Source organism: Dermochelys coriacea, chromosome 1, assembly GCF_009764565.3.
Source record: "Dermochelys coriacea isolate rDerCor1 chromosome 1, rDerCor1.pri.v4, whole genome shotgun sequence".
Taxonomy (NCBI): Eukaryota; Metazoa; Chordata; order Testudines; family Dermochelyidae; genus Dermochelys; species Dermochelys coriacea.
In genome coordinates this window covers 350,635,613-350,698,007 of record NC_050068.2, presented here as the reverse complement: position 1 = coordinate 350,698,007, position 62,395 = coordinate 350,635,613, and the positions used below count along the sequence as shown (strand labels likewise).

Sequence of the window (62,395 nt, the reverse complement as noted above, 5' to 3'; positions counted from 1 at the left end):
ACCTGGGAAAGTTTCTTCCTAATATGGCTAAGTGAAAAATGGCTAAATGAGTTTCTAAAGTTACTGAAAAGATTTCAGTGCCCTAAATCTATTTCCAATTAATAGAAAATATGTTTCCCAATTGCATATGTTGCTCCCAAAATCCCCCAAATCATGAATCCACCAGCTCATGTAACTGAATCACTACACAAGATAATTATGCAAGAAAACCCTGATCCCTAATAAATATCACAGTGAGTCAATGCAAGATTCAATCTTACATTAAAATAGCCCCTACTATTACATCTCTAGAGTTCAGTAGCGACTGAGTGGAATTGGACTTACCCAGTTCACCGAGGAGATGAAGTCCGGAGAAGTGTTTAGAAGAGCCCTGAGTGAGTGCTTTTATACAGTTCCTAGGACTGCCTGAAGGATGTGCGATGCTGTTTGTGGAGGCGGTCCTAGTTAGTTACCAAACTAACTTTATTGCCTTGCAAAATCCTCCTTTGGATGAAGCTGTTTTCCTCAGGGGTTGTGATTATTAGGTTAATCTGAGCCTCAGAGGGTGTGACATGCACGTTGCACTCTTCATCTTTCTTTCATCTTCAAATGGTATGGGCCAAATGCATTCCTCATGCCATTCTGTCAACTTTATTGGTGCTTCAATGAGAATGAATGCTAAGGTGATTCTGAGCAGCATCTAATCTTCAATATTGGAACATCTAATCCCAGTAAAAAGTTACTACTATTATAATAATACACCTCTTTGGCTGTATAAAACTTGATAAGTGTTTGTGAAGTGCTTTGAAATCCTTAGATCAGAGGAAGCTTCAGACAATCCACCCTTTGTGTTACAATTATACCTGTTTGCCATGGGGGGAAACGGAGGCACATTCAGATGAATGTGAGACACGGAGTGATTGGCAGAGTCAGAAACTAACCTCAGTATTTGGAACTGCTCATGCAAAACACTAACCTGTATCTTCTGAACTCCACTGGATACTTACCATTCATGGCCTCCAAATAAATCACTAACCTGAGAGTAACTTTTAGAGAACCTAATACTGGATTTTTGTTTTCTTTTGTTTTGATGGCTTTTGGGGGGAACTTTTGGATGAAACATCTTCTGATCTAAGTGTGAACAATGATCAACCTTTGGGAGTCTTGCCATGCACATTAATTCCCTGTATCTGAAGGTTTAGCCTCAGAGGTAGGTTTTTACACTTTGGCAGACTTACATTGTCTTGTCCCCACTTTTTCCCATTTGAATTCTGTACTGAGATTTTAATTCCTACTCTGCACATGAACAAGCTTGAAATGTCCACACTTGTAATTCCTTTGGACCATTGTTATCTTCATTCATAAAGAAGGCAATGTTGAAGAGATATACCAATCTGTACCTCTTTACACAAACCTGAAGGAATTCATTACCATTGGGTTACTCTGACCCATTGGAGAGATGTGTTTCCGAGAAAGTAATATAGCGCACACAGTGCACCTGGTGACTTCAGCCCAAAGGATGCTATGACTTAAAGGAAGTTTTTGATGCTTGAATTATGTATTGAGATTTCCAGTGTTACCGCACTCATGGAAAAGATTGAAATTGACAGCCTTGTAATTCCTGTGGCAAAGTTTTATCCTCACATATAAGGACAGTGAAAGGGAATCACAACATTAGCCAGCTCTTTATTCTTGATGCTTAGATCCAAGGATGCAAACATTTTGTAACTGGACATGTTCCTAGCCTTGTCTGGTAACACAGTGTAACAGGGAACTTTACAAGTCAGCCTGTGGCCAGAGCTAGAAGTGGGCATTTTAGGACTCTGGCTGAGCAAGCATATCTGTGCCCCTTACCTGTTTTATTTAGGTCATTTGAGTTAGGCTATTGTAGACTGATGGGAATTAAGGTTAAGCTTTGGTCATGGTTAATTTTAGGAAAAGTCAGGGACAGGTCTCGGGCAATGAACAAAGACTCACAGAAACCCGTGAAAAAATGAGGAAGGGGTTTGGGGTGTTACAGCAGCCACTGCCGCTGTGTCTCAGGGGTCCTCCAGGTTCCCACTGTGGCTGGGAGATCCGGGGTACTCCTGACACCCGTGGCAACTTAGAGCGGTGGAGGGCCCCTCCTGCCCTCAGTAGGAGCTCCGGGTCTCACAGCTGGGAGCTGAGAGGTCCCCTTGCTACCAAGGACAGCTGACAGCTCTGGTCCCTGCACCCTTGGGCTGAAAAAGAAAGTGTCACGGAGGTCTCTGGAAGTCATGGATTCCTTAATGATAATGTATTTATTTTTGTGTATTAGTACAGTACATAGAGAATAAAAACTACTGTACAATTCGGTTAGGTGCCACATTACCTTTCACACAATCCTTTAACATCCCTATAGTGTCCTCCTATATAACCTTTAAGTAAATTCATTCATAGGTACTGGACAAAAAGCATGGACTGAATAGAATCATAATCAAAATACCGGGACTGCAACGATTTTATGGCATGAAACATATTCAGAAAGACATAAAATTGCTTTTCTGATTATAAAAAACTAATCGAGGTGATTGGTTTCCCATCGCCCCTCAGTGAGACTCTGGCTAGAATAAACAGCTACCTCTCAAAAATTACACAATGCAGAACAAAAGGGACGCAGAAGTAAGTAAAGAATGAATTTACTGCAGAGGTGGATTATCTAGCAATTAAATTACCTACACACACTTTCTCTGCCCTTTTTATGAGGAGTACAGGCATTTTGCGGGGGTAGGTTGTAAGATTTCTGGGCTTTGTCTTTGGCATTGTGATTTTATGTTTCTAAGAAAAGTATGGATTATTGTTTGCTCCATTGTACAACATTCTGGTTGGCTTCTACCTGATCATTTCCCCTGCTGAATCCTGCCAAGCGGATTGCGATTACGCCCCTTTCAAGCTGAAGGATTTCAGCAGCATGGCGGAAGCTATGTTGTGACAGCTGAGAAGAGGCGTCCTGTATCTTGGCTGGGGGTTAGACTAGGTGAGCCTTGCGGTGCCTTCAAACCCCCTGGGTCGATGACCTTTGACTTCTGGCCAGGTGAAGCCTGTCCCAGCAAAATGTGGAGACAGAAGAAGGTACCTGGATGTGGTGATTGTGAAATGGGATTGTGCTGTGCTTCAGTGTGTGCCAATGCCCTGGTCATGGTGGCGAGATGGACCCAGAGAAGGGTGTGAGGAACAGACTGGCTGGGTCACAGCCCTGAATGCGACAAGCACAGGTCACAGTGGACATGCGTCTTTGCCAGTGGATACCCCGCCAGCCACCCCAATGCAGCTCTGCACCCACTGGTCTCTTCACCTGGACAGTCAATGGCCTGTATTTTTAGCTGACTTGGCACAAGTGAAAATTGTCCTGAGTCCAAAATTAGAGGCCTTTTAAAAGAGAAGCCCTGGTGTTCCCGGCATCGTGGGCTAGGCAGTGCTGCAGGTGTCAGCTCCCTGGCGTGTGAGTTCACCTTGCTGGCCAGGTAATGGAGCGTGGTCCCAGTAAATCGCAGGGAGGCTCCTTATCCTGTTCTCTGTAAGAAGGATCGAATCAGGCTGGGGCAGCAACAAGGAAGGGCAGGTCCCAGTCACAGGGACACACAGCTAAAGGAGGGAGCCTGGCGTGTTGACTAAAACACTCCCTGCTGAGTCCTGACTAAAACACTCCCTGTGCCGGGCTTTGCCCTCGGCCACCCTCTAGCAGCCCTCAGCTCTGAGCTGAATCCTGGCTCCTCCCTCCTCCTCCTTGGCCCCCTTCTGCCCCTGACTCCAGCTCTCTGATCCCCCTGCCCCCATGCAGTCAGTTACTGCCCCCAGCTCAGACCCTGCCCATCCCCCCCAGTTTGCCCCCTTTAACCATTTTAATCACCAGCCAGCGCAGCAGCGTCAGGAGATGTTACTGAGCAATGAGCACGCTCACTAGGATCCCAGCAGCGCTCAGCACCCAGTCTACTGGCTGCCCCATTAGCGTCCTAATGCCGGGAAGCCTGCAATTGCCTGGGGCCCTGGGTATGTGATCCTGTGGGCAGGGGAGGGTCTGAGCCCCCTGGCCTCCGTCTGGATGCTGCTGGCCCAGTCCTGCAGCTGGGAGGTCACTACACTTGACCTGCTTCCTTTTAGTCTCCGCCATGCCCCCCCTTGACCCATGAGCAAACCAGATCTAGGCAGCCCTTTGAGACGGCATTGGTAATCCAAGTGGAGGTCCAATGTTAGGACAAGTATTATTCACCACAGGGTAAGATTCACCCATGGACAGAGGGCCATCACAAAGGCCCATGCTCCACTTAAGACCCTGTTAAGACCAGTTTGAAAGTTTAAAATTGGACTAAAGATGTTCATTGCCATCATACCATCCCCCAGCCAAATTGTGAATTTCAGACTTAAGGTCTTGACAAGAAACACGCTGGAGGCAATGGAATGATTCCCAGTAACTTAAAAGGGAATTGGATCTGGCCCATTGAGAATGTAGAAAAATGGCTCCCTCCTTCCTGGCAGGTTTAGAATGAACTGCCCCATGCCCCTAACCACGACCACGAATTAAAAGGAATGAACTGGATTCCTTTCATGACACCCACTTGTGCTACTGATACTGTTCAGAATCACCTTGACATTCATTGTCATGGAAGCACCAATGAAGTCGATGGAATGACATGAACACATTTGGCCCATACCATTTGAAGATGAAAGAAAGATGAAGAGTGCAACCTGCATGTCACACCCGCTGAGGCTCAGATTAACCTAATAATCACCACCCCTGAGGAAAACAGCTGCATCCAAAGGAGGATTGTGCAAGGCAATCAAATTTTTTTGGTAACTAATTAGGACCGCCTCCACAAAGGGCATTGCAGATCCTCCAGGCAGTCCTAGGAACTGTATAAAAGTGATCACCACTCAGGGCTCTTCTAAACACTTCTCCGGACTTCATCGCCTCGGTGAACTGGGTAAATCCAATTCCACTCAATCGCTTTCGAACTCTTGAGATCTAAGATAGTAGGGGCTATTTTAATATAAGGCTGAATCTTCCATTTACTCACTGTGATATTTATTAGGGATCAGGGTGTTCTTCCATAATGATCTTGTGTAGTGATTCAGTTACAGGAGCTGGTGGATATATGATTTAAAGCTAATAGGTGGATTTGGGGAGCAACATATGCAGTTGGGAAACATATTTTCTATTAATTGGAAATAGATTTAGGGCACTGAAATCTTTTCAGTAACTTTAGAAACTCATTTAGCCATTTTGCACTTAGCCATATTAGGAAGAAACTTTCCCAGGTTAGTCCAGAAAGGACCAATTCAGTGGTCTTTTACTTTCTTCTCAAGCAGCTGTTACTCCTCGCTATTGGAGACAGAAGAATGGATTAAACTGACAAGTGGTTAGATACAGTCTAGCAATTCTTGTATTCTTCTCAGGAGAAATACCCATTGAAGATGCTTCTTCTCAGATGATGTAATTTAGTGTCGCTCCATGAAAGTCAGTGGACTTGAACCCCAGCTGAGAAGCTTGTCCTTAGTGATTTGTTTGGAGAAAAGTAAAGGTTTCTTTGTATTCATCAGCAAGTACTGTTGACTCACAAGCTTTGGAAACTCAAAGTACTACATTGTGATACCAGACTCAACTGGTTTGCATGCAGAGGTTAAATCCTGAAATGAAAGCAAGTGATTACCATGATCCCAGCCATGTTCTCTTTGAGAAATGTCTAAAATGGACACAGAATCCCAGATGTCCAGTGTAGAAATAGTGACACTTATTCCAGTCGGTGTTTTTCATATAAAGCCATTGAGAGGGGTTGAAGGGGGTCGGTTGGTAGGGAAGTTTAGTGTGAGTGGACAAGAGGTGTAGAGAGAGGATATAGGAAGAAATACATGGCCATGAACACAGGGTCTAAGGCCCCCCTTTCTTTCTCTCTTGAGCCACAATGAACTTTGAAGCCTTTCTTCCACCAGCCCTCGTACCTTCTCTTTACTCTAGTTCCTGGTGTGTGTTTCAGGTTTACCTCCTTCCCTGAAAGATGACTTTCTCCAGCCTGTGCTATCCAGAATGTGAGGTGGCTCGACCCAGTCCAGTCACTGGCAGCTGCAACGAGCCGTGCGTTAGGCAGTGCCCTGACTCTGAAGTGCTGATCAGACCCTCACCGGTTGTCGTGACCCTCCCGGGACCAATTCTCAGCAATTTTCCTCAGCACACTGGAGTGGGAGCCATAGGAGCACCTGTGGTCGGACCCGGTTTTGGGGGCTCATTGGGTCATGGGGGATTGTACGGCTATGGAGGCCCTTATGGAGGATTGTATGGTTTAGGGGGATACAGTGGTTACGGTGGCTGTTACGGTTACGGGGATTAGGCGGTTACCTGGGCAGTTATGGTTATGGGGGCTTATGTGGTTCCGGGGTATCTCGCCATAGATACCTCAGTGGAAGCTGTGGGCCATGCTAAAACCAGCAGCAATATTTGTGGAAGAAAGAACAACCAGGAATTGAACAGCAAAATCCAGATTCACCCCGACCTTTCTGGCATGGCTTTCAGAAGTGCTGTGTAAACATGGCTCCTATTGCACTCAGTGGGAGCTGTGTGTGCTCAGCACCTGGGTCTGATAACCATGCTGTATTTCTAATGTTACGCTTCTAATGACTCTTCTGCCAATGCTTTCCCAGCCGTGTGCCGATCCTCTTAGTCACATGTGGACTCATTCTAAATTACACGCAGGCTCTTTACACTAACTCTGCAGTTTAAAGGAAATAGGGACCTTAGACAGGCATCAGTTACATTTATTATCATTTTAAATCCCTTGAGAGTGGGAAAAATAGACCTTGCCGAGAAGGAGAATTAGACCCCGTCTATTCTATCCTTTCCATCAATACGTGTCTTTAGAGTCTCACTTTGACCTAATCTGCACAGATGTTTAATTAACAAGCTGCATAGTCATAGAATCATAGAATCATAGAATATCAGGGTTGGAAGGGACCCCAGAAGGTCATCTAGTCCAACCCCCTGCTCAAAGCAGGACCAAGTCCCAGTTAAATCATCCTAACCAGGGCTTTGTCAAGCCTGACCTTAAAAACCTCCAAGGAAGGAGATTCTATCACCTCCCTAGGCTACGCATTCCAGTGTTTCACCACCCTCTTAGTGAAAAAGTTTTTCCTAATATCCAATCTAAACCTCCCCCATTGCAACTTGAGACCATTACTCCTCGTTCTGTCATCTGCTACCATTGAGAACAGTCTAGAGCCATCCTCTTTGAAACCCCCTTTCAGGTAGTTGAAAGCAGCTATCAAATCCCCCCTCATTCTTCTCTTCTGCAGACTAAACAATCCCAGCTCCCTCAGCCTCTCCTCATAAGTCATGTGCTCTAGACCCCTAATCATTTTTGTTGCCCTTCGCTGTACTCTTTCCAATTTATCCACATCCTTCTTGTAGTGTGGGGCCCAAAACTGGACACAGTACTCCAGATGAGGCCTCACCAGTGTCGAATAGAGGGGAACGATCACGTCCCTCGATCTGCTCGCTATGCCCCTACTTATACATCCCAAAATGCCATTGGCCTTCTTGGCAACAAGGGCACACTGCTGACTCATATCCAGCTTCTCGTCCACTGTCACCCCTAGGTCCTTTTCCGCAGAACTGCTGCCGAGCCATTCGGTCCCTAGTCTGTAGCGGTGCATTGGATTCTTCCATCCTAAGTGCAGGACCCTGCACTTATCCTTATTGAACCTCATTAGATTTCTTTTGGCCCAATCCTCCAATTTGTCTAGGTCCTTCTGTATCCTATCCCTCCCCTCCAGCGTATCTACCACTCCTCCCAGTTTAGTATCATCCGCAAATTTGCTGAGAGTGCAATCCACACCATCCTCCAGATCATTTATGAAGATATTGAACAAAACGGGCCCCAGGACCGACCCCTGGGGCACTCCACTTGACACCGGCTGCCAACTAGACATGGAGCCATTGATCACTACCCGTTGAGCCCGACAATCTAGCCAGCTTTCTACCCACCCTATAGTGCATTCATCCAGCCCATACTTCCTTAACTTGCTGACAAGAATGCTGTGGGAGACCGTGTCAAAAGCTTTGCTAAAGTCAAGAAACAATACATCCACTGCTTTCCCTTCATCCACCGAACCAGTAATCTCATCATAAAAGGCGATTAGATTAGTCAGGCATGACCTTCCCTTGGTGAATCCTCTGCTTCTGTTTTGCTTTGTCTCACGTCCCACTGACTGGAGTAATAAAAGGAACTGAAAATGGTTGCAATGGGGACTTGTTCGTCAAACTCTGCAGTTGCAACAACGACAAAGCAGCTCTTGTGTGAAATACGTCCCAATGAGGTGGGTCATCGATTGAAGCCTTTCTTGAAAAACGAAAATGCATTCTTTCTGCTCTAGTATTTTTCCTGTAGCTGTGTATTGCAAATGTCACTCGCATTAAAAACTCTGATGCATTGTAATATCTGTCTTCTGATTCTCCTTGTTCCTCCCTCCTTCTTTAAACATTGCCCTGGACACAATTCATCCCTGAAGAGCCAGCAGCATCAGGCACTTCTCAAGAGGTGACCTTTTGAAGCCCTGGAATGATAGGAGAATTCAGCCTTTGAAGTAGTTTACAGCATTATGTGGGGCTTTTGTACCGGGGGGGAGCTCCAACTTCCATTACCTGTTTTAAAAAAGGAAAGTTAACTCTACCCCAAACACCTAGAATGGCAGAGCAACTTTCAGAACAGGATGCCTTTCCTTCTACAGCACTTTGAAAGTCTGGCTCTTCACTAGAAAGCTCTTCCCAATGTGCACTCCACAAATCACCCTCCCTGTTCTACGGAGCTTGCTTCCCCAGCCTTTGGGTGTTTCAGCAGGCATTATTCATACAGACAAATGCTGGGAAAACTTTACTAACCTGACCATTTGTTATGGATGCTTTATGTGGAGACCTCAGACCTAATCAAAATTCATTTCCATCACTATTTCTCCTTCAGGTGCAAAGCATGAATGTTTAAACCAATGAGTCTCTGGCATGTCATTTGAGAGCATTTTGAATAATAAACTCTCCAATAGAGACTCTGCTGAAACATCATTATGGAGTCAGCAGCCCTTTTTTAGAATAATTCTCCTTTTTCAGGACATTCTTCTCTTCTCCTCTGATGGGACCTCCAATAACATGTAGCACGTAGCATCTGTCTCAGATGACAACCTAGTGAGAGGTTCAACCAGCTCTGCTCCTTGACACCAACTTTGCACTCACTTTGGAATGCTGAGATGAGTTGACAAGATTAAGGGCAATGGGGCAAATATAGTTCAGCTTCACATTGAAGTTTTGGATTTCATTGCACAACTAAAACTTCCTCTGACTCTTTGTCCGCATGTGTTCATCTACTGGCCAACAGCAAGGTCCACTCCTTGGTGAAATGACATGACCAAAAGTTGAGTTCACAAGGATGTTGCAAACACAACTGACTGCCATAGTTCTGCCTACCTCAGTTCTGCCCTTATAGACAAACTACACTGCACCACAGTCATATGCAGGAGTCATGAAAGACAATGGAGCAAATAATTAATAAATCAATTTGCAGACACCTAGAAGATAATAAGGTCATAAGTAACAGCATGGATACCCTGCGGAGATGAGCTGACAATATTTAGGGCAATGGGGAAAAATAGTTCAGCTTCACACCGAAGTTTCGGATTTCATTGAATAACTAAAACTTCTTCTGACTCTTTGTCCGCATGTGTTCATCTACTGGCCAACAGCAAGGTCCACTTATGTTCTTAAAAAAGGTAAATTTTATTAATAAAAAAAGAAGAAAATACATCGGGGAATTTAGGCTTTTGCTAGATTAAGAAAAACAACAACTACAAGGATTAAGCATCAAGAATAACTTTCTTAAGGTCCAGCTTAAAGGTTACAAGCAAAACAAAAGCACCTGGGGTTAGCACAGAGGAGTCCAAAAGCCAAAAAGAAAGAAAAGGGATAATCTTAATCTCCTCTTCCTAGACATTTTCTTATCTAATTACATATCTGGGGTTCTAGATGAATAGTTTCTAGATAACATACTGATGAGATTTCATACCTGGCCCAAGCTTCTCACAGCATAACTGCCCCCTGTCTGCCTCTCCCTGAGAACAACAACAGATGGAGAAAAGCGGAGTCTTCTTTCAATTTTAAAAAGTTCTAGCCTTCCATTGGCTCTTTTGGCCAGGTGCCCACTCACTTCCCTTTACCTATGCAAGGCAGTGAGTCTTTTTAATCCTTTCCAGGTAGAGCCATTAGAGAACAGCTTCTAAGAGGGATGTTACACTACTGGCTGGCTAGGTGTCCATAAAAGGGAGCTACACCCACCCCCATTCATTTATCACAGCTTGGGATTTCCAGTCCATTTAAAAAAATGTCACATAGAATATGGCTGGGATAGCATTAATAGTGCTTGTTTTCTTGTTAGTTGTAACCTCTACTGGCGAACGAATTCAGTCCAGCATCACAAGGCGGGGCTTTGGTTTGGAAACCTCAGCGAGTCACCAGCACTTGCTGAGGAAATAACAAAGGTGGATTTATGGGAGTGGTGAATTCTCTCCCAAAGAAAGGGTGGGAGTTCGCTCACTTGTGATATTTACAATTTAGATGAAAACAAAGCTCCAGACAGAGCTGTCTGCTCTCTAACATCTGGGCCTATGTATACCCACCACCTCGTGAGCCAGAATAGCTCCTAGCTCCCCAGAACTCCCCAGGGTAGTTTGTGCCATACCCGTTATTTGTTCTTGAGTTTAACTTCCTACAGAAATGGGGATCTTGTTATCATAACCACATCTGGATATATATACATACTCTCTTTAATGAACTAGTTAGAGATGGAGTGTGTGTGTGTGTGGGAGATACAGACCATAGAGAGAGGACTGCCCTCTAATGGACAATGTGCTAGGGATCCTTTTAATTTAGGATTGAATCTTGCACAGACACTCTGTGATTCTTAACAGTGGGAAAGGTTTAGGGTTTTTCAATTGTTTTTCCATTATCGAGTTGCAGGCATTGGTTTCTTCATGCTTCAGAAATCAATGCTTGGATTGTCAGAGCAAGACATGCATTAGGGACAGTAGATCCTGTTGAGTTTAGTTGGAACTTGGGCCTTCAGATCCCTTAGGGAGCTCTGAAAAATCTCACCACCTATTTTTAATTCAGGATTTTGGAAGAAACTCCCTAAGTTTCCTCTATAAAGGACTAATTTATTGTTCCTCTGCTTTCTTCTGAAGGTGCTGGTGAGTGACACTCACTGAGACAGGATACTGCCTTAGATGGGCCACTCGTCTCTTCCAGCCTGGCAACTGCTACCTTCTCATACACTGGAGTAATTCTAGGGCTAGATCCTCGTCTGGCCTAATTTAGTGGAGCTCCAGCAAAGCCAGTGGAGCTGCGCAGATTTACACTGGGGGAGGAGCTGGGGGTTTTATTTTGTTTGTATCTAAAAATTCCACCTTTGTTATTTCCTCAGCAAGTGTTGGTGACTCGCTGAGGTTTCCAAACCAAAGCCCCTCCTTGTGATGCCCACAGCTTCCACTGAGGTATCTATGGAGAGATACCCCGGAACCACATAAGCCCCCATAACCATAACCGCCCAGGTAACCGCCTAATCCCCCATAACCGTAACAGCCACCATAACCACTGTATCCCCCTAAACCATACAATCCTCCATAAGGGCCTCCATAGCCGTACAATCCCCCATGACCCAATGAGCCCCCAAAACCGGGTCCGACCACAGGTGCTCCTATGGCTCCCACTCCACTGTGCTGAGGAAAATTGCTGAGAATTGGTCCTGGGAGGGTCACGACAACCGGTGAGGGTCTGATCAGCACTTCGGAGTCAGGGCACTGCCTAACGCATGGCTCGTTGCAGCTGCCAGTGACTGGACTGGGTCGGGCCACCCCACATTCTGGATAGCACAGGCTGGAGAAAGTCATCTTTCAGGGAAGGAGGTAAACCTGAAACACACAACATAGACTAGAGTAAAGAGAAGGTACGAGGGCTGGTGGAAGAAAGGCTTCAAAGCTCAGTGTGGCTCAAGAGAGAAAGAAAGAGGGGCCTTAGATCCTATGTACATGGCCATGTATTTCTTCCTATATCCTCTTTCTACACCTCTTGTCCACTCGCACTAAACTTCCCTACCAACCGACCCCCGTCAACCTCTGTCAATGGCTTTATATGAAAAACACCGACTGGAATAAGTGTCACTATTTCTATACTGGACATCTGGGATTCTGTGTCCATTTTAGACATTTCTCAAAGAGAACATGGCTGGGATCATGGTAATCACTTGCTTTCATTTCAGGATTTAACCTCTGCATGCAAACCAGTTGAGTCTGGTCTCACAGTATAGTTCTTTGAGTTTCCAAAGCTTGTGAGTCAACAATACTTGCTGATGAATGAACAGAAAACTTGACTTTTCTCCAAACAAATCACTAAGGACAAGTTCCTCAGTGGGGAAAAAGGGGTTCAGGTTCAGCGACACTAAATTGCACCGTCTCAGGAAAAGCACCGTCAATGGGTATTTCTGCTCAGGAGAACATAGGAATTGCTAGACTGTATCTCACCACTTGTCAGCTTAATCCATTCTCCAGTCTCCAATAGTGAGGAGTAACAGCTGCTTCAGGTGAAAGTAAAAGACCACTGAACTGGTCCTTTCTGAACTAACCTGGGAAAGTTTATTCCTAATATGGCTAAGTGAAAAATGGCTAAATGAGTTTCTAAAGTTACTGAAAAGTTTTCAGTGCCCTAAATCTATTTCCAGTTAATACAAAATATGTTTCCCAATTGCATATGTTGCTCCCAAAATCCGCCTATTAGCTTTAAATCATATATCCACCAGCTCCTGTAACTGAATCACTACACAAGATAATTACGGAAGAACACCCTGATCCCCAATAAATATCACAGTGAGTAAATGGAAGATTCAGCTTTACATTAAAATAGCCCCTACTATCTAAGATCTCTAGAGTTCGAAAGCGATTGAGTGGAATTGGACTTACCCAATTCACCGAGGAGATGAAGTCCGGAGAAGTGTTTAGAAGAGCCCTGAGTGGTAAGCGCTTTTATACAGTTCCTAGGACTGCCTGGAGGATCTGTGATGCTTTTTGTGGAGGCGGTCCTAATTAGTTACCAAACAAAATTTATTGCCTTGCACAATCCTCCTTTGGATGCAGCTGTTTTCCTCAGGGGTTGTGATTATTAGGTTAATCTGAGCCTCAGAGGGCCGTGACATGCACATCGCACTCTTCATCTTTCTTTCATCTTCAAATGGTATGGGCCAAGTGTGTTCCTCATGCCATTCAATCGACTTTATTGGTGCGTCAATGAGAATGAATGTCAAGGTGATTCTGAGCGGTATCAGTAGCACAAGTACGTGTCATGAAAGGAATCCAGTTCGTTCCTTTCAATTCCTGCTGGTCGTGGTTAGGGGCATGGGGCAGTTCATTCTAAACCTGCCAGGAAGGAGGGAGCCATTTTTCTACATTCTCAGCAGGCCAGATCCAATTCCCTTTTAAGTTACTGGGAATCATTCCATTGCCTCCAGCGTGTTTCTTGTCAATACCTTAAGTCTGAAATTCACGATTTGGCTGGGGGATGGTACGATGGCAATGAACAACTTTAGTCCAATTTTAAACTTTCAAACTGGTCTTAACAGGATCTTTAGTGGAGCATGGGCCTTTGTGATGGCCCTCTGTCCATGGGTGAATCTTACCCTGTGGTGAGTAATACTTGTCTTAACATTGGACCTCCACTTTGGTCACCAATGCCGTCTCAAAGGGCTGCCTAGATCTGGTTTGCTCATGGGTGAAGGTGAGGAATAGCATAGAGTAAAAGGAAGCAGGCCAAGTGTAGTGGCCTTCCTCCCGCAGGATTGGGCCAGCAGCTTCCAGACGGAGGCCAGGGGGCTCAGAGCCCCGCCTGCCCAGAAGGATCGTGGGCCCAGGGCCGCAGGCAATTGCTATCTCCCCTGAACTAGGATGCTAATGGGGCGGCCGGCAGGCTGGGTGCTGAGCGCTGCTTGGCTCCCAGTGAGCGTGCTCATTGCTCAGTAACATCTCCTGATGCTGCTGCGCTGGCTGGTGATTAAAATGGTTAACGGTGGCAAATTGGGGGGGATGGGCAGGGTCTGAGCTGGGGGTGGTAACTGACTGCATGGGGGCAGCGGGATCACACAGCTGGAGACAGGGGCAGAAGGGGGCCAAGGAGGAGGAGGGAGGAGTCAGGGCTCAGCTCAGGGCTGAGGGGCTGCTAGAGGGTGGCCGAGGGCAAAGCCCGGCACAGGGAGTGTTTTAGTCAGCACTCAGCAGGGGTAGAACACGCCCGGCTCCCTCCTTTAGCTGTGTGTCCCTGTGACTGGGACCTGCCCTTCCTTGTTGCTGCCCCAGCCTGATTCGATCCTTCTTACAGAGAACAGGATAAGGAGCCTCCCTGCGATTTACTGGGACCACGCTCCATTACCTGGCCAGCAAGGTGCACTCACACGCCAGGGAGCTGACACCTGCAGCACTGCCTGGCCCACGATGCTGGGCACACCCGGGCTTCTCTTTTAAAAGGCCTCTAATTTTGGGCTCGGGACAATTTTCACTTGTGCCAAGTCAGCTAAAAATACAGGCCATTGACTGTCCAGGTGAAGAGACCAGTGGGTGCTGAGCTGTATTGGGGCTGCTGGTGGGGTATCCACTGGCAAAGACGCATGTCCACTGTGACCTGTCCTTGTCGCATTCAGGGCTGTGACCCAGCCAGTCTGTTCCTCACACCCTTCTCTGTGTCCATCTAGCCACCATGACCAGGGCATTGGCACACACGGAAGCACAGCACAATCCCATTTCACAATCACCACAGCCAGGTACCTTCTTCTGTCTCCACACTTTGCTGGGACGGGCCTCACCTAGCCAGAAGTCAAAGGTCATTGGCCCAGGGGGTTTGAAGGCACCGCAAGGTTCACCTAGTCTAACCCCCAGCCAAGATACAGGACGCCTCTTCTCAGCTGTCACATCATATCTTCCGCCATGGTGCTGAAATCTTTCACCTTGAAAGGGGCGTAATCGCAATCCGCTTGGCAGGATTCAGCAGGGGAAATAATCAGGTAGAAGCCAACCAGAATATTGTACCAGGGAGCAAACAATAATCCATACTCTTCTTAGAAACATAAAATCACAATGCAAAAGGCAAAGCCCAGAAATCTTACAACCTACCCCCGCAAAATGCCTGTACCCCTCATATAAAGGGCAGAGAAAGTGTGTGTAGGTAATTTAATTGCTAGATAATCCACCTCCGCAGTAAATTCATTTTTTATTTACTTCTGAGTCCCTTTTGTTCTGTGTTGTGTCATTGAGAGAGGTGGCTGCTTATTCTAGCCAGAGTCTCACTGAGGGGCGATGGGAAACCAAGCACCACGAATAGTTTTTTATAATCAGAAAAGCAATTTTATGTCTTTCTGAATATGTTTCATGCCATAAAGTCATTGCAGTCCTGGTATTTCGTTTACGATTCTATTCAGTCCATGCTTTTTGTCCAGTACCTATGAATGAGTTTACTTAACGGTTATATAGGAGGACACTATAGGGATGTTAAAGGATTGTGTGAAAGATAATGTGGCACCTAACCGAATCGTACAGTAGTTTTTATTCTCTATGTACTGTACTAATACACAAAAATAAATACATTATCATTAAGGCTAAGATTGTCACAGAGACGATGGTATCCGTGACTTCTAGAAACCTCCGTGACACTTTCCGTTTCAGCCCAAGGGTGCAGGGGCAGGAGCTCTCAGGTGACGTGGGTAGCAAGGGGACCTCCCAGCTCCCAGCTGTGGGACCCGGAGCTCCTACTGAGGGCAGGAGGGGCCCTCCACCACTCTAAGCTGCCACGGGTGGCAGGAGGGGGGTGGGACCCTGGTACTCTTAGCCCCTGCAGGTGTCAGGAGTACCCCGGATCTCCCAGCCACAGTGGGCACCTAGAGGACCCCTGAGACACAGCAGCAGTGGCTGCTGTAACACCCCAAACCCCTTCCTCATTTTTTCACGGGTTTCTGTGAGTCTTTGTTCATTGCCCGTGACCTATACCGGACTTTTCCTAAAATTAATCATGACCAAAGCTTAACCTTAATTCCCATCAGTCTACAATATCCTAACTCAAATCACCTGAAAAAAACAGGTAAGGGGCACAGATATGCTTGCTCAGCCAGAGTCCTAAAATGCCCACTTCTAGCTCTGGCCACAGGCTGACTTGTAAAGTTCCCTGTTACAATGTGCTACCAGACAAGGCTAGGAACATGTCCAGTTACAAAATGTTTGCATCCTTGGATCTAAGCATCAAGAATAAAGAGCTGGCTAATGTTGTGATTGAAGACAATGTAAGTCTGCTGAAGTGTAAAAACCCACCACTGAGGCTAAACCTTCAGATACAGGGAGTTAATGTGCATGGCAAGACTCTCGATGGTTGATTATTGTTCACACTTAGATCAGAAGATGTTTCATCCAAAAGTTCCCCCCAAAAACCATCAAAACAAAAGAAAACAAAAATCCAGTATTAGGTTCTCTAAAAGTTACTCTCAGGTTAGTGATTTATTTGGACGCCATGAATGGTAAGTATCCAGTGGGGTTCAGGAGATACAGGTTAGTGTTTGGCATGAGCAGTTCCAAATATTGAGGTTAGTTTCTGACTCTGCTAATCACTCCGTGTCTCACCTTCATCTGAATGTGCCTCCGTTTCCCCCCATGGCAAACAGGTATAATTGTAACACGAAGGGTGGATTGTCTGAAGCTTCCTCTGATCTAAAGATTTCAAAGCACTTCACAAACACTTACCAAGTCTAATACAGCCAAAGAGGTGTATTATTATAATAGTAGTAACTTTTTACTGGGATTAGATGTTTCAATATTGAAGATTAGATGCTGCTCAGAATCACCTTGACATTCATTCTCATTGAAACACCAATAAAGTTGACAGAATGGCACGAGGAATGCATTTGGCCCATACCATTTGAAGATGAAAGAAAGATGAAGAGTGCAACGTGCATGTCACGCCCTATGAGGCTCAGATTAACCTAATAATCACAATCACTGAGGAAAACAGCTTCATCCAAAGGAGGATTTTGCAAGGCAATCAAGTTAGTTTGGTAACTAATTAGGACCGCCTCCAGAAACGGCATCGCAGATCCTTCAGGCAGTCCTAGGAACTGTATAAAAGTGCTCACTCAGGGCTCTTCTAAACACTTCTCCGGACTTCATCTCCTCTGTGAACTGGGTAAGTCCAACTCCACTCAATCGCTTTCGAACTCTAGAGATGTTATAGTAGGGGCTATTTTAATGTAAGATTTATTCTTGCATTGACTCACTGTGATATTTATTAGGGATCAGGGTTTTCTTTCATAATTATCTTGTGTAGTGATTCAGTTACATGAGCTGGTGGATTCATGATTTGAGGGATTTTGGGAGCAACATAATTCTGAGAGGGGCTCTAGGGGGTCGGTTGGGAGGAAAGTTTAGTGCGAGTGGACAGGAGGTGTAGAAAGAGGATACAGGAAGAAATACATGGCCATAAGCATAGGGACTAAGGCCCCTCTTTCTTTCTCTCTTGGGCCGCACTGAGCTTTGAAGCCTTTCTTCCACCAGCCCTTGAACCTTCTCTTTACACTAACCCCGGTTGTGTGTTTCAGCTTTACCTCCATTCCTGAAAGATGACTTTTTCCAGCCTGTGCTATCCAGACTGTGGGGTGGCCCGACCCAGTCCAATCACTGGCAGCTGCAATGAGCTGTGCCTTAGGCAGTGCCCTGACTCCGAAGTGCTAATCAGACCCTCACCGGTTGTCGTGACCCTCCCAGGACCAATTCTCAGCAATTTCCCTCAGCACAGTGGAGTGGGAGCCATAGGAGCACCTGTTGTCGGACCCGGTTTTGGGGGCTCATTGGGTCATGGGGGATTGTACGGCTATGGAGGCCCTTATGGAGGATTGTATGGTTTAGGGGGATACGGTGGTTATGGTGGCCGTTACGGTTATGGGGGATTAGGCGGTTACCTGGGCGGTTATGGTCATGGGGGATTATGTGGTTCTGGGGTATCTCACCATAGATACCTCAGTGGAAGCTGTGGGCCATGATAAACCAGCAGCAATATTTGTGGAAGAAGGAAGAACAAGGAACTCAACAGCAAGATCCAGATTCACCCCTGACGTTTTGAACATGGCTTTCAGAAGTTCTGTGTAAACATGGCTCCTATTGCGCTCAGTGGGAGCTGTGTGTGCTCAGCACCTGGGTCTGATAACCATGCTGCATTTCTAATGTTACGCCTTATGACTCTTTCTGCCAAAGCTTTCCCAGCCATGTGCTGATTCTTTTATTCACAAGTGGACTCATTCTGAATTACACGCAGGCTGCTTATACTAACTTCGCAGTTTAAAGGAAATAGGGGCCTTAAGACAGGCATCAGTTACATTTATTATCATTTTAAGTCCCTTGAGAGTGGGAAAAATAGACCTTGCTATGAAGGAGAATTAGACCCCGTCTGTTCTATCCTTCCCATCAATATGTATCTTTAGCATCTCGCTTTGACCTTCTCTGCACATATGTTTAATTAACAAGCTGCATAGTCCTCTGCTTCTGTTTTGCTTTGTCTCACGTCCCACCGACTGGGGTAATAAAAGGAACTAATAATGGTTGCAATGGGGACTTGTTTGTCCACCTCTGCAGCTGCAACAACGACAAAGCAGCTCTTGTGTGAAATACATCCCATTGAGGTCGGTCGAAGCCTTTCTTGAAAAACTGGAAAGACGTTCTTTCTGCTCTACAATTTTTCCTGTAGCTGTGTATTGCAAAGGTCACTCGCATTAAAAACTCTGATGCATCATAATATCCGTCTTCTGGTTTTCCATGTTCCTCCCTCCTTCTTTAAACATTGCCCTGGACACAATTCGTCCCTGAAGAGCCAGCAGCATCAGGCACTTCTCAAGAGGTGACTTTTTGAAGCCCTGGAGTGATAGGAGAATTCAGCCCTTGAAGCAGTTTACAGCATTATGTGAGGCTTCTGTACCGGGTGGAGCTCCAACTTCCATTACCTGTTTTAACAAAGGAAAGTTAACTCTACACCAAACCCCTAGAATGGCAGAGCAAATTTCAGGACGGGATGCCTTTCCTTGTACAGCACTTTGAAAGTCTGGCTCTTCACTAGAAAGCTCTTCCCAATGGGCACTCCACAAATCACCCTCCCTGTTCTACAGAGCTTGCTTCCCCAGCCTTTGGGTGTTTCAGCAGGCATTATTCATACTGACGAATGCTGGGAAAACTTTACAAACCTCACTATTTGTTATGGATGCTTTATCTGGAGTCCTCAGACCTAATCAAAATTCATTTACATCACTATTGCTCCTTCAGGTGCTAAGGATGCATGTTTAAACCAATGAATCTCTGGCATGTCATTTGAGAGCATTTTAAATAATAAACTCTACAACAGAGACTCTGCTGAAATATCATTATCGAGTCATTATTTTAGAATAATTCTTCTTTTCCAGGACGTTCTTCTCTTTTCCTCTAATTGGACCTCTAGTGACATGTAGTACGTAGCATGCATCTCGGAAGCAGTCTTTTATGACAACCTAGTGAGAGGGGTACATTCAACCAGCTCTGCTCCTTGACACCAACTTTGCATTCACTTTGCAATGCTGGAGATGAGCTGACAATATTTAGGGCAATGGGGAAAAATAGTTCAGCTTGACATTGAAGTTTTGGATTTCATTGCACAACTAAAACTTCTTCTGACTCTTTGTCCGCATGTGTTAATCTACTGGCCAACAGCAAGGTCCACTTATGTTCTTAAAAAAGGTAAATTTTATTAATAAAAAAAGAAGAAAATAAATGATCTGGAGGATGGTGTGGATTGCACTCTCAGCAAATTTGCGGATGATACTAAACTGGGAGGAGTGGTAGATACGCTGGAGGGGAGGGATAGGATACAGAAGGACCTAGACAAATTGGAGGATTGGGCCAAAAGAAATCTAATGAGGTTCAATAAGGATAAATGCAGGGTCCTGCACTTAGGATGGAAGAATCCAATGCACCGCTACAGACTAGGGACCGAATGGCTCGGCAGCAGTTCTGCGGAAAAGGACCTAGGGGTGACAGTGGACGAGAAGCTGGATATGAGTCAGCAGTGTGCCCTTGTTGCCAAGAAGGCCAATGGCATTTTGGGTTGTATAAGTAGGGGCATAGCGAGCAGATCGAGGGACGTGATCGTTCCCCTCTATTCGACACTGGTGAGGCCTCATCTGGAGTACTGTGTCCAGTTTTGGGCCCCACACTACAGGAAGGATGTGGATAAATTGGAAAGAGTACAACGAAGGGCAACGAAAATGATTAGGGGTCTAGAGCACATGACTTATGAGGAGAGGCTGAGGGAGCTGGGATTGTTTAGTCTGCAGAAGAGAAGAATGAGGGGGGATTTGATAGCTGCTTTCAACTACCTGAAAGGGGGTTTCAAAGAGGATGGCTCTAGACTGTTCTCAATGGTAGCAGATGACAGAACGAGGAGTAATGGTCTCAAGTTGCAATGGGGGAGGTTTAGATTGGATATTAGGAAAAACTTTTTCACTAAGAGGGTGGTGAAACACTGGAATGCGTTACCTAGGGAGGTGGTAGAATCTCCTTCCTTAGAGGTTTTTAAGGTCAGGCTTGACAAAGCCCTAGCTGGGATGATTTAACTGGGACTTGGTCCTGCTTTGAGCAGGGGGTTGGACTAGATGACCTTCTGGGGTCCCTTCCAACCCTGATATTCTATGATTCTATGATTCTATGATTCTATGAAAATACATCGGGGAATTTAGGGTTTTGCTAGATTAAAAAAAAAACTACAAGGATTAAGCATCAAGAATAACTTTCTTAAGGTCCATCTTAAAGGTTACAAGCAAAACCAAAGCACCTGGGGTTAGCACAGAGGAGTCCAAAAGCCAAAAAGAAAGAAAAGGGATAAACCTAATCTCCTCTTCCTAGACATTTCCTGATCTAATTACATATCTGGGGTTCTAGATTAATAGTTTCTAGGTAAGATACTGATGATTTTTCATACCTGGCCCAAGCTTCTCACAGCATAACTGCCCCCTGTCTGCCTCTCCCCAAGAACAACAACAGATGGAGAAAAGGGGAGTCTTGTTTCAATTTTAAAAAGTTCTAGCCTTCCCATTGGCTCTTTTGGCCAGGTGCCCACTCACTTCCCTTTACCTATGCAAGGCAGTGAGTCTTTTTAATCCTTTCCAGGTAGAGCCATTAGATAAGAGCTGCTAAGAGGGATTTTATAGCTACTGGCTGGCTGGTTGTCCATAAAAGGGAGCTATCCCCCACCCCCTTCATTTATCACAGCTTGGGATTTCCAGTCCATTTAAAAAAATTTCACATAGAATATGGCTGGGATAGCATTACCAGTGCTAGTTTCCTTGTTAGGCTCTAACCTCTACCAACAAACATGTTCAGTCCAGCATCACAAAGCGGGGTTTTGGTTTGGAAACCTCAGTGAGTCACCAATGCTTGCTGAGGAAATAACAAAGGTGGATTTATTTACTTCAAACAAAACACAACCCCACCACCTCCTAAATTTGCGCTGCTCCACTGGCTCTGCTGGAGCTACACTGAGACCAGACGAGGATCTGCCCATAGAATTACTCCTGCACATGAGAGGGTAGCAGTTGCCAGGCTGGAAGAGATGAGTGGCCTGTCTAATGACATATCCTGTCTCAATGAGTGTTACTCACCAGCTGCTTCAGAAGAAAGCAGAGGAACGATGAATTAGTCCTTTATAGAGGAAACTTAGGAAGTTTCTTCCTAAATCCTGAATTAAAAATTGGGGTGAGATTTTTCAGAGCTCCCTAAGGGATCTGAATGCCCAAGTTCCAACTAAAATCAACAGGATCTACTGTCCCTAATGCATGTCTTGCTCTGAAAATCCAAGCACTCATTTCTAAAGCATAAAGAAACCAACGCCTGCAAGTTGATAATGGAAAAACAGTTGAAAAACCCTAAACCCTTCCAATTGTTACGAATCACAGACTGTCTGTGCAAGATTCAATCCTAAATTAAAAGGATCCCTAGCACATCCTCTGAATGGCTAGGGAGAGAGTGAGTCAAATAGGACTTTTTTAGTTCACACAGGAGAAAAAATGAAAGTGGTTAAACATCTCCTGAGCCATGAGCATTTTCAGACAGTTTTTTAGACTGCCTGGAGGACTCGAGAGGCCCTTTGTTCCTGAAGGTCTAATTCGATCCTGACCAAATTTAGATAACTTCTTTCATTGATTTAATATTTTTCCGCTGTTTTTCACAGTCAGTTTGTTCTTAACTCCACATGGTCTGATGTGCACATTACACCCTGATCCTCTTTCCTCCGCAAACTTGAGCTATAGGAGAATTCCCCATAACTGTCCTCTTTAGAGGGCAGCTAAACCTGGTGAGGAAAATACCTGTTTGTGGTGCTTTAAAAAGGCCGGCGTTTCCTGCTTGGAGTTGGATTTAAACCCTCCATGAACTCATTGCTTTCCAGAGGATTCCCTGCCCTGCTGTCCCTGACTAAATCCATTAAAGAGACACCGAAGGTTTCCTCATCAGCACAATAAATCAAATGTACTGCCCTCTCCCTTTCAGAGTAAGTTTTAATCTATTGATATGCATGGTTTGCACTGTTCCTCTGAGGCTGGGCTTCCGTATATCATATGTGATGGCATATGATATAAGCATCCCCAGAGCCTCAAATGAAATCTAAGGGTCCCCTAACCTGCTTCCCATACAGGAGATCAAAGGGGGCAAAGCCAGTAGATTCTAGGGGAACACTTCTGTCCGCATTGAGCAAATAATGAAGTAAAACATCCCAATCAGTCTCATGCCAGGTGACGTACGTTCTTAGCATAACTTTTAAAAGTTCCGTTAAATCTTTCCGGTTCGCGTTCTGACCACAGGCTGAATTGTTAAGTTTCCTGTTACACTGTGTTACCAGACATGGCTAGTAACATGTCTTGTTACAAAATGTTTGCATCCTTGGATCTAAGCAACGAAGAGCTGGCTAATGTTATGATCCACTTGAACTGTCCTTATCTATGAGGATAATACTTCTCCACAGGAATTACAAGTCTGTCAATTTCTCTCTTTTCCATGACTGTGGTAGCATTGGAAATCTCAATATATAATTCAAGCCTCAAAAACTTGCTTTAAGTCACAGCACCCGTTGGGCTGAAGTCACCAGGTGCACTGTGTGCGCTACTTTCTCTTTCTTCACATCTCTCTAATGGGTCAGAGTAACCCAATGGTAATGAATTCCTTCAGGTTTGTGAAACAAGGCACAGGGTAGCTTATTTCTCTAACTTGGCCTTCTTTATACATGAGGATAATAATGGTCCAAAGGAATGACAAGTGTGTATATTTCAAGCTTGTTCATGTGCAGGGTAGTAATACAAATCTCTATATTGAATTGGAATGGGTAAAATTTTGGTACAAGAGAATTTAATTCTGCTCAAGTGTAAATACCCACCACGGAGCCAACACCTTCAAAGAAAGGGAGTTAGTGTGCATGGCAAGACTCTAGATGGTTGATCATTTTTTACACTTTGATGGGAAGAGGTTTATCCCAAAAGTTCCCCCCAAAAACATCAGAACAAAATAAAAAATATCCAGAATTAGCCTCTCTGAGAGTTACTCTTAGGTTAGTGATGTCTTTGGAAGCCATGAATGGTAAGTATCCACTAGGGTTCAAGAGATACAGGTTAGTGTTTGGCATGAGTAGTCCCAACTATTGGGTTTCATTTCTGACTCTGCCAATCACAACTTGTCTGACCGTCACCTGAATGTGCCTCAGTTTTCCCCCATGGCAAACAGGTATATTTGTAACATGAAGGGTGGATTATCTGAAGCTTCCTCTGATCTAAGCATTTCAAAGCATGTCACAGAACACACCTCATGTTTTATATGGCCAAAGAGGTGTATTATTAGAATAGTAGTAACTTTTTACTAGGATTAGGTGTTCCCAATATTGAAGATTGGCTTCACTTAAAAATGCATGTCAAGGTCTCAGATGTCAGTCCAGTGCTCAGTTCATGAGTCCTAGCCTCTGAAATTGGGGCTCTTTGATTTTCATTCAAGGAACCTTTGCATTTCCCTTTTCTATATATTTTCAAGTTGACGGGTAGATGCTGAACCAGTGTAAAGGAGGACAGTTCCATCAACCTGAGATTGAAGGAAGACACTTTACACAACCTGGGTTAGAAAAAACCTTTCTGCACCTCACCCACAGCTGCTCATATCTAATATACAGTGTAATCAATCGGAACCATCAGCCATTGCAGCTCTTTCCAATGAGCAGCCAAGAGAACTGGGTCTTGTGAGAGACATCAGCTAATAAAGAAAAGGAAAAATCAGAAGACAGACAGAAAAGGAGTACTTGTGGCACCTTAGAGACTAACAAATTTATTAGAGCATAAGCTTTCGTGAGCTACAGCTCACTTCATCGGATGCATTTGGTGGAAAAAACAGAGGAGAGATTTATATACACACACAGAGAACATGAAACAATGGGTTTATCATACACACTGTAAGGAGAGTGATCACTTAAGATAAGCCATCACCAGCAGCAGGGGGTGGAAAGGAGGAAAGTCTGTATTCGCAAAAAGAAAAGGAGTACTTGTGGTACCTTAGAGACTAACAAATTTCCGTCAGGAACAGTATCCCCGATACTGTCACGGCTAACCTGGTGGCTGAACTTTGTGACTTTGTCCTCACCCATAACTATTTCACATTTGGGGACAATGTATACCTTCAAATCAGCGGCACTGCGATGGGTACCCGCATGGCCCCACAGTATGCCAACACTTTTATGGCTGACTTAGAACAACGCTTCCTCAGCTCTCGTCCCCTAATGCCCCTACTCTACTTGCGCTACATTGATGACATCTTCATCATCTGGACCCATGGAAAAGAAGCTCTTGAGGAATTCCACCATGATTTCAACAATTTCCATCCCACCATCAACCTCAGCCTGGACCAGTCCACACAAGAGATCCACTTCCTGGACACTACGGTGCTAATAAGCGATGGTCACATAAACACCACCCTATACCCAAAACCTACTGACCGCTATGCCTACCCACATGCCTCCAGCTTTCATCCAGACCACACCACACGATTCATTGTATACAGCCAAGCTCTACGATACAACCGCATTTGCTCCAACCCCTCAGACAGAGACAAACACCAAGAAGATCTCTATCAAGCATTCTTACAACTACAATACCCACCTGCTGAAGTGAAGAAACAGATTGACAGAGCCAGAAGATTACCCAGAAGTTACCTTCTACAGGACTAGCCCAACAAAGAAAATAAGAGAACGCCACTAGCCATCACCTTCAGCCCCCAACTAAAACCTCTCCAACGCATCATCAAGGATCTACAACCTATCCTGAAGGACGACCCATCACTCTCACAGATCTTGGGAGACAGGCCAGTCCTTGCTTACAGACAGCCCCCAAATCTGAAGCAAATACTAACCAGCAACCACACACCACACAACAGAACCACTAACCCAGGAACCTATCCTTGCAACAAAGCCCGTTGCCAACTGTGTCCACATATCTATTCAGGGGACACCATCATAGGGCCTAATCACATCAGCCACACTATCAGAGGCTCGTTCACCTGCGCATCTACCAATGTGATCTATGCCATCATGTGCCAGCAATGCCCCTCTGCCATGTACATTGGCCAAACTGGACAGACTCTACGTAAAAGAATAAATGGACACAAATCAGACGTCAAGAATTATAACTTTCAAAAACCAGTCGGAGAACACTTCAATCTCTCAGGTCACTCGATTACAGACCTGAGAGTGGCTATCCTTCAACAAAAAAGCTTCAAAAACAGACTCCAATGAGAGACTGCTGAATTGGAACTAATTTGCAAACTGGATACAATTAACTTAGGCTTGAATAGAGACTGTGAGTGGGTGGGTCATTACACAAAATAAAACGATTTCCCCATGTTATTTCTCCCCCCCACCATACCCCCCCACTGTTCCTCAGATGTTCTTGTTAACTGCTGGAAATGGCCCACCTTGATTATCACCATAAAAGGTTTTTCTCCTCCCCCCCCCGCCTTCCTGCTGGTAATAGCTCATCTTAAGTGATCACTCTCCTTACAGTGTGTATGATAAAACCCATTGTTTCATGTTCTCTGTGTGCGTATATAAATCTCCCCACTGTATTTTCCACCGAATGCATCCGATGAAGTGAGCTGTAGCTCACGAAAGCTTATGCTCAAATAAATTTGTTAGTCTCTAAGGTTCCACAAGTACTCCTTTTTTTTATATTGGTTTAAACATTGATCCTTAGCATCTGAAGGAGCAGTGGTGATGGAAATGAGATTTGATTTGGTCTGAGGGCTCCAGACAAAGTACCCATAACAAATAGTGAGGTTAGTAAAGTTTTCCCAGCATTCGTCTTTATGAATAATCCCTGCTGAAACACCCAAACCCTGGGGAAGGGAAGCTCCATAGAACAGGGAGGGTAATTTGTGAAGTGCACATTGGGAAGGGCTTTCTAGTGAAGAGCAAGAATTTCAAAGTGCTCTAGAAGGAAAGGCATCCTGTCCTGAAAGTTGCTCTGCAATTCTAGGAGTTTGGGGTAGAGTTAACTTTACTTTGTTAAAACAGGTAATGCAAGGTGGATCTCTATCCCAGTATGGAAACCCAACATAATGCTGTAAACTACTTCAAGGGCTGAATTCTCCTATCACTCCAGGGCTTCAGAAAGTCACATCTTGTGAAATGCCTGATGCTGCTGGCTCTTCAGGGATGAATCTTGCCCAGAGAAATGTTTAAAGAAGGAGAGAGGAACAAGGAGAACCAGAAGACGGATATTACGATGCATCAGCGTTTTTTATGTGAGTGACATTGGCAGTACACAGTTACAGGAAAAATACGTGAACACAAAGAACGTATTTTCAGTTTTTCAAGAAGAGCTGCAACCGAAAACCCACCTGAATGGGATGTATTTCACACAAGATCTGCTTTTTTGTTGTTGCAGCTGCAGAGGTGGACAAACAAGTCCCCTTCGCAATCATTGTAAGTTACTTTTATTACCCCAGTCAGTGGGAAGTGAGACAAAGCAAAACAGAAGCAGAGGACTACGCAGCTTCTCAATTAAATGTCTGCCACAGAGAAGGTCAAAGCGAAACACTAAAGATACGTATTGATGGAAAGGATAGAACAGACGGGGTCTAATTCTCCTTCACAGCAAGGTCTCTTTTTCCCTCGCTCAAGGGACTGAAAATGATACTAAATGTAACTGATGCCTGTTTTAAAGCCCCTATTTCCTTTAAACTGTGGAGCAAGTGTATACAGCCTGCATGTAATTCAGAATGAGTCCATATGTGAATACGAAAAGCAGCACTCGGCTGGCAAAGCCTTGAAAGAGTCATAAAGCGTAACATTAGAAATGCAGCATGGCTATCAGACAAAGGTGCTGAGCACATACAGTTCCCACTGAGCTCAACTGGAGCATGTTTGCACAGGACTTCTGAAAGCCATGCCCAAAAGATCTGGGGTGAATCTGTATCTTGCTGTTCAATTCCTGTTTCTTCCTTCATCCACGACTGTTCCTGCTGAGTTTAGAGGCCAACCAAAAACAACATGGCGAAGAGCTGTGGAAGCTGAGCTGAAAAACCTGGGGCAAACCTGGGGAACCATTGAAAGACTTGCGAGAAACAGACAGGAGTGAAGGAGCTTCATTACTGCTCTAAATGCCAGAGGTGTAACAGGAACATGATGATGATGATGATGACAACCCTGTGCACGTGTGAAACACCAGCGAGTGTTTGTGAGGGGCTTTGAACTCTGGAGTTTTGAGGACGCCGAAGAACTTCCAGCCTTAATATCCTTAATGTTTATGTTTGATAGGCCTAGAAAAAGAGGCACATTGAGGTGAAGGTCACGTGGGGGTCAGTTGCAGAAACAAAAATACACCCCAATTCTTTTGACTCCCCTTACCACAGGCTGAGCTCTAGGTTGATCCCTTTTATAATGTGTTACAAGACAAGGTTAGTAACATGTCTGGTTACAAAATGTTTGCATCCTTGGATCTCAGCATCAACAATAAAAAGTTTGCTAATGTTTTGATCCACTTTCACTGTCCTTGTATGTGAGGATAATACTTCTCCTAAGGAATTACAAGTCTGTCAATTTCTCTTTTCCATGAGTGTGGTAGCATTAGAAATCTCAGTATATAATTCAAGCATCAAAAACTTGCTTAAAGTCATAGCACCCGTTGGGCTGAAGTCACCAAGTGCCCCGTGTGTAGTCCTTTGTCTTTCCTTGGAATCACATCTCTCTAATGGGTCAGAATAAAGCAGTGATGACAAATTCTTTCAGTTTTGTGTAACAAGGCACAGGGTAGGTTCTCTCTTTAACATTGCCTTCTTGGTACAAGAGGATAATAATGGTCCTAAGGAATTACAAGTGTGTACATTTCAAGCTTGCTCATCTGCAGAATAGGAATAAAAATCTCAATATGGAATTCAAATGGGAAAAATTTTGGTACCAGACAATTTAAATCTGCTCAAGTGTAAATACCCACCACTGAGCCAACACCTTCAAATAAAGGGAGTTAAAGTGCATTGGAAGACTCTCGGTGGTTGATCATTGTTCTCACTTAGATTAGACGATGTTTCACCCAAGAAGTTCCCCAAAAAATCAACAGAACAAAAATTCAGAATGGGCCTACGTAAGAGTTACTCTCCAGTTAGTGATGTATCATAGAATCATAGAATCATAGAATATCAGGGTTGGAAGGGACCCCAGAAGGTCATCTAGTCCAACCCCCTGCTCAAAGCAGGACCAAGTCCCAGTTAAATCATCCCAGCCAGGGCTTTGTCAAGCCTGACCTTAAAAACCTCTAAGGAGGGAGATTCTACCACCTCCCTAGGTAACGCATTCCAGTGTTTCACCACCCTCTTAGTGAAAAAGTTTTTCCTAATATCCAATCTAAACCTCCCCCATTGCAACTTGAGACCATTACTCCTCGTTCTGTCATCTGCTACCATTGAGAACAGTCTAGAGCCATCCTCTTTGAAACCCCCTTTCAGGTAGTTGAAAGCAGCTATCAAATCCCCCCTCATTCTTCTCTTCTGCAGACTAAACAATCCCAGCTGTATGTATTTGGAAGCCATGAAATATGTGTCTAGTAGGGTTTAGGAGATACAGGTTAGTGTTTGGCATGAGTAGTCCCAACTATTGGGGTTTATTTCTGATCCTGCCAATCACTCCCTGTATGATCTTCACCTGAATGTGGCTCCATTTACCTCCATGTCAAACAGGTATCATTTTAACTTTTTCGTGATGGATTCTCTCAGGTTTCCTCTGATCTAAGCACTTCAAAGCACTTCACAATCATTCATTAAGTTTTATATGGCCAAAGAGGTGTATTATTGTAATAGTAGTAAATTTTTATTAGGATTAGATGTTCCAATATTGAAGATTAGCTTCACTTTAAAAATGCATGTCAAGGTCTCAGATGTCACTCCAGTGCTCAGTTCATGATTCCTAGAATCTGAAATTCTTTGCACTTCCCTTTTATATATATTAGGGCTGTCAAGCATTTAAAAAAATCATGCAGTTAATCATGCTGTTAATAATAGAATACTATTTAAATATTTTGGATGTTTTCTACATTTTCAAATATGTTGATTTCAATTACAACACAGAATACAAAAAGCACAGTGTTCAGTTTATATTTATTTTGATTACAAATATAACAAATATTTGCAGTGCAAAAAAACAAAATAATTAGTATTTTTCAATTCTCAGTAACGATCCAAAGCAGTGCGGACTGACGCATGTCCGTTTTCATCATCTGAGACAGATGCCACGAGCAGAAGGTTGAGTTTCTTATTGGAGGTTTGAGTTCTGTAGTTTCTGCATTGGAGTGTTACTGTTTACGTCTGAAAGCATGCTCCACACCTCGTGCCTCTCAGATTTTGAAAGGAACTTCCAATTTTTAAACCTTGGATCGAGTGCTGTATCTATCTATAGAAATCTCACATTGGTACCTTCTTTGAGTTTGTCAAATCTGCAGTGAAAGTGTTCTTAAAACAAACAACATGTGCTGGGTCATCATCTGAGACTGCCCTAACATGAACTATATGGCAGAATTAGTGTAAAACAGAGCAGGATACATACAATTCTCCCCCAAAGAGTTCAGTCACAAATTTAATTAACACATTATTTTTTTAATGAGCATCATCAGCATGGAAGCATGTCCTCTGGAATGGGTGATGAAGCATGAAGAGGCATACGAATGTTTAGCCTATCTGGCATGTATATACCTTGTAATGTCGGCTACAAAAGTGCCATGTGAACACCTATTCTCACTTTCAGGTAACACAGTAAATAATAAGCAGGCAGCATTAAGTCCCATAACTGTACACAAACTGTTTGTCCGAGCAATTGGCTGAACAAGAAGCAGGACTGAGTAGACTTGTAGGCTCTAAAGTTTTACATTGTTTTGTTTTTGTGTGCAGTTATGTAACAAAAAAAAATCTATATCTGTATGTTCTATTTTCACGATAAAGGGATGGCACTACAGTACTTGTATGAGGTGAATCGAAAAATACTTTCTTGTATCATTTTTAGAGTGCAAATAGTAATCAAAATTTATAATATAAAGTGAGCACTCTACACTTTGTATTCTATGTTCTAAGTGAAATCAATATATTTGGAAATGTAGAAAAACATCCAAAATATTTAATAAGTTTCACTCGGTATTCTATTGCTTAATAGTGCAATTAAAACAGCGATTAATCATGATTAATTTTTTAATTGCGATTAATTTTTTTGAGTTAATTGTGTGAGTTAACTGCAATTAATCGACAGCCCTAATATATATTTTAAAGTTGATGGGTAGATGCTGAACCAGTGTAAAGGAGGACAGTTCCATCAACTTCAGATTGAAGGAAGGCACTTTACCCAAACTGGGTGAGAGAAAATTTGATTAGAAGTGTATCTTTCTTTGCAGAGTCTGCATCTCCACCTATAGCAGCTCATATCTAATATACAGTGAAATGAATGGGAAACATCAGCTACGGCATCTCCATCCATGAGTAGCCAAGAGCGCTGGGTCTTTTGAGAAACTTCAGCTAATAAAGAAAAGGAAGAAGCACAAGACAGACAGAGTTAAGGAACACTTCTTCAATGGTCAGATTGCTCTGGGATTAATTGCAAGTCTGATCAACCTAGGGCATTCTAAAGCGCAAAATTTACCCTCACTAGGATTTCTTCTAACTTGAACAGAATATCACAGAATATCACTGAAGTCTATGGAACTGTACTGATGTACACTAGCTCGGCATCCTTTTGTCAGCGGAGGCAGCTGCAGCATTCAGTCACCAGGGCGCGCCCCTGGGTAGGTTTCCCACTCCCACCTGGCTGGGGCATGGGGAGCCTAGGATTCCACAGGTGGCCAGTGAGTTCCCAACCCACGTCCCCAGGGCAGGCTCTCGGTGAAGAGCTCAGGGAGGCAGGGACAGAGAGATGGGTTTGTCAGTGGCCACCAAAAAAATTGTTGTGAGAACCCTTGAATCCTAACCCAAAATTTGGGGGCATCTGATCCCAGGAAAAAATTCTGCTATTAAAATAACACAGCCCTGTGCACACACACACAACTGTAAAGAGCCTGCAGTGCTTTGAAGTCCTTTGATTTGAGGAAGCCTCTGATCATCGAGCATAATATCACTATGAGAGCTGGTTGATGTGGAGGTGAACAAGCACATTGAGGTGAAGGTTACCCAAGGAGCAAGTGACAGAGTCAGCAATAAAACCAGTCAGAGTGATTACTCACCCCCTTCTCACCACTGCTCCTGAACTGCATTGGACAGTTACTGTTCTAGGCTTCTGAATAGCCCACGGCAGCATCAGTGAAGTCAGTAGAATACCAGGAATGTAACTGGCTCATAAAGTTTACAAATGAAAGAGAGCTGCAGGATATAATGTGCATATAGGGCAGGATTTTGGGGTCAGATGACCCAGGTGGCCACCTGGGGTGACGGGCTTGGGAGGTGCTGGACTTGTGGTGTTGTTTTTGTTGATATCAGCAGAAAATAAAGTAGAATGTTTGAAGTAAAATATTTCAGGTATTCCGTATGTGGATTCATTTTTCACTAACCTCCTAGAATGTTATCGACCTTTGTAGAATCTCATGGAACCTTTCAAACTTCCTCAGAACTACATTTTCCTCAAACCTTCTAAAATTTTGTCAGCCAGGCCCTCACTGGTTTCTAAGGGGCCGGGAGTTGCCAGTCAGTCTGTGAGATATAAGAACAATGTGAAGTGAGAGCCCAGCGGCGATACTGTCAACCTTTTTTTATTGTGTAATTGTGAAAGTGTACTTGTGTTTTAGGAGTTGAAGAGTGTAAGTAGCGACTAATACAGGACATATTTAATGAGACACCTGTGATATCTATCGAACCCCTATCTACGCAACAATAAAAAAGAAGTACGTTACTTCTTTTGCCATGCTTAACATATAATGTTTGATGACTTTCTAAGACTGCGGAACGTAGACCTTTGCTCTCCCTAATACTCTCTGTTTTCCTTCATGGAAAATAAAAGATGTCCCCAAAGAAGCCTTCAGGTGCTCAGTATAGGAAGCAAAAAACTCAGTTACAATCTAGTTAACAGCAAGGGGCAAATTTGATGGGAAAATATCAGAAACAGAACAACATAGACTGAGCATTAGCCATCGTCCCAGTGCAGAAGAAATTGAGGAATGAAGCACAACTTATGAAAGTCCTATTACTAAGGAATGAGAAGATGTAGCTGAAGACAAGGAATGCAAATGTGAGGAAAGTAATGGAGAATCATCCAGTTTTCCTGGCAGAATAAAGGAGAGTGATGATAATTATCAATGGTTCACAGTGATGATAGTTATCAGTGGTTCATAGTCATTCTAGAAGGGCATAACGAGTGAGATCACACAGTGATCAGTTCTGGGTCCAGTTCTGTTCAATATCTTCATCAATGATTTGAATAATGGATTAGAGAGTACACTTATAAAGTTTGCAGATGATAGCAAGCTGGTAGGGGTTGCAAGTGCTCTGGAGGATAGGATTAAAATTCAAAATGATCTGGACAAATTGGAGAAATGGTCTGAAGTAAATAGGATGAAATTCAATAAGGACAAATGCAAAGTACTCCACTTAGGAAGGAACAATCAGTTGCACACATACAAAATGGGAATGACTGCCTAGGAAGGAGCTCTGTGGAAGGGGATCTGGGGGTCATAGTGGACCACAACCTAAATATGAATCAACAGTGTAATGCTGTTGCAAAAAAAGTGAACATCATTCTGGGATGTTGTCAGGGTTCCTTCCCCACTCTGAACTCTAGGGTACAGATGTGGGGACCCTCATGAAAGACCCCCTAAAATTATTCTTACCAGCTTAAATTAAAAACTTTCTCAAGGTACAAACTTTGCCTTGACCTTGAACAGTATGCTGTCACCACCAAGCGTCTTAAACAAAGCACAGGGAAAGAGCCCACTTGGAGACGTCTTTCCCCAAAATATCCCCCCAAGCCCTACGCCCCCATTCCTGGGGAAGTCTTGATAATAATCCTCACCAATTTGTACAGGTGAACACAGACCCAAACCCTTGGATCTTGAGAACAATGAAAAATCAATCAGGTTCTTAAAAGACGAATTTTAATTAAAGAAAAGGTAAAAGAATCACCTCTGTAAAATCAGGATGGAAAATACTTTACAGGGTATTCAGATTCAAAACACAGAGGATCCCCCTCTGGGGAAAACCTTAAAGTTACAGAAAACAGGAATAAACCTTCCTCTTAACACAGGAAAAATTTACATAAAACAAAAGATAAACTAATCCGCCTTGCCTGGCTTACCTCTACTGGTTGCAATATTGGAGACTTGGACTAGGATAGGTTGGAGAAGATGGATTTCTGTCTGGCCTCTCTCAGTCCCAAGAGAGAACAAACATAAACAAAGAGCACAAACAAAAGCCTTTCCCCCCTGCAAGATTTGAATGTATCTTGTTCCCTTATTGGTCCTTTGGGTCAGGTGCCAGCCAGGTTAGCTGAGCTTCTTAACCCTTCACAGGTAAGAGGATGTTGCCTCTGGCCAGGAGGGATTTTATAGCACTGAATACAGAAAGGTGGTTACCCTTCCCTTTATATTTACTTGCGCTTTTCAGATACAATTACTGACATAACTTAGCTGATGTTCTGAAGCAACATGAAAAGTCATCTGGCCATTTTATGGCCTACTCCAAATGGATGGAGGTCAAGTCCAGGCCCAAGCTGAATAAACACATAGACACAGAAAACCAGTGCATTATTAATGTAGAAACCCAGCACTGGAGGAACATGCTCAAGCGTCTGATCTCAACTACCCTCTTCCTTGCAAAGAATAATTTGGCCTGCCAGAGCCCATCAGATACGTTTTTCACTGAACATAACAGTAATTTCCTTGGTTTGGTAGAGCTCCTTGGAAAATATGACAATGTCACACGTGACCAGCTACGTTGAGTAGTTAGTAAAAAAACTATGGACTGTTACTGCAGCAAAACAATTCAAAATGAATCAATTGACCTTATTGCAAGGAAGGTGCTTGATAACACTGATGCGGCTTACCAAAGCAAGGTACTACACCGTAATAATGGACTGCATTCCCTACATTAGTCACAGTGAAAAGATGTCATTTACAGTAAGGACAAGGAGGATGGCTGTATCCAAGTAAAGGAACATTTTATCTGTTTCTGTTCTGTGAACTACTCTACTGGAAAAGACCTAACAGAATTGTTTATGAATGTTTTGAATGAGAATAAAACAAAGCGTCAGGTTACAACAGTGGTGTGAACATGAAGGGAAGAAACAGTGGTGTCCAGGCAAGGATCCTTGTGCTAAATTTAAGAGCTTTCTTGCCATGTAGCTGCCATTTTCCTCAAGCTGGTTGTGTCAGATGCAGCATCATCTTTAGATTCAGTATCTCTCTTGGGAGTACTGCAAAGGATATATGTCCTGTTTTCAGCATAAGCTATCAGGTGGAAGATCCTCACGGACAATGTTACAAATCTGACCATGAAGCCACTAAGTGACACTTGCTGGGAGAGCTGCATTCACTGCATAAGGCCAGTGAGGTACCAAGTCACCGAGTTTTATGACACCCTGATGGAGTTGGCATAGCTGAGTAAAGCTGAGGCCAGAATCTGACATGAGGTGCAAAGCCTGGCAAATTAGATCACTGACTTCAAATTTCTGGTCTCAGTTGTGGTCTTGAGCAATTGTACAGACCTTCAATGAATGCTGACGCATGGGGAATATTCGGACATCAACGATAAAGACCTCTATGTCAAATAGGACAGCATCCATCACATTTTGCCACATCGGAAGCACTCTCCACTCCAAGTTCTCCAATTCATGATGCAGAGGTGAAGGACACCTGTTTGAAAATAGCCAGAGCCTCGCGAACCAGCTGAGCGGCAGCGAACCAGCGGAGCAGCGGGGACAGCAGAGCAGCTCACAGCAGGAGTTTGCCTGGGAGTTCGCCTGGAGTGAGCCCAGTGAGGCTTACATCTTGCCAACGTCTCTGAGGAAGCTCATAGTAGGTAGGTGATATGGAAGGGGGGGGTTCAGCTGTTGTGACCTGCACTGGATGTGCCATGTTTGTCTTTCTTCCACAGGACAGAAGCGACTTTGTCTGTACAAAGTGCAAGCTGGTCTCCATATTGGAAGAGAAGATTGAAGGTCTGGAGCAACAGGTAACGACCCTGCGTTGTATACGAGAGACTGAGGATTTTCTGGACCAAACTCAGGATAGCCTTCTAGGGGCACAAAGCTCTAAAGATATAGAGCAGGTTGCACAGAGGAGCCGAGAGGCCAGTGAAGAAGCTTGGCAACATGTGACCTCCAGAAGAGGTAAGCGGAATGTCCGGGTTCCAGTAACACAGACACAGGTAACTAACCGCTTTCATGTTCTCTCCACAGGTACCATTGCGGAGAGTGGACCAGATGATAGGTCTGGGGGGAGAAAGCGGAAGGAGACTCCGCTGGTTGGGAGGCATGAGATGCGATGTCCTGAGGTTGGGGGTTCCACGACCACCACTCCCAAGAGGAGAAGGCGGGTGGTGGTGGTCGGGGACTCTCTCCTCCGGGGGACTGAGTCATCTATCTGCCGCCCTGACCGGGAAAACCGAGAAGTCTGCTGCTTGCCAGGGGCTAAGATTCGTGATGTGACGGAGAGACTGCCGAGACTCATCAAGCCCTCGGATCGCTACCCCTTCCTGCTTCTCCACGTGGGCACCAATGATACTGCCAAGAATGACCTTGAGCGGATCACTGCGGACTACGTGGCTCTGGGAAGAAGGATAAAGGAGTTGGAGGCGCAAGTGGTGTTCTCGTCCATCCTCCCCGTGGAAGGAAAAGGCCTGGGTAGGGACCGTCGAATCGTGGAGGTCAACGAATGGCTACGCAGGTGGTGTCGGAGAGAAGGCTTTGGATTCTTTGACCATGGGATGGTGTTCCATGAAGGAGGAGTGCTGGGCAGAGACGGGCTCCATCTTACGAAGAGAGGGAAGAACATCTTTGCCAGCAGGCTGGCTAACCTAGTGAGGAGGGCTTTAAACTAGGTTCACCGGGGGAAGGAGACCAAAGCCCTGAGGTAAGTGGGAAAGCGGGATACCGGGAGGAAGCACAGGCAGGAATGTCTGTGAGGGGAGGGCTCCTGCCTCATACTGGGAATGAGGGGCGATCAACAGGTTATCTCAAGTGCTTATATACAAATGCACAAAGCCTTGGAAACAAGCAGGGAGAACTGGAGGTCCTGGTGATGTCAAGGAATTATGACGTGATTGGAATAACAGAGACTTGGTGGGATAACTCACATGACTGGAGTACAGTCATGGATGGTTATAAACTGTTCAGGAAGGACAGGCAGGGCAGAAAAGGTGGGGGAGTAGCACTGTATGTAAGGGAGCAGTATGACTGCTCAGAGCTCCGGTACGAAACTGTGGAAAAACCTGAGTGTCTCTGGATTAAGTTTAGAAGTGTGTGCAACAAGAGTGATGTCATGGTGGGAGTCTGCTATAGACCACCGGACCAGGGGGATGAGGTGGATGAGGCTTTCTTCCGGCAACTCACGGAAGCTACTAGATCGCATGCCCTGATTCTCATGGGTGACTTTAATTTTCCTGATATCTGCTGGGAGAGCAATACAGCGGTGCATAGACAATCCAGGAAGTTTTTGGAAAGCGTAGGGGACAATTTCCTGGTGCAAGTGCTAGGGGAGCCAACTAGGGGGAGCGCTTTTCTTGACCTGCTGCTCACAAACCGGGTAGAATTAGTGGGGGAAGCAAAAGTGGATGGGAATCTGGGAGGCAGTGACCATGAGTTGGTTGAGTTCAGGATCCTGACGCAGGGAAGAAAGGTAAGCAGCAGGATACGGACCCTGGACTTCAGGAAAGCAGACTTTGACTCCCTCAGGGAACAGATGGCCAGGATCCCCTGGGGGACTAACATGAAAGGGAAGGGAGTCCAGGAGAGCTGGCAGTATTTCAAGGAATCCCTGTTGAGGTTACAGGGACAAACCATCCCGATGAGTCGAAAGAATGGTAAATATGGCAGGCGACCAGCTTGGCTTAATGGTGAAATCTTAGCGGATCTTAAACATAAAAAAGAAGCTTACAAGAAGTGGAAGGTTGGACATATGACCAGGGAAGAGCATAAAAATATTGCTCGGGCATGTAGGAAAGATATCAGGAGGGCCAAATCGCACCTGGAGCTGCAGCTAGCAAGAGATGTCAAGAGTAACAAGAAGGGTTTCTTCAGGTATGTTGGCAACAAGAAGAAAGCCAAGGAAAGTGTGGGCCCCTTACTGAATGAGGGAGGCAAGCTAGTGACAGAGGATGTGGAAAAAGCTAATGTACTCAATGCTTTTTTTGCCTCTGTTTTCACTAACAAGGTCAGCTCCCAGACTGCTGTGCTGGGCATCACAAAATGGGGAAGAGATGGCCAGCCCTCTGTAGAGATAGAGGTGGTTAGGGACTATTTAGAAAAGCTGGACGTGCACAAGTCCATGGGGCCGGACGAATTGCATCCGAGAGTGCTGAGGGAATTGGCGGCTGTGATTGCAGAGCCCTTGGCCATTATCTTTGAAAACTCGTGGCGAACGGGGGAAGTCCCGGATGACTGGAAAAAGGCTAATGTAGTGCCCATCTTTAAAAAAGGGAAGAAGGAGGATCCTGGGAACTACAGGCCGGTCAGCCTCACCTCAGTCCCTGGAAAAATCATGGAGCAGGTCCTCCAAGAATCAATCCTGAAGCACTTAGAGGAGAGGAAAGTGATCAGGAACAGTCAGCATGGATTCACCAAGGGAAGGTCATGCCTGACTAATCTAATCGCCTTTTATGATGAGATTACTGGTTCTGTGGATGAAGGGAAAGCAGTGGATGTATTGTTTCTTGACTTTAGCAAAGCTTTTGACACGGTCTCCCACAGCATTCTTGTCAGCAAGTTAAGGAAGTATGGGCTGGATGAATGCACTATAAGGTGGGTAGAAAGCTGGCTAGATTGTCGGGCTCAACGGGTAGTGATCAATGGCTCCATGTCTAGTTGGCAGCCGGTGTCAAGTGGAGTGCCCCAGGGGTCGGTCCTGGGGCCCGTTTTGTTCAATATCTTCATAAATGATCTGGAGGATGGTGTGGATTGCACTCTCAGCAAATTTGCGGATGATACTAAACTGGGAGGAGTGGTAGATACGCTGGAGGGGAGGGATAGGATACAGAAGGACCTAGACAAATTGGAAGATTGGGCCAAAAGAAATCTAATGAGGTTCAATAAGGATAAGTGCAGGGTCCTGCACTTAGGATGGAAGAATCCAATGCACCGCTACAGACTAGGGACCGAATGGCTCGGCAGCAGTTCTGCGGAAAAGGACCTAGGGGTGACAGTGGACGAGAAGCTGGATATGAGTCAGCAGTGTGCCCTTGTTGCCAAGAAGGCCAATGGCATTTTGGGATGTATAAGTAGGGGCATAGCGAGCAGATCGAGGGACGTGATCGTTCCCCTCTATTCGACACTGGTGAGGCCTCATCTGGAGTACTGTGTCCAGTTTTGGGCCCCACACTACAAGAAGGATGTGGATAAATTGGAAAGAGTACAGCGAAGGGCAACAAAAATGATTAGGGGACTGGAACACATGACTTATGAGGAGAGGCTGAGGGAGCTGGGATTGTTTAGTCTGCAGAAGAGAAGAATGAGGGGGGATTTGATAGCTGCTTTCAACTACCTGAAAGGGGGTTTCAAAGAGGATGGCTCTAGACTGTTCTCAATGGTAGCAGATGACAGAACGAGGAGTAATGGTCTCAAGTTGCAATGGGGGAGGTTTAGATTGGATATTAGGAAAAACTTTTTCACTAAGAGGGTGGTGAAACACTGGAATGCGTTACCTAGGGAGGTGGTAGAATCTCCTTCCTTAGAGGTTTTTAAGGTCAGGCTTGACAAAGCCCTGGCTAGGATGATTTAACTGGGACTTGGTCCTGCTTTGAGCAGGGGGTTGGACTAGATGACCTTCTGGGGTCCCTTCCAACCCTGATATTCTATGATTCTATGATTCTATGACACTTTTCCTAATGTGTGGACAGCTTAGAGGATTCCGCTCACACTGACAGTCACAATCGCTAGTTATGAGTGCACTTTTTCAAAGCTCCAGCTCATTAAAATATATCTTTGATCGATGATGGCCAATGAGAGGCTGACATTGCTTGCTATTTTATCACTTGACAATGCCATTGGCCAGTCTTTGGACCTCTCTGATGCTGTGCTTCAGTTTGCAAGGGCAAAGGTGAGAAAAGCGAACTTTTGAACTAAAGGACTAGGCTAACATTGTAAGGCTGTCAACTATGGTAACACTATTTAATACTGGTCTATCCAGTGTTGGTGCACAGTTCAATTTCTTGATGTTAGTACATTTCAAAAATGTAACATTAAAATTTAAAAATATCTATAAGCTTAGAGGAAATGATTTTCTTTATTTGCTTATATATGGCATGAAAAAATACAGATTTTCAGATCCTAGCATGCAAATATATCATCTTATGTGATGGATAAATCATGCATGTAAATCATACATCAAAGTCATAAAATGGGCTACAAATGTAATAAAAATAAGGTATTCAAAAGTTTAAAAAATGGAGGAGGGAGCACCGAAGATGCTCCTCACCTGGGGCACAATTTGGTCTAGAGCCGGCTTTGTGTGCACGTCACACCATGTGGCGTTAGAAACAAATTAGGGCTGTCAAGCAATTAAAAAAAATTAATCATGTGATTAACCGCTCTGTTAAACAGTAATAGAATACCATTTATTTAAATATTTTTGGATGTTTTCTACATTTTCAAATATATTGATTTCAATTACAACACCAAATACAAAGTGTACAGTGCTCACTTTATATTATTATTTTATTACAAATATTTGCACTGTAAAAAAGAAACAAAAGAAATACTATTTTTCAGTTCACCTACTATAAGTGCTGTAGTGCAATCTCTTTATCATGCAAGTTGAATTTACAAATGTAGAATTATGTGCAAAAAACAACTGCATTTAGAAATAAAACCATGTAAAATTTTAGAGCCTACAAGTCCACTCAGTCCTACTTCTTGTTCAGCCAATTGCTCAGACAAACAAGTTTGTTTACATTTTCAGGAGATAATGCTGCCCATTTCTTGCTAACAGTGTCACCTGAAAGTGAGAACTGGTGTTCACATGGCACTATTGTAGCCGGCATTGCAAGATATTTATGTGCCAGATGCGCTAAAGATTCATATATCCCTTCATGCTTCAACCACCATTCCAGGGGACATACGTCCATACTGATAGCAGGTTCTGTTTGATAACCATCCAAAGCAGTGCAGACTGAAGCAAGTTCTTTAGAAATCTCACATTGGTACCTTCTTTGCGTTTTGTCAGATCTGCAGTGAAAGTGTTCTTAAAACGAACATGTGCTGGATCATCATCCGAGACTGCTATAACATGAAATATATGGCAGAATGTGGGTAAAACACAGTAGGAGACATACAATTCTCCCCAGAGGAGTTCAGTTACAAATTTAATTAATGCATCATTTTTTTTAACGAGCATCATCAGCATGGAACCATATCCTCTGGAATGATGGCTGGAGCATGAAAGGGCATACAAATGTTTAGCAAACCTGGCATGTAAGTACCTTACAATGCCAGCTACAAAAGTACCATGCGAACATCTGTTCTCACTTTCTGGTGATATTGTAAATAAGAAGAGGACTGAGTGGGTTTGCAGGCTCTAAAGTTTTACATTGTTTTGTTTCTGAGTGCAGTTATGTAACAAAAAAATCTACATTTTAAAGTTGCACTTACACGATAAAGAGATTGCGCTATAGTACTTGTATGAGGTGAATTGAAAAATAGTATTTCTTTTGTTTTCCATTTTTACAGTGCAAATTTTTGTAATAAAAAATAATAATATAAAGTGAGTACTGCACACTTTGTATTCTGTGTTGTAAAAAATATCAATATATTTGAAATGTAGAAAAACATCCAAAAATATTGAATACATTTCAATTGGTATTCTTTTGTTTAACTGTGAGATTAAAAATGCAATTAATTTTTTGAGTTAATCGTGTGAGTTAACTGTGATTAATTGACAGCCCTAGAACAAATTAATTGTCAAAAACACATAGAAAAAAATTATATCAGTTGAAGGAGTTATCAAAATTTGGTTTGTAGAAACAAAGGAACTCTCAAGTCCTTCAGGCAGTCTAAAACAGTTTATTAAAACACTCTTGACTCAGGGTTATTGTTAACCATGTTAACTTATTCTCCTATGTGAACTGGAGACGTCCTATTCAACTTGCTTTTTCCATAACCATTCAGATGATGTGTTAGGGATCCTTTTAATCTTGCACGTACACTTTGTGACTCTTAACAATGGGAAGGGTTTGGGGTATTTTCATTTTTTTCCCATTATCAAGTTTCAGGCGTTGGTCTCTTCATGGTTTAGACGTTAAGTTCTAGATTTTTTGGAGCAAGACATAGAGTTGGGACATGAGAGCCTATTGATTTTAGTGGGAATTGGGCATTCAAATCCTTTAGGGAGCTCTGAAAAATCTCTCCCCTCAATTTTTAATTTAGGGTTTAGGAAGAAACTCCCTGTTTCCTCATAAAGGACTAATTCATTATTCTGCTTTCTTCTGAAGCAGCTGGTGAGTGACACTCATTGAGACAGGATACGGCATTAGATGGGCCACTCGTCTCTTCCAGCCTGGCAACTGCTACCTTCTCATGTGCAGATGTAATTCTAGGTGCAGATCCTCATCTGGTCTAATTTAGTGTAGCTGCAGTGAAGCAACACAGATTTACACCATGGGAGGAGGTTGTGTTTAGTGTTGGGTTTTGATTAATAAAAGAAAACACTTCAGTTTTGCTAAGGTTTCCAAACCAAAGCACCTGCTATTCCAGCCACGTTCTGTGTGATATTTTTTTTAATGGACTGGAAATCCCAAGCATTAATGAAAGAAATGTTATAAACGGTAGAACCTAAGAGTTACAAACATCTCGGGAATGGAAGTTCTTCATAACTGTGAAATGTCTGTGACTTTGAAAAAACTGTTATGGCTGGTCTTTCAAAAGTTTACAATTGAACACTGACTTTTACTGCTTTGAAACTTTACTATGCAGAAGGAAAATGCTGCTTTTAACCATCTTAATGTAAACTAAACAAACACACAGTTTACTTACCTTGTCAAATCTTTTTTAAAAACTTTCCCTTTATTTTTTTAGTAGTTTACATTTAACACAGTAACTGTATTTTGCTTTTTTTATTTGTCTCTGCTACTGCCCGATTGCATACTTCCAGTTAAAAATGAAGTGTGTGGTTGACCGGTCACTTTGTAACTCTGGTGTTTATCACTCTGAGGTTTTACTGTATTTATACTTCTTAGAGACATGGCTTTTTTTAAGACAAAGACACTAACAAGGATTCAAAGGAGCTGGTTGGGTCCCTTCTTTCTTTCTTTCTTACTTTCTTTCTTGCCTGCTGGGTGTTTCAAATTTATCCCCACAGCAGAGAGATGTTTTGCTTCACATGTGGAGTGATATTCCACGAGGCATGCATGACACTGACGTGAGGCAGTTCCCTGACTGCACAGTGCTAATTCAACCCCCACTGGCAGTCGTGACCTTCCCAGAAGCAATTCTCAGCTCTTTTCCTCAGGAAAGCAGAGAGGGATCCTCAGGAGCAGCTGACATAAGAGGTGCTGATGGGGGCGCATGTGGTGATAGAGGCTTAGAACCTTATGGAGAATTATATCGTTATGGGGGTCCCTGTGATTATGGGAGATAATACGGTTATGGTGGGCAATAGAGTTAGTATGGGCTCCATGATCACAGGGGCCCATATGATTCTGGGGGAATACAAGGTTTGCAGGAATGGCGAGGGGCCATCATTACGTTAATGGAAACTGTGGGCCATGTTAAACCCAGCAGGCATATCCATAGGAAAAGGAAGAACCAGGAAATGAACAGCAAGATACAGATTCATGTCTGATCACATAGGTCTGGCTTTGAGAAGTAGTGAGTACACTGTACTCAGTGTGAAATAATGAGAGAGTTGCATTTCATCAGCACCTCTACGAACATTCCTCATGGGTTTCTTCTAATGCCTTCCTGGCTATGGGCTTCCTCTATTAACAATACAGTGGGCCTGATTCTCAACTACATGATGGGTTTTTACACCACTCTGCAAAGTGTAAATGGAGCCGGGTCCGTAAGGTGTATGTTACCTACATCTACATCGACTTGAATGGCTCTCTCCCTTGAAAAAGGAGTGTCAAAAGACTTTAGTGTCAATGAGAATGATGCTAGATGATCTCCTATCCATGAATATGGACTGTTTCTGCCTTTTAACTTTCTAACAGCAGCTGCATAACAGAAATTTTTCAACTTTCGCTTTTATTGTGTGTTCTTTTAGTTGAGACTGACCAGGGTGAAACAAGTAATTAAAAATGGTGGCAGACAGATTTGAGTGTCAAATTCTGCAATTGCAATAAATAAATAAGATAATTGTGTGAGAAACACACCGCTTTGGAGCTGGTGATAGGACACAGCCCTTCATGAAACCATGGAAATCCAGTCTTGCTCCTCTGCTTCCTTTCTTTATTCTTTATTTTGACAATTTTCGACTCCTATTTATTTCAAATTCAAATATATACTACCCCATACTATTGTTTTTCAAATATATTCTACCCCATACTAGTTTAATTGCTCTTCCATTCGTTATCTTTTCATATCACTAAAGGCATCAACATCATTTGGCCAAAAATGTCCTCCAGGTTTGGATACCTCCAGTGTTGGTGCACAATTCAGGAAACCTTGTAGCCTGTTATAAATCAGTGTTGAGCATGAACTGCTCCGGTTTGCTTCAATGGGAGTTTTGAGTACTCACTACTTCAGAAAAATGGGCTTGGAGTTTCTCCTGTTAGGCATATAAAATCAATGGCTCTTTTGGAAAAAGGTTGGCTTAGCTGCATCCAGAAGCTCGATCATTGGAATAGTGGCTGATTTAGCCCAGGTCCAATTCTGTTAGGCCTGAAGTCTTGTGTGAAATGCTCTTACTGTAATTCAAAGGATCAGATTTGCTAGGCCTTCTAATTTAAAGAAAAGAAAAGAAAAGAAAAGAAAAGAAAAGAAAAGAAAAGAAAAGAAAAGAAAAGAAAACGTGTGTTTGCAACATACTTGTGAAATCAATTTTTGGTCATGTCGTTTGAGCAAGGAGTGGAGATTGCTGCTGACCAGTTGATGAACACATCAGGGCAAAGAATGAGAAGATTAATTTCATTGAGTTATATTGGTACAATGAAATAAAAAATCTTAATATGATGCTGAACAATTTCTGCCCCAATACCCTATCACGCCACCATTGCAAAGTAAGTTCAAAGCTCATGTCAAGGAGCTGACTTAGTTGAATTTAAACCTCCCCCCACACAGTAGGTTGCCATAAAAGATGGCTTTCGAGATGGATGCTACGTGCTACATGTCACTGGACTTCCCATCAGAGGAGAAGAGAAGAATGTCCTGGAAAAAGGAGAATTATTCTAAAAAAGGGCTGCTGACTCCATAATGATGTTTCAGCAGCATGTCTGTTGGAGAGTTTATTATTCAAAAGGACATGCCGGAGATACATTGGTTTAAACATTCATCCTTAGCACCGGGAGGAGCAGTAGTGCTGGAAATGGGGTTTGGTTTGGTCAGAGGGCTCCAGATATGGTTGCCAACTGTCCAGTCACACAAATCCAAACAGCGTTGCTCCACCCCTGCCCCTTTTCTAAGGCCCCACTCCGATCACTCCATCCCCCCCCATCACTTGCTTTCCCCTACTGTCACTTACTTTCACTGGGCTGGGATAGGGGGTTGGAGTGCGGGAGGGGGTGTGGGCTCTGGGCTGGGGCCGAGGGGATTGGAGTGTGGAAGGGGGCTCTGGGCTAAGTCTGGGGCAGGGGGCTGGGGTGCAGGAGGGGGTGTGGGGTGCAGGGTCTGGAAGGAAGTTTGTGTGCAGGAGGGAGCTCTGGGTTGGGTAGAGGGTTTGGGTGCAGGAGGGGACTCTGGGCTGAGGCAGGGGTGCAGGGGGTGAAAGGGGTGTGGGCTCTGACTGAGCTTACCTCAGGCAGCTCCCAGTAGGTGGCGCAGTGGGTTTAAGGCAGGCTCCCTGCCTGGCCTGGCCCCACACCACTCCAGGAAGCAGCCAGCATGTCCCAGCAGCCCCTGGGGGGAGGGGGAGGGGCTCTGCATGCTGCCCCCGCCCCCAGCACCAACTCTGCAGCTCCCATTGGCCGGGAACTATATTAGATCTGAATTATATATTGTCCTGGCTATGTGGCTGATCTCTTAGGATTCGTAGAACCCTCTATATGATGAAATTGGTTTTTAATAACTAGTCATCGTAAAGTGTCAGGGTGGTGAAATAAGAGCTGGAATGACTAAGGAGACTGCATTTTTGACTTCTTGTTAACTATTGTGATGAGACAGTGTGACGGTGCACCCCATAAGACTTTATGGAAATATGCTTATGAATGTATATATGACATAACTGGAATATGTTTTATGCTACATATGTCATGTAACATATCTATGTAAAGGTTATGAACTACTGAATATATTCATCCTATTTGTACGCATATGTCATTGCTGTATTCAAAGTTATGAATATTGGCTGTATAATTGTTTAATTTTAAATAGCCTTAGTAAGGCATTTGGTCAGCTTCTTGAGAAAGGAATGTGTAAGTTAAGTGCCCAATCAAGAAGTACTTAACAGACAATGGATCTTGGAAGGCTTCAATCCACATAAGAAGTCTACCTGAGATCTTCAAGGTAGCATGTGAACCAAGGCTACTAACTGTAAGTTCTGAGTCATGCATGGACATGTGACTTGCCCATGTGACTCCCAAACTCCATCTTGTAGCTGGAATTCTACACAGGGAGAGGGAGGAGGTCTCCACCCACAAGAGAAAGTCTATTTAAACCCTTTGGAGACCCCTCTATTTTGTCTTCAGCTGGCTCAAGAGATCGCCTCTCCACCCCCAAGGATACCTGAAAGAAACTGGAACAAAGGACCATAACTACAGGGGGTGTGAGTGATTGCTGGACCCAGATTAGAAGGAGACTGGTCTGTAAAAGGAAGCCTACTGAAACTCCTCTGAGGGTGAGTATTCAGTTTTCTTACTGTATTAGGCATAGACTTGCGGGTTTTATTTTATTGTACTTGGTAATTCACTTTGTTCTATCTGCTATTACTTGGAACCACTTAAATCCTACTTTCTGTATTTAATAAAATCACTTTTTACTTATTAACCCAGAATATGTATTAATACCTAGGGAGCAAACAGCTGTGCATTTCTCTCTATCAGTGTTATAGAGGGCGAATAATTTATGAGTTTACCCTGTATAAGCTTTATACAGGGTAAAACAGATTTATTTGGGGTTTGGACCCCATTGGGAGTTGGACATCTGAGTGTTAAAGAAAGGAACACTTCTTCAGCTTCTTTCCAGTTCAGGTCTAGGTTTGCAGCAGGCTAGTGGGTCTGGCTCAAACCAGGCAAGTCTCTGGAGTCCCAAGCTGCCAGGATAAGAAAGCAGGGGCAGAAGTAGTCTTGACACATTAGTTGGCAGCCCCATGGGGGTTTCTGTGATCCAACACATTACTTTTGTTACTATTCCTTCACTATCTTGGTATCTAATGTCAGAATAACCACCAGCATGGGGTGAGTCTGCCATATTCCTCAGCAGTTTGTCCTGAATCTGGTATTCTGAGCTGTGACCCACTGAGGTCAGGTGATGCTTACAAAAATCTGGGTCGCTGTCCTTCAATGACTCACCCAGATGCTCACCATGAACCATATGTTTAGTCTTCTTGAAACCAAAGAAAAAATGTACATTCTTGAAGTGAAAATCGGTCTAAGTATTTCCAGGGAAAAACTCTTTGCTAAAACAGGTAATGCAAGGAGGAACTGCACCCTGGTATTCAGGGCCTGCAGAATGCTATCAACCACTCCCAGGGCTGGATTCTCCTATCACTCCAGGGCTTCAAAAATTGCAACTCGAGAAGTGCCTGGTGCTACCAGCTCCACAGGGAGGAATTTTGTCCAATGCGACTTTTAAGCAAGGAGGGAGGAACAATGAGAACCAGAGACCGATATTATGATGCAGCAGAGTTTTTAATGCAAATGCAATTGGCAGTACACAGTTACAGGAAGAAATACTACAGATCAGAAAGAATGTATTTCCAGAGTTTCAAGAAGGGCCTCAACCAATTGCAGGCATCAATGGAGTGTATTTCAGACAAGATGTTCTGTTTGCTTTGTTGCAGCTGCAGAGGTTGACAAACAAGTCCCCTTCGCAACCATTGTAAGTTCCTCGTTTTACCCCAGTTGGTGGGAAGTGAGACAAAACAAAATAAAAGCAGAGAATTATGCAACTTCTCTCTATACGTCGCCGTAGCAAAGATCAAAGTGAGGCGCTAAAGGTACCTATGATGGGAAGGACAGAACATATGGGGCCTAATTCTCCTTCACAGCAAGGTCTCTTTTTCCCACTCTCAAGGGACTTAAACTAATACTAAATGTAACTGCTGTCCATCTTAAGGCCCCTGTTTCCTTCACACTGTGGGGTTAGGGTAAACAGCCTGTGTGTAATTCGGAATGACTCCACATGTGAAAGCGAAAATCAGCACTTGGCTGGCAAAGCCTTGCAGAAAGAGTCATAAAGCGTAACATTAGAAATGCAGCATGGGTATCAGACCCAGGTGCTGAGCACACACAGCTCCCACTGAGTTCAAGTGGAGCCATGTTTGCACAGCACTTCTGAAAGCCATGCCCAAAAGGACAGGGTGAATCTGTATCTTGCTGTTTATTTTCTGGTTTTTCCTTCTTCCACGGCTGCTTCTGCTGGGTTTAGCATTGCCCACAATATCCACCAAGATACCTACGGCCATATCCCCCGTATCCCCATAATCCCCTGTAACCATAAAGACCCGGGTAACCACAGTATCCCCCATGGCCCAGTAATCCCCCGTAACCATAACGGCCACCATAACCATATAACCCCCCTAAACCATACAATCCTCCATAATGGCTTCCATGGCCATACAATCCCCCCAAACCCAATGAGCCCCCGAAACTGGGTCTGACCACAGGTGCTCCTATGGCTCCCATTCCATTGTGCTGAGAGAAATTGCTGAGAATTGGTCCTGGGAGGGTCACGACAACTGGTGAGGGTCTGATCACCATTTCGGAATCAGGGCACTGCCTAACGCATGGCTCGTTGCAGCTACCAGTGACTGGACAGGGCCAGGCCACCCTGCATTCTGGATAGCACAGGCTGGAGAAAGTCATCTTTCTGGGATGGAGGTGAACCTGAAACACACACCAGGGACTAGAGTAAAGAGAAGGTACAAGGGTTGGTGGAAGAAAGGCTTCAAAGCTCAGTTACAATTGTAGTGAGGTCGGCCTGGGGCCTAAGAGAGATGGGATGAGTAGGCTTAGTCTCTATGTGTGTGGCCATGTATTTGTTCCTATTTTTTCTTTCTACTCTTCTCCACTTGCACTAAACTTCCCTCCTAGCTGGCCCCTTTGAGCTTCTATTAATAACATTTTCTGAAAAACATCGACTGGAATAAGTGTCACTGTTTCCATGATGGACACCTGTGATTCTGGATCCATTTTAGACATTTCTCAAAGAGAACATGGCTGGGATCATGGTAATCACTTCCTTTCATTTGAGGATTTAACCTCTGCATGCAAACGAGTTGAGTCCAGTATCAGAGTGTGGCTCATTGGTTTTCCAAAATTTGGGAGTCATCAATACTTGATGATGAATAAACAGAGACTTTACTTTTCTCCAAAGAATTCACTAAGGACAAGCTCCTCAACTGGGGTAAAATGGGTTCAGGTCCACTGACTTTCATGGAGCGACACTAAATTATACCATCTGACGAGAAGCACCTTCAATGGGTATTTCTGCTCAGAAGAATGTAGGAATTGTTAGATTGGAGCACACCACTTGCCAGCTTAATCCATTCTCCTGTCTCCAATCGTGAGGTGTAACAGCTGCTTCAGAATAAAGTAGAAGACCACTGAACTGGCCCTTTCTGTACTAACCTGGGAAAATGTATTCATAATCCAGATAAGTGAAATATGGTTAAGTGACTTTCTGAAGTTACTGAAAAGATTTAAATGCCCTAATTCTTTTTCCAGTTAATAGGAAATATGTTTCCCAATTGTATATGTTGCAAAGTCCCTCCTTTAGCTTCAGATCATGAATCCACCAGTGCCTGCAACTAAATAACTACACAAAATAATTATGGAAGAACACTCTTATCCCTCGTGAAAAATCACAGTGAGTAAAAGCAAGGTTCAGTCTTAAATGAAAATAGCCCCTACTGTCACATCTCTAGAGTTTGAAAGCGATTGAGTCAAATTGGACCTACCGAGTTCACCATGGAGATGAAGTCTGGAGAAGTGATTAGAAAAGCCTTGAGTCATGAGCGCTTTTATACAGTTCCTAGGACTTCCTGGAGAATCTTTTTGAAGGAGGTCCTAATTAGTTACCAAACAAACTTGATTACCTTTGTAAATCCTTTTTGGATGGAGCTAATTTCCTCAGAGTTTGTGATCAGTGAGTTAATCTCAGCCTCAGAGGGCATGACATGCACGTTGCACTCTTCATCTTTCTTTCATCTTAAAATTGTACGGGCCAACTGCATTCCTTATGTCATTCCACTGACTTTTTTGTGGTTGCAATGAGAATGAATGTCAAGGTGATTCTAAGCTACATCAGTAGCACAATAGGCTCTGATTAAAGGAATCCAGTTTGGTCCTTTCAATTCATACTGGTTGTGGCCAGGGGCATTGGGTCGTTCACTGTAAACCTGCTAGGCATGAGGGAGCCATTTTTGTGCATTCTTACCATGTCTGTCCCAAGTGGATAAGATCCAATTCCCTTTGAAGTCAGTGGGAGCCATTCCATTTCCTCCAGCTGGTTTCCTGTCAGGACCTTAAATCTGAAATTCACCCGTTGGCAGGGGTATAGTAAAATGCCCTATGAACAATTTTAATCCCACTTTAAACTTTCAAACTGGATTTTAGCAGGGACCTAAGTAGAGCATGGGCCTTTGTGATGGTCGTCTGCCCAAGGGTGAATCTTACCCTATGGTGAGTAAAACTTTACCTAACATTGGACCTCCACTTGGGTCACTAATGCTGTCACAAAGGGCTACCTAGGGCACATTTGCTCATGGGTCAAAGTAGGGATGGTGGTGAGTGAAAGGAAGCAGTGCTCTTTTATAGATATGGTTTGAGTTAAGTCTTGGAATCTGTACTCAATCAGAAACCATCTCTCCATCCATGAGCAGGAAAGAAACTGAGGTCTTGTAAGACAATGCAGCTGACTGAGCCCCGCAAGAAGCCAAGGAGAAATGAAAATAACTCATTCTTGGTGAAGGAGGAGATGGCTGTGCGATGAGATTTGACATAACGTCTGACCAGCCATAGGGCATGTAGCAGAAAACATTCCTGCCTGATCCAGAATGTTGTTTAGAATGTAAAAGATATCCCCAAGAGTGGGTACCATATCCAGGGAAGAGGGCAGAAGTATCTTCCTTTGATTTTAAGGCCTTGAACCTCTTTGAAGTTGAAGCAACTGTGCTGATTTACACCAAGAGAGCACCTGCATTTTCTAATAAAAATGTTTCACAAAATACCGCATGCAAAATTACATTTGAATGAAAATTAAATAGCACCAGATTGTGTGACTTTAGATCATGACCTGATTATGGGAATGACACGAGAGACCTTGGCCTCCATTTTTTTTTTAAATGACTGTGTTACTCAATGCAGAGGTGTCTAATCCCAACAATAATTTGTTAATATTCTAAGAATACCACCCTTTGCATGTGTGAAATGTCATAACCACACAGCTAAAGGGTAGCATAAAATCCATCCTTTACCTATAAGGGGTTAAGAAGCTCAAATAACCTGGTTGGCACCTGACCAAAAGGACCACTAGGAGAAGAAGATCCTTTCAAATCTGTGGGGGGAGGTTTTTTGTTGTGTGCTTCATTGTTGTTCTCTCGGGATAAAGAGAGGGACCAGGCAGAAAAAAAACCTCTCCTAAAACCATACCTGAAATAAGCCTCTAAGATTACAAATTGTAAGTATAGCAAGAGAATGCGTTAGTTTATCTTTTGTTTTAGCTTGTGAATTTTCTCTGTGCTAAGAGGGAGGTTTATCCCTGTTTTTTGTAACTTTGAAGTTTGGCCTAGAGGAGAAGCCTCTATGTTTTAAATCTTATTACCCTGTAAAATTACCTTCCATCCTGATTTTACAGAGGTGCTTCTTTTACTTTTTTTTCTTATTAATAAAATTCTGTTTTTTTAAGAATCTGATTGGTTATTAGTGTCCTAAAAACCCAAGGGTCTGGTCTGTGCTAACCTTGGTTCCCTATCTGGTTGGTAGATTATTCTCAAGTCTTCCCAGGAAAGGGGTGAATCATAGAATATCAGGGTTGGAAGGGACCTCAGGAGGTCATCTAGTCTAACCCCCTGCTCAAAGCAGGACCAATCCCCAACTAAATCATACCAGCCAGGGCTTTGTCAAGCCTGACCTTAAAAACTTCTAAGGAAGGAGATTCCACCACCTCCCTAGGTAACGCATTCCTGTTTCATCACCCTCCTAGTGAAAAAGTTTTTCCTAATATCCAACCTAAACCTCCCTCACTGCAACTTGAGACCATTACTCCTTGTTCTGTCATCTGCTACCACTGAGAACAGTCTAGATCCATCCTCTTTGGAACCCCCTTTCAGGTAGTTGAAAGCAGCTATCAAATCCCCTCTCATTCTTCTCTTCCGCAGACTAAACAATCCCATTAACCTCGGCCTCTCCTCATAAGGCATGTGCTCCAGTCCCCTAATCATTTTTGTTGCCCTCCGTTGGACGCTTTCCAATTTTTTCACATCCTTCTTATAGTGTGGGGCCCAAAACTGGACATAGTACTCCAGATGAGGCCTCACCAATGCCGAATAGAGGGGAACGATCACGTCCCTCAATCTGCTGGCAATGCCCCTACTTATACATCCCAAAATGCCATTGGCCTTCTTGGCAACAAGGGCACACTGTTGACTCATATCCAGCTTCTCGACCGCTGTTACTCCAGATCCTGTTCTGCAGAACTGCTGCCTAGCCATTCGGTCCCTAGTCTGTAGCGGTGCATGGGATTCTTCCATCCTAAGTGCAGAACTCTGCACTTGTCCTTGTTGAACCTCATCAGATTTCTTTTGGCCCAATTCTCTAATTTGTCTAGGTCCCTTTGTATCCTATCCCTACCCTCCAGCATATCTACCTCTCCTCCCAGTTTAGTGTCATCTGCAAACTTGCTGAGGGTGCAATCCAAACCATTCTCCAGATCATTAATGAAGATATTGAACAAAACCAGCCCCAGGACCAACCCTAGGGGCACTTCACTTGATACCTGCTGCCAACTAGACATGGAGCCATTGATCACTACCCGTTGAGCCTGACAATCTAGCCAGCTTTCTATCCACCTTATAATCCATTCATCAAGTCCATACTTCTTTAACTTACTGGCAAGAATTCTGTGGGAGACCGTGTCAAAAGCTTTGCTAAAGTCAAGGAACAACATGTCCACTGCTTTCCCCTCCTCCACAGAGCCAGTTATCTCGTCAGAGAAGGCAATTAGATTAGTCAGGCATGACTTGCCCTTGGTGAATCCATGCTGACTGTTCCTGATCACTTTCCTCTCCTCTAAGTGCTCCAGAATTGATTCCTTGAGGACCAGCTCCAGGATTTTTCCAGGGACTGAGGTGAGGCTGACTGGCCTGTACTTCCCAGGATCCTTCTTCTTCCCTTTTTTAAAGATGGGCACTACATTAGACTCTTTCCAGTCGTCTGGGACCTCCCCTGATCGCCATGAGTTTTCAAAGATAATGGCCAATGGCTCTGCAATCACATCTGCCAACGACTTTAGCACTCTCGGATGCAGCGCATCCAGCCCCATGGACTTGTGCTTGTCCAGCTTTTCTAAATAGTCCCAAACCACTTCTTTCTCCACAGAGGGCTGGTCACCTCCTCCCCATGCTATGCTGCCCAGTGCAGCAGTCTGGGAGCTGACCTCGTTCGTGAAGACAGAGGGAAAAAAAGCATTGAGTACATTAGCTTTTTCCACATCCTCTGTCACTAGGTTGCCTCCCTCATTCAGTAAGGGGCCCACACTTTCCTAGACTTTCTTCTTGTTGCTAACATACCTGAAGAAACCCTTCTTGTTACTCTTAACATCTCTTGCTAGCTGCACCTTCAGATGTGATTTTGCCTTCCTGATTTCACTCCTGCAGGCCTGAGCAATATTTGTGTACACTTCCCTGGTCACTTGTCCAATCTTCCACTTCTTGTAAGATGCTTTTTTGAGTTTAAGATCAGCAAGGATTTCACTGTTAAGCCAAGCTGGTCGCCTGCCATATTTACTATTCTTTCTACACATTGGGATGGTTTGTCCCTGTAACCTCAATAAGGATTCTTTAAAATACACCCCAGCTCTCCTGGACTCCTTTCCCCCTTATGTTATTCTCCCAGGGGATCTTGCCCATCAGTTCCCTGAGGGAGTCAAAGTCTGCTTTTCTGAAGTCCAGAGTTCGTATTCTGCTGCTTTCCTTTCTTCCTTGTGTCAGGATCCTGAACTCAACCATCTCATGGTCGGTGCCTCCCAGGTTCCCATCCACTTTTGCTTCCCCTACTAATTCTTCACGGTTTGTAAGCAGCAGGTCAAGAAGAGCTCTGCCCCTGGTTGGTTCCTCCAGCACTTGCACCAGGAAATTGTCCCCTACACTTTTCATAAACTTCCTGGATTGTCTCTGCACCGCTGTATTGCTCTCCCAGCAGATATCGGGGTGATTGAAGTCTCCCATGAGAACCAGGGCCTGCGATCTAGTAACATCCGTGAGTTGCCGTAAGAAAGCCTCGTCCACCTCATCCCCTTGGTCCGGTGGTCTACAGCAGACTCCCACCACGACATCACCCTTGTTGCTCACACTTCTAAACTTAATCCAGAGACTCTCAGGCTTTTCTGCCGTTTCATACCGGAGTTCTGAGCAGTCATATTGCTCCCTTACATACAGTGGAACTCCCCCACCTTTTCTGCCCTGTCTGTCCTTCCTGAACAGTTTATATCCATCCATGACAGTATTCCAGTCATGTGAGTTATCCCACCAAGTCTCTGTTATTTCAATCACATCATGATTCCTTGACTGTGCCAGGACTTCCAGTTCTCCCTGCTTATTTCCCAGGCTTCTTGCAGTTGTGTATAGGCACTTGAGATAACTTGCTGTTTGTCCTGCTTTCTTAGCCCTCCCCTTTCGTGCTCTCCTGCTCGTGCTTCCTCCTGGTATCCCACGTCCCCACTTACCTCAGGGCTTTGGTCTCCTTCCCCCACTGAACCTAGTTTAAAGCCCTCCTCACTAGGTTAGCCAGCCTGCTTGCGAAGATCATAGAATCATAGAATATCAGGGTTGGAAGGGACCCCAGAAGGTCATCTAGTCCAACCCCCTGCTCAAAGCAGGACCAAGTCCCAGTTAAATCATCCCAGCCAGGGCTTTGTCAAGCCTGACCTTAAAAACCTCTAAGGAAGGAGATTCTACCACCTCCCTAGGTAACGCATTCCAGTGTTTCACCACCCTCTTAGTGAAAAAGTTTTTCCTAATATCCAATCTAAACCTCCCCCATTGCAACTTGAGACCATTACTCCTCGTTCTGTCATCTGCTACCATTGAGAACAGTCTAGAGCCATCCTCTTTGAAACCCCCTTTCAGGTAGTTGAAAGCAGCTATCAAATCCCCCCTCATTCTTCTCTTCTGCAGACTAAACAATCCCAGCTCCCTCAGCCTCTCCTCATAAGTCATGTGCTCTAGACCCCTAATCATTTTTGTTGCCCTTCGTTGTACTCTTTCCAATTTATCCACATCCTTCCTGTAGTGTGGGGCCCAAAACTGGACACAGTACTCCAGATGAGGCCTCACCAGTGTCGAATAGAGGGGAACGATCACGTCCCTCGATCTGCTCGCTATGCCCCTACTTATACAACCCAAAATGCCATTGGCCTTCTTGGCAACAAGGGCACACTGCTGACTCATATCCAGCTTCTCGTCCACTGTCACCCCTAGGTCCTTTTCCGCAGAACTGCTGCCGAGCCATTCGGTCCCTAGTCTGTAGCGGTGCATTGGATTCTTCCATCCTAAGTGCAGGACCCTGCACTTATCCTTATTGAACCTCATTAGATTTCTTTTGGCCCAATCCTCCAATTTGTCTAGGTCCTTCTGTATCCTATCCCTCCCCTCCAGCGTATCTACCACTCCTCCCAGTTTAGTATCATCCGCAAATTTGCTGAGAGTGCAATCCACACCATCCTCCAGATCATTTATGAAGATATTGAACAAAACGGGCCCCAGGACCGACCCCTGGGGCACTCCACTTGACACCGGCTGCCAACTAGACATGGAGCCATTGATCACTACCCGTTGAGCCCGACAATCTAGCCAGCTTTCTACCCACCTTATAGTGCATTCATCCAGCCCATACTTCCTTAACTTGCTGACAAGAATGCTGTGGGAGACCGTGTCAAAAGCTTTGCTAAAGTCAAGAAACAATACATCCACTGCTTTCCCTTCATCCACAGAACCAGTAATCTCATCATAAAAGGCGATTAGATTAGTCAGGCATGACCTTCCCTTGGTGAATCCATGCTGAGATTCATCCAAGATGCTCTTCCCTCTCTTCGTTAGGTGGAGCCCGTCTCTGCCTAGCACTCCTCCTTCTTGGAACACCATCCCATGGTCAAAGAATCCAAGCCTTCTCTCTGACACCACCTGCGTAGCCATTCGTTGACTTCCACGATTCAACGGTCTCTATCCAGGCCTTTTCCTTCCACGGGGAGGATGGATGAGAACACCACTTGCACCTCAAACTCCTTTATCCTTCTTCCCAGAGCCAGGTAGTCTGCAGTGATTCATTCAAGGTCATTCTTGGCAGTATCATTGGTGCCCACGTGGAGAAGCGGGAAGGGGTAGCGATCCGAGGGCTTGATGAGTCTCGGTGAAGGGGCTTGGGGGAATATTTTGGGGAAACAGGAACTCCAAGTGGTCATTTTCCTGAATCTTTGTCTAACTCACTTGGTGGTGGCAGCAGTACTTATCCAAGGACAGGGAAGGATTTGTGCTCTGGGAAGTTTTTAACCTAAGCTGATTGAAATAAGCTTTGGGGGTCTTTCATGCAGGTCCCCACATCTGTATCCCAGAGTTCAGAGTGGGGAGGGAACCTTGATAATGAATATTCTAAGAATACAGCCCTTTGCATGTGTGAAACACCAGCAAGTGTTTGTGAGGGGTTTTGAAATCTTGAGTTCTGAACATGCTGAAGAACTTCCAGCCTTAACTTCCTTACTAGGTTTGATAGCCCTAGAAAAAATGGCACATTGGGGTGAAGGTCACAGGGGGTCAGTTGCAGAAACAGAAATACACCCCAATACTTCCGACTCCTCCTACCACAGGCTGAGCTCTAGGTTGATCCCCATTACACTGTGTTACAAGATAAGATTAGTACGTGTCTTGTTACAAAATATTTGCATCCATGGATCTAAGTACCAGCAATAAAAACTGAGTAATGCTGTGATCCACTTTATTTGTTCTTTAAATATGAGGATAATACTTCTCCAAAGGAATTACAAGTTGGTCAATTTTCCAAGAGAGTGATAGCCTTGTATATCTCAATATATAATTCAAATGTCAAAAACTTCTTTTAAATCATAGCGCCCATTGGGATGAAGTCACCAGGTGGACTGTGTGCGCTACCTTTCCTTCCTTGGAAACACATCTCTCTAATGAGTCAGAGTAACCCACTGAATTCTTTCAGGTTTGTGAAATGAGGTACAGGGTAGCTTTAATATTACCTCTCTTTAATATTACCTTCTTTATACATGAGGATAATAATTGTGCAAAGGAATTACAAGTATGTACATTTCAAGCTCGTTCATCCTGGAGCCCCAGCTCCCTGTATAGTAATAAAAATCTCAATATAGAATTCAAAATGGGACAATTTTTGTTACAATTTAATTCTGCTCAAGTGTAAATACCCACCACTGAGACAACAACTACAGGTAAAGGATGTTAAAGTGCATGACAAGACTCTCAATGGTTGGTCATTGTTCACACTTACATGAGAGATGTTTCACCCAAAAGTTCCCCCCAAAATCTTCAAAACAAAATAAAAAAGTTTCAGAATGAACCTGTCTAAGAGCTACTCTCAGGTTAGTGATATATCTGGAAGCGTCTAGTAGGGTTCAGGAGATACTGGTTAGTATTTGGCATGAGTAGTCCCAACTATTGGGGTTTATTTCTGACTGCCAATCGCTCCCTGACTTGACCTTCACCAGAATGTGCCTCCCTTAACCTCTGTGGCAAACAAGTATAATTGTAACTTGCAGGGTGGATTGTCTGAAGCTTTCTCTGATCTAAGATTCATAGATTCATAGATACTAAGGTCAGAAGGGACCACTCTGATCATCTAGTCCGACCTCCTGCACAGCGCAGGCCACAGAATGTCACCCACCACTCCTATGAAAAACCTCACCCATGTCTGAGCTATTGAAGTCCTCAAATCGTGGTTCAAAACTTCAAGGAGCAGAGAAGCCTCCCTCCAGTCAACCATGCCCCATGCTACAGAGGAAGGCAAAAAAACCTCCAGGGCCTCTCCAATCTGCCCTGGAGGAAAACTCCCTCCCGACCCCAAACATGGCAATCAGCCAAACCCTGAGCACATGGGCAAGATTCACCAGCCAGATACCCAGGAAAGAATTTTCTATAGTAAATCAGATCCCATCCATCTAATATCCCATCTCAGGGGATTTGGCATATTTACCCTGAATATTTAAAGATCAATTACTTACCAAAATCCCATTATCCCATCATACCATCTCCTCCATAAACTTATCGAGTAGAATCTTAAAACCAGATAGATCTTTTGCCCCCACTGCTTCCCTTGGAAGGTTATTCCAAAACTTCACTCCTCTGATGGTTAAAAACCTTTGTCTGATTTCAAGTCTAAACTTCCTGGTGGCCAGTTTATACCCATTTGTTCTTGTGCCCACATTGGTGCTGAGCTTAAATAATTCCTCTCCCTCTCCTGTATTTATCCCTCTGATATATTTATAGAGAGCAATCATATCTCCCCTCAACCTTCTTTTAGTTAGGCTAAACAAGCCAAGCTCCTTAAGTCTCCTTTCATAAGACAAGTTTTCCATTCCTCGGATCATCCTAGTAGCCCTTCTCTGTACCTGCTCCAGTTTGAATGCATCCTTTTTAAACATGGGAGACCAGAACTGCACACAGTATTCTAGGTGAGGTCTCACCAGTGCCTTGTATAACGGTACTAAAACCTCCTTATCCCTACTGGAAATGCCTCTCCTGATGCATCCCAAAACCGCATTAGCTTTTTTCACAGCCATATCACATTGGCAGCTCATAGTCATCCTATGATCAACCAATACTCCAAGGTCCTTCTCCTCTTCCGTTACTTCTAATTGATGCGTCCCCAACTTATAACTAAAATTCTTGTTATTAATCCCTAAATGCATAACCTTACACTTCTCACTATTAAATTTCATCCTATTACTATTACTCCAGTTTACAAGGTCATCCAGATCCTCCTGTATAATATCCCGATCCTTCTCCGAATTGGCAATACCTCCCAGCTATGTATCATCTGCAAACTTTATTAGCACACTCCCACTTTTTGTGCCAAGGTCAGTAACAAAAAGATTAAATAAGATTGGTCCCAAAACCGATCCCTGAGGAACTCCACTGGTAACCTCCCTCCAACCTGACAGTTCGCCTTTCAGTAGGACCCGTTGCAGTCTCCCCTTTAACCAATTCCTTATCCACCTTTTGATGTTCATATTGATCCCCATCTTCTCCAATTTAACTAATAATTCCCCATGTGGCACGGTATCAAATGCCTTACTGAAATCTAGGTAAATTAGATCCACTGCATTTCCTTTATCTAAAAAATCTGTTACTTTTTCAAAAAAGGAGATTAGGTTGGTTTGGCATGATCTACCTTTTGTAAAACCATGTTGTATTTTGTCCCATTTACCATTGACTTCAATGTCCTTAACTAATTTCTCCTTCAAATTTTTTTCCAGGACCTTGCATACTACAGATGTCAAACTAACTGGCCTGTAGTTACCTGGATCACTTTTTTTTCCTTTCTTAAAAATAGGAACTATATTAGCAATTCTCCAATCATTCGGTACTATTCCTGAGTTTACACATTCATTAAAAATTCTTGCTAATGGGCTTGCAATTTCAGGTGCCAATTCCTTTAATATTCTTGGATGAAGATTATCTGGGCCCCCCGATTTAGTCTCATTAAGCTGTTTCAGTTTCGCTTCTACCTCTGATATGGTAATATCTACCTCTATATCCTCCTTCCCATTTGTCATGCTACCATTATCCCCAAGATCCTCTTTAGCCTTATTAAAGACTGAGGCAAAGTATTTGTTTAGATATTGGGCCATGCCTAGATTATCTTTAACCTCCGCTCCATCCTCAGTGTTAAGCGGCCCCACTTCTTCCTTCTTAGTTTTCTTCTTATTTATATGGCTATAGAACCTTTTACTATTGGTTTTAATTCCCTTTGCAAGGTCCAACTCTACTCGACTTTTAGCCTCTCTCACTTTATCCCTACATCTTCTGACCTCAATTAGGTAGCTTTCCTTGCTGATCCCTCCCATCTTCCACTCCCTGTATGCTTTCTGCTTCTTCATAATCACCTCTCTAAGATGCTTGCTCATCCAGCTTGGTCTACAACTCCTTCCTATGAATTTTTTCCCCTTTCTTGGGATACAGGCTTCCGATAGCTTCTGCAGTTTTGATTTAAAGTAATCCCAGGCCTCAACTGCCTTTAGATCCATAAGTTCTTCAGTCCAATCCACTTCCCTAACTAATTGCCTTAATTTTTGAAAGTCAGCCCTTTTGAAATCAAAAACCCTAGTTGCAGATTTATTTTTGTTAATCCTTCCATTTAGTTTGAACTGAATTAGCTCATGATCACTTGAGCCAAGATTGTCCCCTACAACCATTTCTTCTATGAGGTCCTCGCTACTCACCAAAATTAAATCTAAAATGGCATCCCCTCTAGTCGGTTCAGCAACTACTTGATGAAGGAATCCATCAGCTATCGCATCTAGGAAAATCTGAGCCCTATTATTATTACTAGCACTGGTCCTCCAGTCTATATCTGGGAAGTTAAAGTCTCCCATGATCACGCAGTTTCCATTAGTATTTACTTTATTAAAGACATTAAAAAGGGCTCTATCCATAACCAAATTAGATCCCGGAGGTCTATAGCACACCCCAAGCACTATCGTAGGAGAGGCTTTACTAGTTTTCTTCCCCAATGTAATTTTTGCCCAGACAGACTCTGTCTTATCCATTGCATCGCTTCTTATTTCTTTACATTCTAACTCATCGTTGATATACAATGCTACTCCACCCCCTTTACCTTTGTTTCTGTCTTTCCTAAACAGCACATACCCTTCAATACCTGTAGTCCAGTCATGACTACTATTCCACCATGTTTCTGTTATCCCTATAATATCTGGTTTCACTTCCTGCACCAGTAGCTCTAGTTCCTCCATTTTGTTACCTAGGCTCCTCGCATTGGTGTACAAACATCTTAATTTTTGCTGTTTGGCCTCGCTCACATTTTGTACCCTATTAGGCACAGTCATTCTACAGCCAGTATAACCTATTAGACTAGTATCCACACCGCCCTCGCTCCTTATATACATTCTCCTACCCATGGCTGTATCCTTTCTTACTTCATCTTCTTCCCTCTCAATGCTAAAATCTGGCATGGAGATTTTCTGGACATCTCCCATCCATCTCCCCCCAATTCCTAGTTTAAAGCTCTCTTTATCAGTTGTGCCAGCCTCGATCCTAGAAGTCTATTTCCTTCCCTACTCAGATGAAGTCCATCCCGAGAGAACTGACCTCTGTCCGTGAATGCCTCCCAGTGGCCATACATCCCAAAGCCCTCCTTATAGCACCACTGCCTAAGCCATCTGTTGACAGTCATAATCTTGTCACACCTTTGTTGCCCTTCTCTAGGAACAGGAAGGATCCCGCTAAAGATCACCTGAGCCTCAATTTCCTTAAGCGTCTTCCCCAGCCTAGCATAGTCTCCCTTGATACTTTCCAGCGAGAATCTGGCTGTATCATTTGTTCCCACATGAAGGATAATTAGGGGATTCTTTCCCGCTCCCTTGAGGATCCTTTTCAACCTCAGGTCTACATCCCGTATCTTAGCACCCGGAAGACAGCACACCCTTCTATTCTCTGGATCAGCTCTAGTTACAGGCCTGTCTATTCTTCTCAATAAAGAGTCCCCGATCACATAGACCTGCCTTTTCCTGGTGACAGTGCTATTCTCCAGTCTCTCCCCTGTTCCCTCTGGCTGCAAGTTCTTTCCATTCCTATTTTCCCTTACAATTCTCTTCAACCCATCCTTTATCCTCCTGGGGCTCATATTTGGTGTAGTCTCCCTTGACTCTTCCCCTTTTTCTATAGGGCTAGCCTCTCTTCTTTTCTTCCTTACCCTTCCACCTTCAGCGACTACCTGCTGAGCCCCTTCTTCATTTTCCAACTCTGCAAACCTGTTCCTAAGCTCTATTTCTCCTTCACTAGCCTGTCTTTTTCTCTGCCTGGTTCTTTGAGTCACATGTTTCCACTGACCACTTTCCTCATCCAGT

The 62,395-nt window shown here is 43.9% G+C and overlaps 1 protein-coding gene across 1 annotated transcript; it reads right to left on the bottom strand.

The window, feature by feature from the left end:
• Window positions 1-6,113: 6,113 nt before the first annotated feature.
• LOC122458839 (claw keratin-like) lies at window positions 6,114-48,921 on the bottom strand. The gene is made up of 3 exons (XM_043508507.1): window positions 48,510-48,921; window positions 11,483-11,705; window positions 6,114-6,192 (listed from the first exon to the last, which is right to left on the bottom strand). The coding sequence occupies exons 1-3, from the start codon at window positions 48,919-48,921 to the stop codon at window positions 6,114-6,116; spliced, it is 714 nt and encodes a 237-aa protein (XP_043364442.1).
• Between the last annotated feature and the right edge of the window lie 13,474 nt (window positions 48,922-62,395).

What these genes read in the sequence shown, in the direction of transcription:
- LOC122458839 (XM_043508507.1), bottom strand. Translation starts at nt 48,921, where the DNA reads ATGACTTTCTCCAGCCTGTGCTATCCAGAATGCAGGGTGGCCTGGCCC. An exon ending in CGGGGGATATGGCCGTAGGT is followed by an intron (nt 11,706 to 48,509) that starts ATCTTGGTGGAT and finishes CTGTGGTCGGAC; the next exon opens with CCGGTTTTGGGGGCTCATTG. An exon ending in CATCACAAGGAGGGGCTTTG is followed by an intron (nt 6,193 to 11,482) that starts GTTTGGAAACCT and finishes GTCCGACCACAG; the next exon opens with GTGCTCCTATGGCTCCCACT.